General features: G+C 34.3%; 1 protein-coding gene across 1 annotated transcript; it reads right to left on the bottom strand.

Moving 5' to 3' along the window:
- Positions 1-36144: 36144 nt before the first annotated feature.
- On the bottom strand, positions 36145-50266 carry LOC115446820 (insecticyanin-B-like). The gene is made up of 4 exons (XM_030173619.2): positions 50093-50266; positions 42864-43077; positions 40114-40215; positions 36145-36762 (listed from the first exon to the last, which is right to left on the bottom strand). Exons 1-4 carry the CDS (start codon positions 50198-50200, stop codon positions 36581-36583), a joined length of 606 nt encoding a protein of 201 aa, XP_030029479.2. The 5' UTR covers positions 50201-50266; the 3' UTR covers positions 36145-36580.
- Between the last annotated feature and the right edge of the window lie 9450 nt (positions 50267-59716).

Raw genomic sequence — 59716 nt, forward strand, 5'->3', positions numbered from 1 at the left:
ATTTGCTAGAAGTTATTTATAAAGGCTAACATATAAAATTATATTTATACTCAAGTGTTTTCTACAATATTCATGGAGAAAGGAAACTTGGAGCCCTGTTGATATGACAATTCGGCATAAATCTGACGATTGTTTGACATTTTTGGACTACGGTGTACGCTATATCTAGTCACTGTGGAGTCCAAAAAAATCGCATAAACGGAATCAATGGCTCGAGTAATGACATTTCTACTAATGTGAATGAATCATTAATTTGAATTTAATTAAAATATCCAGTTTAACACATAGTTTTTGTGTTTCAAATCCGTTTGAAATTTGAATAGAAACATCAAGTGTATGTCTCGTCATGTAATGTGTGTAACTTGACCCTTATGTATTCCTTTCTTGGTATAAAGAGGGTATTATATTATTAAACTAGACTTTTTAAAAAAAAATATTCAATATTAATTTTATTTTAGGTTACATACTTTAATTTTTAAAGTATATGTCCGGAAAACAACATAATCGTAAAAATGAAGAGCTTTTGAAGTGTTAAATTTAGTTTTTTGGTTGTCCTGTAAAATCGACGTTTGTGTTTTACGACATTTGAAAATCTGCCATCGATATGGTAATGTAAAGCTTCCTTGATCGTAAGATAATTTCAATACTGTTTATTATGTTTTATTTATAGTTTATTCCATGGTAAAAATACGGCTAAAATATTTTCAAAGATTACTGAATAAACATATAGATTCACTAATTTTTTTTTCAAAAATTCAATTGTTAATAAAGAAAATAATTTATTTATTATAGTATTCTTAGTTAGTGTAATATTAACAAATAATATGAACGCCAAAATGATGACTGACCATCAGCTAGTGAAGAGTGAAGACTCTAGAGGCACCACAGACATATACTTGAGACCTAAAACAAAAAAATTACCAGAAAAAAGACACCAAAAAATATTTCTACCAGGTGCCTGAATAGCTAAGGGCCAGCCTACGTTTAGGGCACAAATTCCAATCTAAGCAAATTACATGCATTTATTAAATTAAAAATCATCATATTCCCTTGAAAATCGAAAAATGTCACGTAATAAATTGAATTATTCAAACATTCACCGTTTGGTGCACAAAAAGTGCCATTAAATGCCTAAATGATTATAATCTCAGGTCAAACATTTTTTGTTATAATTAACGGGTTATCGCCCTATTAAAAACAATACTCATGATCACAAACTTCAAAACATAGAGATAATTAATATTGAATATTACTTACGCAGACTCTAATATTATCGTGCGTTTGGCGATTTCTTTAATCAAGCGTCAAGAAGGTTGATAACTACGTAACCTCTCGCTAATATCTTTAATAGATAGGCAGATGTACAACTAACGGTTCAAGCCATGTCCAATTTAAGAGATAGAATTGTAATAAATAAATAAGGTAGTGATACCAAAAAACCGGTTAGTAACAAGGCCTACCATCGATCTTCTTAGTATTTTTTGTGTTGTACAAAAACTACTGTTTTTTTTTTGTTCCTTTACATTCAATTATGTTTGAGTTATTTTTATTTATAACTTTTATAACATATGTACGTCGAATAAATTATAAAACAGAAGAAATCACTGAAATCTGGTGAAAAATACACAAGTTACAAGCATTTGAAATTAGGTAGTAGGCGTGAGTGTCAAAAAACAAAATAGGGACAAAATACTTGCATGTGACGTCATAGGGAGTTACGATGCGGGTGAAAGAAAGAGATGGAGCGATATCCTCACTTCGCGACCACTCCTGCACGTAGCTATATATTTTGAAATATGAATTACTGCCTGATTTAGAATTTTAATTCTGTTTTCACAACAGGACTTCTTTTATGTACTAATTGCTGTTACATATTAAAAATGTACAAAATTTAACATACTTATATACGCTATTATACAATATGTGTAGTAACTTAAAGGTTTTATTTAATATTTATTTATGAAACAATTTTATGATGATTTTGAAATTAGATGGGCCTTCAAGGGTAATCTTATATTGTTCATCACTTTCAATTAGCATTTGCTAAATCTCTAGCAAAAAGTTTCTAATTCCGTGAATATTAATATCATTTTATATATGGAAACAAATGACAGGGGCTACGTGCTATTAGTGATTTTTTGGGTTGTAGCTATATGTCCCTTCCTCTATGCGTGTGTCGTCATCTCATATTTCTTCCTCTTTTCTTTCGTGTACTCATCCAGACCATTGTTTTCTTTAGCGCCTTTTTGCCTTTCTGTTCAAACCATCTTAATGACTTTCTTACGATCTAAATTGGTAATATTTTACAGAAATATTTCATGGACAATTATATTTATTTTTACACAATCAAATTGTGGGCCTTCAAAAACTTCGTCTATATGTCATTTCTATAAAGTCGGTAACATCTATAAACAGTATTGCATCATAGATGGTCATAATTATGGTAATTAATAAAATTACAAACAACAAAAAAAAGTTAATTTAATAGCAACGTTCGAAATGATTATTTGTTCAGTTAAACCTGATTTCGTATAGTTAATTACAAATATCTTTCGGTAAGAATACAGACATCTACGCATACATAATGTAATTATATTTTAATATTTAAGTTCGTTATGTATAAGCGTACCCCGCGAAGGAGTGAACAGAAACAAGAATACAACCACGACAGATTTGATAAAAAACAATATTTACATCGAAATGATCTAATCAATATGATTATTAATGTATTAATACGGGGCATAGATACTATGTATTGTAGTGATATTTAGTTGCAAAAAGCAGTTACTGTCGTAGTTACAGCGAACGAAAACTTTCAGAATCATTCTGATTCCCACATATAAATTGGCCGCCCAGAACTCTGCAGCAAAAAATTTTGCCACGGAACTCGAAGTTATGACCTCCCCACCTGCTCGTTTTTAGATCATATCATTATTCTTGGAATTCAGTGATAAATATGATAATGTTAGTCTAAACAAGACTACTAATTAGAAACAAACAATTTAATAATATCAACCTGTCAGTAACGGTTGGTGACCGGTATTTGTTGAATGATAATAATTTTATTAGCCACAGCTCGTTCTTACAACGTATAGTGATTTACATAACGCATGTATTCTGTAGAGTAGGCAGAGATTATGGATTTCCTTCTTACACCTACATCGCTTTATGGTTTAGCTAGCTTTATGATTTCCTGTGGGCGTTCTCAAACCTTAGCTTACCTTAAACTTCTTAGCTTTGTATTTTGTGTCATAAGAATTATCTGTGTCGAGTTGCTCAATGATGGTAAATAGAGTGGGGTCCAAATAAAGTGTCTATTGATGGTTATTTCTCGCCATCTCAGAGGTACCTGGTAAGTAGAGTGGGGTCAAGATGGAGTATCAACTGTCAGCAGATTATTTCTAACCAGTTGACACAATAATGCCCGCCTATTTGAAACCAGCTAATCGCTTGTGGACATGCTATGCGGCGGACTCAAATATCTATTTTGACATCATCCATTATAATAAAAAGTTCTATTATTCTGACGGCAAATGATATGATCATGATAAATTATAACTAAGCCCTTCTGTGCCTCTGTCGACGTGTATGCGAATTTTTTTACCGGTTTGAGTAGTAAAGCCGTGAAGAAGTAATAAAATATTTTTTATAATATTAGGATGTTGGTGCGTCCCCTGACTTTCTCTGCCTAATTTGAAAAGGAGCTAGGTCATTTCTATGTTAGGCAGCAGGGTTGCAAAAAATATTTTTGGAACTTCTGCGTAGACAAAGGTAAACGATATTCGAATTAAGGAAGCTACACAAATGTAAAATTTCATAATATTCTATTCTGATCTCAACAATATGTTTAATCTATTGTATTTAGATTTAAAGTTTCATTCACACCTACACTATTAGCGCTCTCTACGTTGTCTTATGTTACAAAACTCGCTTTTGTTAATGACATAATATTAAAACTGTCGGCAGAGGTCCAGTCTTAGGAACTACTGAAACGACTATGGAACCAATTAATTATTTTCCGTAATCACCATCAACTTCATAAAGACCATGGCCGAAACCCTCCTCTGAAGATTTTCAAACAGACCTGTCAAAAGTGGCGTGCGTCTAACGTGTTCCTGTGACCTTTATTAAGTTCCTGAATATAGTAAATTGTGATGTCACGCACGCACACACGCACGCTTTTATCCCCAAGGAGTAATCCACGAGGCGCAACTAGTGCATTCACTTTTCGCCATGTGTATCCCATTTGCTGTGATGGCTTTATCGCTATATAATACTGCAATATCGTTGTAGATTTTTTATTTCATTTTCTTTTGGAGGATACTTACATGCGCGGTTCAAATGAATTACTTATAATGTCACCAAAATATTTGAACTAATAGAATGATCTTCCGAGCCAAGTAAAGTCACACACATACGTAGCTGAACAAGTTTGAAATTTCAAATCACCTAAACGCTTTATATTTTATCAAGAGTTTGTTCTCGTTACAAAAATAGAATAAAACGGGTTGATTTTACTTCACAAAAAGAATGTTTAAATTTAACTTAATAAGGGACCATTTAAAATCTAAATTTGCTTAGCTACTTTTGTAGCTGATTATACATAGAAATAATAAAATAAAATATTATTCAAAGAACAAAGTTAAAATTATGGTACGTCAAAATAATTTATAAAAAAATTTATTTCTAAAATATGTCAATTGAAATCACCTATATAACTAAGGACATTTTAAATTAGGAATAAAATTTAACGAATACACGGCATAAGGTAAAAATATATAAATAAGTTGTAATAATTAAAGGCACTTTAAGTCATATCTATATGTAGGCAATTGAGATAAGTAACAACTAGCTACATAAATTAACCATTATAATAACATGTTCTAATCTTGATCTATTTAAAAAAATGAGTTAAGTATAATATTTACGAATCAGTAATTAATGAACCTGTAAATGCATTCACACCCAATCTGAAAAAAAACATTAACGAAATCAATATTTTAATAAAATTAAACTATTTTCCGGACTCTATCACGGGTTTTTGTATTTTAATATTCTCCCGACGTTTCGAAGACTGCAGCATTCGTGGCCACGGGGGGACAGAGTTGTTGGTCATTCGCAAAGTCAAAGTTACAATATCTACCTACATTTTACAATTATACAAATTTTTAAATGTCTAACATTTGCGTAAACATAAGAAATCATTAAAAATCAATAATTATTTAATAAAAGTAACAACTCACAAAACAACATCGATGCCTGATTAATGCAAGGTTTCAAACAAAAAGCTAAATGTTTCAATTACGAGTCGTCACAGCAAGCACATATTACAAAATAAATGAATGAATAAATATATTTGAAAAAGGAAGCTGGTACCTAAATATTATTTATTTTTATTTTCAAATAAATAATAGCGGATTATAGAAAATTTATGTTGAGGATCTTTAATCCACAGCGATAGATTTATAATAATTATAACAAGATATTGAAAGTGAAAGATCAAATTTGTAAAAAAAAAAATCTAATAAATAATAGAGGATTATAGAAAATTAGTGTTTATGGAATCTTTGAAACCTCAAAATATATTTTTAAATGATAAACTTAACCATCCAATGGTAAATATTCAGGTATGTTGCTGCGGAATATTGGTTTCCTGATATTGTGGTCTCAATCTTTAATGGCAAATTAGGTTAAAGCCATCATAATTTTTTAGGGCGCACATGACCCAGCGCAGCACAGAATATTTTTTACTGTCAAACTATTGTCGATATTGCTTTCATTGAAATAATATTTAAAATCAATAAACACAACTATGTAATGCAATTTGTTGGATATTGGAACTTTCGTCACAGGAAGCCTATATATTACGATTAACACTCTCCATACAAAATTTCATCAAAATTGCTTCAGTGGTTTTCCGTGAAACAGAGTGTTATCTACTTTCATATTTATATCAGTATGGATGTGTGTATTGAAACTTTAGGCACTCGATACATGTCCATTGATACATTATTTCTATCATTTAAGTTATAAGATCGAAGTTCGTTGTACTCCACCTTTGAACTATATAAAAAATTAACGGATGTTTTTTGCTGCGTTACGTAACGCCTAATTATAAGATTATATAAATATTTCATTATTGATAAACTAGGTGTATATCGCGGTTTCGCCTGCGTGGGAAACGTACAAAAGTCCCTTAAGCGCTACGACACGAGCGTCATCTATTTAAAAATTAAATTAAAAATTTATTTACCTTCCATTGGAGCAAATACCAGAACAAATCTGATATGTTAACCTAGGACATGTTCTACTGAATTGCCAAATTGCATGCATATCCGTCCAGTTGTTTCTTCATTTACTTCTAAGAAAGGAATGTTTTCACAAACATTCGCGTTTATATTAATAACCTTTGCCTACGGCTTCGCCTGCGTGCAAAAGTTTTTTCGGAGGAAATAAGTAGCCTATAGCATCCAAGAGTAATGTAGCTTCCTATTAGTAAATATTGAAAATCGGTTTGGTAGTAATGAGTTCTTATGTTTACGCGAATGTTAGACATTAAAATTAAACTATTTTTCGGATTTTATCGCGGTTTTAATATTTTAGTTTTCTCTCGACGTTTCGAAGACTTCGTGGTCACGGAGAGGGTCCGCAAAGTCAAAGTTACAATATATAAGTAGTTTCAGAGTTTAGCGCGTTTAAACAAACAAACTCTTCTGCATTATAATAATATATATCTGTACTATATGTATCATACATACAAACACTCCTCTCATACTGTTGTACTGTCTTAAAAGGAAATCGAACGTTAAACCTCTCAAATCGAAAGTAATATGACGATGTGCCCTCAGGGGGGCAGGGCCACGGCCGATGGGCGTTGTACTTAATAGCCCTACCCAGCTACCTAATAGCAACTGCCAATAATCAAATATTACGATAGCCTAGTTGGGTGTGGAACGGACTACCGAGACGAATATCCGCAGGTTCAAATCCCAAGGGCACACACCTCTGACTTTTCTAAAATCATGTGTGTATTTTGTGGATTTATCGTTCGCTTTAACGGTGAAGGAAAACATCGTGAGGAAACCTGCACATCTGAGAAGTTCTCTATAGGAATTTCGAAGGTGTGTGAAGTCTACCAATCCGCACTAGGCCAGCGTGGTGGACTAAGGCCTAATCCCTCTCAGTAGTAGAGGAGGCCCGTGCTCAGTGGGCAAGTATATAATACAGGGCTGATATTATTATTATTTATTATTAATCAAATATTACGTCATGGAAAAACATCGATAAATGGTGTCAGAGGTCTCTCGCGTTAGGATAGTAACAATATTATTGTCTTTCAAATTAATGTGATAATTTTACTTTGTTTTAATTAGATAAACAGAACAGTGTAAGATAACTTAATAACTAATTAATCAATAAGTTGAATAATGTTTAATTTTGTTAACTGTGAGTTAGATTTCGAGCAAAAAAACATAATATTATTGTACCCATTTATACTGTATTTTTTCAGACATGTTCATATTACGAAATTTTTGTTACAATATTATTTAAAATATTTTGTACATTTTTGCATAACATTTATAAATCTATCAAATAATCATTATATTTCGAAATAAAATAAATTTTACGTATTTTGTCACAGTTTTTTATGTTACTATTTTCTTCCGACGTTTAGAATACTGCAAAGAAAATCTGCGGAGAACGGACCGTCAACAGCTTTAAAGATAAATATATAATTGTATAATGTATGTTATACATTATAACTGACTTTTTGAACGACCAACACCTCAACAATAATTATAATGTAAAAAACATCGATAACATAGTTTAAATTCGATATCTAACATTCGCGTAAATATAACAAATAATATTAATATTATGTTATATATTTTTAGTATACCATTATATCAAGCCGTAGCGATTACACCCATCATGTATAAATTCCAATTATAATTTATTTTTATAAAATTATGCATTATCTTTTCTCCACGAAAATTTATATATCTAATAAGAGAATAAATCTAGATTCTTGTAATTCTAGTGATTTAAGATTGTATTTTATTTATGAGGAAACTACTGAATGTAGGAGATGACAATGTAACGATAAAATATTATATCTTTTTTTTAATTTATATGCATAGGTATCTAATAAGTTTGAAACTAGTGTTGTTCTCAGAATACCTAGAGGATATAAATGCCTGGGACTAAGTATTTTTGCGTGATTTTCTTTGGAATCAAGTCACTTGATCGATATATATTTTTTCTCTTTATTCGTAATATAACTGTAAGCGGCTTGGGTATGAAATACTCTCTAACTGCTTTCCGAACTGGTGGTACAGTTAATATTGGCGGAATCTCAATAATGTATAACATTTTACGGATTCAAATAAATCATTTCATTTTATTTCATTTCATTGTTAAAAGATTTCTTTTATACATATTTTAAAATCGTTTTAAAAATATACAAATGAATTCATTCCATGTGAAATAATGGAATAAAAGGATCTAAGTGTTTGCACATAGATATATACAAATCATAAAAATGGCTGAACATATTCAGTTATTCCTAACCTACACATTATGTTAAATATATGTGGGTTTCATTATCTATTTCTATAAAAATAAATGCCTATTTTCCTTGATCACACCATATCCTGAGAATTATTAACGGATTTGTTTTTTTTTTAAGTTTTCTTGTACTTAGTGGAAGGTTCATACGGAAAGCAAAATTTAAAAAATTGAAACATTTAACAACAATGTTAACTTCACGCGTATGACAGTTCGTGCGTTTGAGGAGTGTGAATTTTGGAATATAACTTTAAATCCCAAAATAGTTTTGAGTAAAAACTAAATGAATAACAGTCCGAATTAAGTTATTTAATAGTCGAATTCTGTGTCGGCATCCTTGTTTCTCTTTTTTGAATACTATGGGTGTTGGAAATCACTTGATATCAGATGGCTGGCTTTTTAATTTACCCATCTGTGGTAAAATATCCGAAACATTTTTAAAACTAACCATATCTAACGCAACCCAAACTGCAAAGATTTTATGATTCAATACATTGATATTATAAAATTTCAAAATTTATGCATAACTAAAAATGGCGCACCAAAATAGTTTATTATTATTTTATAATGCCAAATCGACCTTCGTGCGATATAGTAAAGGACAAAACGTCTCAGCTTAAATAAAAAAACCTTTCTATTATACCTAAGTCACTCTTGGTCACATTATTATTTCATGATTATTTTTATTACTTAAACCAGTAGCTACAGATAAAATATATTTGAATTTGTCTGTGATAAACTTTCAATTATAATAATATCAGCCCTGCATTATATACTGCCCCACAGCTGGGCACGGGCCTCCTCTACTACTGAGAGGCATTAGTCCAACACGCTGGCCTAGTGCGGATTGGTAGACTACACACATTCAAAATTTCCATAGAAAATTTCTCAGGTATGCAGGTTTCCTCACGATGTTTTCCTTCACCATTAAAGCAAGCAATAATTCACAAAGAATACACATATAATTTTAGAACTCTGAGTTGTGTGCCCTTGGGATTTGGACATTCATCTTGGCAGCCCGTTCCACACCCAACTAGGCTATCGCTGCTATAGGCTATGGCTATTTTTTTAATTGATTATAATAAAATACAAAATATGATTATCCAGTGATCGGTTCTTTTAAAATGAAGACTTAAGAAGGCAGAGTTGTAAATATAGTAACTTTACCTCTCGGTTTCGCCCGCGTAATATTTGATTTGTGACTAACATACGAGATAAGTAGGTACTATAATATTTAGAAGTCAAAACTGTATCAAAATCCATTAAAACTGATAATAAAAATACTTATTTTGTACATGTTAACTAATAAAGTAATAAATGTGTTACCATTGGCCATTAGCAAAAAAATTAAATCAGTAAAAAATATAGGAAATAACGAAGGCTTAATTAACGCCTACATAAGTAACTAAATAAATAACTAAATAAAAAATAATGGACTTGATTCATAGATTTTTTACATTTCAAATCTGGACTATATCTAGTAAAGTTAATTATTTGTTAGTTTGATTGTTGCAGATAATAATAGAAAATAATTATATGATTCTTAAAATGTGTGTTTTATTTTCTTTTTTTACTTTTTTTGTTTTATGTGTGTGTAGAGAAATAAATGGTTTAAATGAGTTTCAATAATGTAAGTACTAACAGAAACACTTTATCATTAAGTAATATAAGCTACTTTATAAATTACTACGATTAAGTCGTTTTCGAGTTTATTGATTATAAAGAAGCATTTTTATTTATAATATTTAGTTAGATTTTATAACTTTTATTCTACGAGAAATTATACGCGGGCGGAGCCACTAGCATATGCATGATTGCAGTTTAACTTGGTAATTAAATAATAATCTGGTCTAACCTTGCCACTGCGACTCAATGATTTCAAATGGAAATTAACCTCTCTAGCCTATGCAATAGAGGTCATCCCAAAATATGAATTCTCTTGGAAAAACTAGTACAAAATATAATCGTATCACAACTCTTACTTTTATTTTAAATGCGAAAGTTTGCAAAAACTTTAATAACGAAAGACTAATTGACTTGATATCTTTTTTTCGAGAAATTTCAACTATGTTAAAAAAAAGGTAGAAAAAAGTGCTGATTTTAAATATGTATGAAACATAGTATCGCAAAGAATGTCGCTTAAGTCATTATTAGCCTTTCAATTGTCTGTTTGTATGTTTGTTAAAAACAGCTGAACTGATTTGGTTGAAATTCGGCACACGTTTAGATCATATCCTGAATTAACACATGGAATACTTTTTATCGAAATTTGTGCCCGATATGGTGATTGGCTCGCCCCCTATCACATCATGGGTCGGAACACACTTGGCGAAAAGCGGGTGCCCTGGTTGCGCCTCTGCATACCTCTTCGAAGATAAATACGTGACGTGTGTGTATTTTTACCCTGGTAATTTGCTCCCACCAGAAATAATAGGATTTCTAAATATATAGCGCTAGCGTGGCTAAGATGGCGTTATAAATCACTTCTGTTAGTAACTTTTGCCTGTAAGTCATTTTGCACGGGCAAAGACACGTGCATCACTTACTCACTTACTAACAATATTGCGATACCAGGCTGCTTTTACCCACTTTTCCTTATGTATTAATGTTTTTCATGTAACGAAAAGTCATGGATAGTGTATTATCGCCATCTAATAGATCTTTGGTGTTATTCCAATAATATTGGTTACTATATTACTTAACCGATGTTTGTCGGGGCTGTCAAAACTTGCTTAAGTAATATAAACTTTATTTTAGGTACATTAAAGTCGTTCTCAAAGGGCTGCCAGTAGCAGCTTATCCGTTGACAAACCAAGTAATGGATTAAAGGCCTATGCACACGGATATTTTTAACGCGCCTACTACGTGTAATTGACGCGCGCTAACGCACTTTAAACGGTCTTCCACGTCAACAGTAACCCTTCGCACACGATCAAAAATTGTGTACCGCGTACGCGCTTATTTGTGTTGATACGAATGCGATAGATCGATAAAGACGCGCTGCAGTCGTGCGTATGTATTGTAAAACAAAAATATCTGCATTTTCACAAGACTTATCAATAATAGTAGCCCATAACCCACACCCGTTTCTTTAACATTTCATAAAGCAACAAACTTTAAACGCGCTATTCATACGCTATGTTATCGCTTTGTACGTGCGATAGAATCGATACAAATACGACAATTTGCTTTTGGTCATCCACAGCGCTGTTAACGCGCGACAAAAATACGCCGTGTAGATAGGCCCTAATACTAGTTAACTTTCTGCCCAAATCTTAGACCGAACAGAAAAAGAGATAACGGAATGTAAATTAAAAAGTTCGAAGTATATGAGATTTCTTTGCCTTGAAATCTCTTAAAATACGAAAGAAGGTATGCCAGTTTCACAATTTCTAAGTAAACACCATCACATACACACATAAGCCACACTTTAATCTATGCTCTGAAATAATTGTAATAAAATTATAATTGTATAGTTGAATAGGAGGCCCATTGTTGGTGCAATAATTGTTTATGTTATTTAGATTTTCGTTTTTTTTCTTTGTTTCAACAATAATCTTTCTTTCTGGTATTATGTCCATTAGCTATTAAAATTTCCTTAAAACTTGTGAAATAGGCAAACAACATTAGCTACGTAAGCGAGCAAGTAACAATATCTAAGGCGAGTAAATATTTTCCAGAGACATCTAGACACATATCGTGCGCCTAGCAACACACAATTACGGTAATTTGAATCAGAGTTGCAATTGCGGTCGTGATGACGTTATCCGAGACCGAACTCGTTCTAACCGACAGGGATGTACATAATACATGCTTATTATTGTTTTAATTAAAATTCATAAAGATATTATCGTTGACATTTGTACGTATTTTTATTATTTTTAATGCGAAATTATTATTTCGCTATTGCTCGCAGTAATCGCTTGGTAACCGCAATTTACCTTCCATCATTTCACAAGATATGATTTACGCGTGGTCGGTCTCTCATATGTGAGAGGCCGCCTGGGTAGGTACCACCGTAATGTCCATATCTGCCGCCAAGCAACAGTGTGTAGTCACTGTTGTGTTCCGGTTTGAAGGACATTGTAGCCAATGTAACTCTCATAATAAGACTTAATATCTCTTGTCTCAGGATGGCGAGCGCAGTGGATTACCAAACTATACTATGTAATTCAAGGTGTTAGATGGTGTTTCTACTGATTATGAGCGGTCGTATCGCTTACTATTAGGCGAACGAAGTACATTACATTACATTCAAAGTAATAAACAAAAAGATATCGGACAATATGACTTAAGGCCCTTCTATGAGCAAATGGCCCTGAGCATTCGTTTTATACTATTGCGGCGGGTGGTAGCCGGGAATAAGCACAGATTTTTGAATAAATTTATTGAATAATCAATATTAGATGTTGAAAAATGTAGAACCAAAATATTCCTTATTACAACATTCTTTAAATTACATTCTGAAAGCGGCGATAGCCTAGTTGGGTGTGAAACGGACTGCCGAGACGAATGTCCGCAGGTTCAAATCCAAAGGGCACACACCTCTGACTTTTCTAAAAAAAAAATCATGTGTGTATTCTTTGTGAATTTATCGTTCGCTTTAACGGTGAAGGAAAACATCTGAGAAATTCTCTATAGGAATTTCGAAGGTGTGTGAAGTCTACCAATCCGCACTAGGCCAGCGTGGTGGACTAAGGCCTAATCCCTCTCAGTAGTAGAGGAGGCCCGTGCTCAGCAGTGGGCAAGTATATAATACAGGGCTGATATTATTATTATTATTATTACATTCTTTACGTAATAATGTTAGTTGTACATAAAAATGATGAGTACTTAGTTAGATGAAGATACAAAATCTTCAATTTTAGCGGTATTTTCATTATGAAACTAATTAAAATATTCGCATTTTAAGACAACATATTATTACGTAAATATTGTTTTTTTATATGTATCATAAATAACAAATAGACAGCTTCTAATAATAAAATTGAAACGCCTACAAAACCATTAAAAACTAAAACAATTATTTAACATAACAGGTATTACTAGTTCAAATTATTAAGTCAGTGACTAATTAAAATTGAACTTTTCGATTGTTGATTGCGATTCTAAAAATATTTCGTTGCTACCTTTATCCATTCATATCCTTTCAAAACAAAAACGAATTTTCCAAATCGGTTAATAAATTACTGAGGAAGTAACAAACTCTTTAAAGAATACAGGTCAAATTAAGAACCCCTCCTTTTCCGAAGTCGGTTAAAAAAACGGTTAGCGCGTCGTGTTGCTGTGAGGATCGCCTTAATTAGTTACTAAGCAGATTATAAATGCCATTATTATATTTAAATTAATTACAATAAATATGCCTTATCAATTATAATCAACATAATATTAATATGAAATCTGTCGCCGTCACGAAAATGTCAGCTGCTAGAAATTAGGATTTATAAATACACACACATATACACACACGCACACACATACACACACACGCACACACACACATACACACACATGCCCTTATCCCATAGGGCGAGTTAGAATATCTAGTGCCGTGCTGGCATCTTGCCGCCTTTTTCATCTCTTCCATAATCATGTAAAATAATATAGGTTATCTGAAATTAGCCATCTAAATCAATCACACGGCTCGCCGTAAGCCCGGACGAAGTAGGCAGAGGTGCTATCAAAACACCCACTTTTCACCGTGTGTATTCTGTCCTATTATGTGATAGGTGGCGAGCCTATCGCCATATCGGACACAAATTGAAGACTTCGAGCAGATAATGAATAGAAAAACCCAATTCATCACCCAAGACAAGATTAACCATCTAAATTTGTTTAAATCTATTTTGTATTTTTACTAGACAGTTACAGAAATGCAAGAGTAATATAATATACTGCCATCATAAGAAAAGACGTTCCTAATGATTTGTTTCAAAATTGAGTTAATTACGTATTCGCCAAGTAAAGAACACTGACCTAACAACATATTTTTTCGATATAATTTAAAGTAGAATCGTTTCCTTATAACCGATATAGCATCTGTAGTTCTTTTAGATCAGCTAGGTTACAAGCTTGTCCACAAAATGAGCTGCAACAGCCAAAGCTAGCGAGATATCAGAAAGAATGTCTGTTACCTGGATCTCCTTCACTGGTGGGAGGTTTCTCGAATCCGAGAGACTCACTGGCGCGTACCACTATTATATCTATCGCCAAGGAGCTGTCCTGTTTGCTTGCATTGTGCTCCAGTTGGAACGACACTGTAGCCAAGAAATTATGATACTTATCATTTTATGACTCAGGGTAACTCAGGGTAGGGAATCCCAATTTATAATTCAAAGTACTATGGTGCTGCAAATATTTATGAAAGGTCATATCGCTTACCATCAGACAAGCGGCATGGTAGTCTTAAAATTGAATTCCAAAAAAATTGTTTGCAGATGCAGATGGAAAGGTGAAAACTTATTGAAGAGTTCCATCGTCTTCCTCCGAAGATGTTCACCAGATTTATTATATCTTAAAACTTTCTCTAAAAATACACATTTCAATAATTAAAATTGCATGTAAATCGGATCAAAATTGTTGAGAAAATCGCGGATACATACGGTTTGAATGGACAGACTTTTATCCGGACTCCCACCCGCCACTGCAACTCCTGTAAGCCTAAATCAACAGTGGCACTCATTTTATGACACCGAGCGGTGATGCTCGGCGAATCTCAGGGAAAATTAATTTGTCTTTATCCCGCAACGAAATTAATCAAATAGAAAGATAGAGAGGAGTTGGAAATATTAGTTGTCCCTCCGTAGCAAATCGGGAGACCAAATAATAAACTAAGGAGGCATATTAACCTCAAGTATAGGGACGTTTACAACTAGACAAGCTAGTTGTAAAGCACCACGGATAAAAATTAAACGAAAGGATCCTATCACATGAGCTGTTACATTTGATTACAATAAAAGGCATGGTAAAAACGCCGGAAAACATGGAAATTACGATTAAATGCAAAACCTCCTCTTTTGAACTCCTTTAACATTTCAGCCAGGATATTATAGGTAGTACCATATTAAGCAAGTAAAGCTGTTAATTCTGCGTCTGATCTCTCTCCGGTCATGTCGGATTGTCGTCGCAGCGGGCTATGAAAGTGGAGGAACAGAGAGTGCACCTGTGTAACGCACACACACCAGTGAAGTATAACATCTCTTGCGTACCTGGGTGATCTCCGTTGAGATTGGTCGCTGTGGCCGAATTTTGGCTTGGAGGAATTTATTCCTAGCTATTGTCACAATTGAATACATGTCCTAAAATCATTATTTTTTTTCTGCTGGTCATTGTCTAACTTCTCGCTTAAACATAAGAAATCATTATTACCAGGAATTTTATATTTCTAACTCACCTTGCTTAACACGAAATGTGGTTAAGCCGCTTGGTGTCTTTAACGTGGTTTGATTATGGTCTGCATAAGATTATTCATCCGACCTTTTTAACTTACTTGAAATCTTCATCTTATTGCGTAGACTTACATCCTCAAACATTTCTTCATATTGTTTCATTTAAAGATAAAATCAAGCACCTTCTGGATGCAATACTTCGGTCTGGAATCCTTCGATCCCCGTACATTACTCCACATCTGTGTCATTTCTAATATAAGTCAAGCAGTACCTGAATGCTTCAAACACATCGGTCTGGAAATTTTTAGTCTATGTTCAGCAGTAGGCACACTAATGAAGATATTTCCTCACAATAGTCATTCAGATCCTCCTCTAGATTTTATCTCTGACCTCACCCTCTGACATCTGTACCCGAGACATCTATAATTTGCTAGATTTATGACTTAACTTTTGAATAATAACTTACGGCTTGCACTTATAATTCATCATATAACACTTCAATGAATATCCACTTCGTCTTAAACTACATAATATTTTACTTATATTTATTGTTTAATACCTTTTTCAACGTTAAATCTAAAGTTTATACTAAAAATAATTGTCTTTGAAACTTTATCTATTGGTCAATGAACTAACTTCTTATCATTTTGATCGTAATATCATTTACATCTGTATTTTATTAACCACCGAGTAATGTTTTGCCTTTAATATACAACGAAAAATAACTGCAAAAACAATAAACATTGTCGGCTCACATGTCAGCGAGAGTTAAATATCGACTGCATTAAACACTAACATTTCATGATAATAAGTTCAATAGGTTTTAATTATAAACACAGAAGAATAACGTGACCCGATGCGACAAAAAATCATCGTTGATAAACACTTTGAAGACCACGTGAAATATACAAAATGTGTTACATTTTTTATCTAGAGTCTAAAAAATCTTTGATTCCAATTACCGAATTTTTTTTTTGCTTTGAATGACGAGACGAGCTTACCGTTCACCTGGTGGTAAACGATACGACCGCCCATAAACATTAGAAACATCATCCAACACCTTGAACTACAAAGTATTGTTTGGTATTCCACTGCGCTCACCATCCTGAGACGTGAGATGTTAAGTCTTATTATGCCCAGGAGAATATTGGCTCCAATGTATTATTAAATCAATCTCATCGTTGTGAAGGACCCCAAGTATACGTTTAATGCATTGAACTATTTAATAAACAAAACTCAAGCTATCATTTTAGAGTTAGTTTATAGCTAAGTCGCCGATGTTTAATAAGTAAAACTCATCTGTCAAAATCCATATGTTGTAACTTAAGATATCGTTTGAGATTCTGTTGATATCTGTTTCTAAATAGAGACGTTCTTAAGATGCTGAACTTAATTTGACAGCTCAGGTGATATCGCACTTCAAAGCGAAACTTAGCATCTATGAATTCGATCCTAGGATTTTTGAATTAATAGAGCGACTCATATAGTACAAAGGCATCCAAGATACCCTTCTACGATAGTTAGTGATAACGATAGAGTTATCGTTAACATATGTCAGTCCATACATATTTCTGTTTTCTATTAGCGCTAACGATTGTACAAAAGTGTCTTGGCCTCGTGTGCTTTGATTAAAAGGATTTAACTTTAATGATATAACGGATGATTTAAATAAACGATAGTGATATCTTCAGATCTACATTAAAAAGAACCAACCAGAACAAAATTTATTAGAAATGCTTAGTTTGCTTTTATACTATTGAAGCTGTCCTTCAAATAGAAAACCCGTAATTGCAAAAAGACGGATGTGCCCACATAGACGGAATAGGGCCCTGAGACCTTATTGGATTATTTTTCCTATTAATCCAAAATTAGAGATTGGGATCAATCGAAATCGGCTATTAGTGATTCGTCCATTTTAACATAATTTATAAACACACACATCACACATTTGTCCACGAAGGCGTAGGCAGAAGTACAAGAATTTTTTGCTAATCCCATCGCTATATTAGACCCAAATTTCAATTATGATCTGATATTGAGGATAGATTTTTTTTGCTAATGGTTAGATCTTATATACTTACGCCCGGATAGCGACTACCGTAAACAAGATACGTTAAATCCCGCTATAGTGGCTCACGTAAGTGTGTTTCGTTTCGGGATCAGCCTCGTACACGGGCGAAATCGAAGACGAACCCAAACACGTGCAAGCAAAGCAGATGCCAACAATTAACTGAACATTCAAAATGGCCGAACTTGTCAGCATAAGTGAGAGACATATGTATCAACATAACGCCACAAAAAAATCGAAATTCGAATATACGTAACCCGTGAAAATTCTAAATTCTGTATATACTGTCCCACTGTTGGGCACGGGCCTCCTCTACTACTGAGAGGGATTAGACCTTAGTCCACCACGCTGGCCTAGTGCGAATTGGTAGACTTCACACACCTTTGAAATTCCTATAGAAAACTGCTCAGGTGTGCAGGTTTTCTCACGATGTTTTCCTTCACCGTCAAAGCAAGAAGAGCTTCACCGTCACAAAGAATACACAGATAATTTAAGAAGTCAGAGGTGTGTGCCCTTGGGTTTTAACCTGCGGACATTCGTCTCAGTAATCCGTTCCACAACCAACTAGGCTATCGCTATATCGTTTTTTTTTAATTCCTGGCAAATCATAGTGTCTGCACTGCACCTGATTTTAAGCCAGATAAAGTATTAAATGGCAACACATAGCTGTCTCATGCCATTTGACACAATCAAGCCGGTCTACTAAAATACTTCTTCACGCTACGCTTTGCGTGAGGGCAGAGTAGACTCTAAAGTTTAATTATTTAAGCATGTTTTCCGCTAAACTGAAACAAATCATGCTTGGATAATACGACTTAGTTGCGTTTTTACGCAGTGCCTATTCAGGCACCATAGAAAACTATTTCTTCATTGGGAAAAGTAGATATATTTCAAACGCCAAAACCACTTTCAAATTAATGTTTACTTTCACTACTAAAATGATGTATAAATTAAGGATTTCAAGTTCCATTTTATAGGCGAATGCATCCTATTAGGTATTAATGTTTGTTTTTTACTTTCAAACGATAGCGAAAGCATTTTGAAATATAAATTAATGAACGATAATTTAAGACATATGATTTATAATATTAAAATAGATGTTCTAATAGTAAACCTATTCCTTTGCACTATCTGCTAAATCATAAATTGCAAATTAGACTGGGGGATAAAATTATGATTGTATTTTTTAATGGACTGAAAACATTATTTACTTGAACAGTCGTCAGTGAGGAAACGAAATTGTTTACTGAATTATGATTTATCGAATGTCAGAGATACGAAATAAACTATTGATACGCAAGAAGCTATCCGCAAATGTACTTGATTGTAAAAGTAAGAGCAAATTAAAGTAGAAGCCATAATTTTACATAGATTTATGTACCTACATACATATTGCTCATTAGATATATATTGACATGTTTCATGTATCATACAAACTCCTTAAGAGAAATAAAAAAAATGATAGAAAAAGGTAGGGCCGATTGGTAGATAATTTTTTTTTAATGCGAGATTTTTTGTGAATATTCGGCTAGGACTCGTAAGATACAACAGTTTTTTTCTCAGGCATGAAGCCAATGTTCTAGTTAAAATAACAATGTAACAAGTAAATACTGCTTATTTAGAGATTTTATATTCGGTCTCAGTAATTGAGAAGCGAAGATCCATGCAACGATTAGATCATACGTTGCCGCTATTTAAAAGCATTTAACAAGCAAACTATACACTCGGTTCTCAAGTGAGTCCTATAAAAAATATGATGCCATAAGTTCTAAAACAGACAACAAAAACTGCATTAACAAAGTTCCACCAAGCCGTAATGAAATAACGCAAAAATCGATAACCTAGTCAGCACTCAGCAACTGATTCTATACTGCCGGAACATATCAATTTGCACATTGACATTTCGCAATACACAACGAATCGACACGGAAAAAACAACTTTGTAAATAATGCGGCAGACAAGCAAATATTCTTGTTGTGTCTGGTATATTTTTTATACACATTCTTGCGGGAATTTGGCTGTATGCTAAGATTTTTTATATGTTAATTACTGCTGGTTTGCCATTTTCATGTCGATGCGGTAACGTAAAGTTGAGAAATAAAATAATTTGGACGATACAGAAAACAGATTAAATATTATGACGTCGAAACAAGATGGTCGTATCTTCGTGGATGGCAAACTTATGGTGCGGTGTCTCGTCTGGATGACTGAATGCATACCGGCACTAATCCTTAGAAGTATTCTGAAATCACAATGCGTATTCACTATATTTCCGATGATCACGAACCTGTTGGAGGACAGAGTGTTACAACAACTAATAATAAAGGGCGAATGTTAGACATTTTATTTATTTTCAATATAGATTGTCTTTATTTATATAAGCTAATCTAATTAAGTAATAATTAAATGTTCTCATGTACCTTGACTTATCATAAGTGCAACCATGTTCGCCTACGTGATGAATAAAGCATTTTTTTTTTTTTTTTTTTTTTTTTTATTGAAATTAAACTAATTTTCGGATTCTATCGCGGTAATTAGTGTTTTATTTTTATTTTTATTACACGGGGGGGACTGAAGTCTCACTGTCCCCTCCGTGACTATGAAGGCTGCAAAGTCTTCGAAACGTCGGGAGAAAATAAAACACTAATTACCGCGATAGAATCCGAAAATTAGTTTAATTTCAATAAAGTGCGAATTTACCAGAGCAACAACCACGAGTCCAGATAATGCAAAAATTTTAACTGTTGATAGCGGAATATTTCGAGACATTATCTCCAGTTATATTGAGCTATTTCACTTAAACAAATTGTTGACTATATGAACAGCGAGCAAAGAACGATCTTCAGACCATACATTCCTGCAACAGTAACACGGGTAACATATACAGTTAAGTATAGAGAAAGTCGTATTAATGTATTTAACCTGAAAATGTTTTTTTTATAGCTTTAAATGAAGAGACGAGCCTGCCGTTCACGTAATGGTATGCCATACGACCGTCCATAAACACCAGAAACACCATCCAATACCTTGAATTACGAAGTATTATTTGATATTCCACTGCGCTCGCCATCCTGAGACATGAGGTGTTAAGTCTTATTATATCCAGTACTTGCACTGGCTACAATGTCCTTCAAACCAGAACACAACAGTCACCACACTAATAAACATTTGCTAAAGGAATCATACGTTGGCGACTTTAAAAATAGACTAATACTTTACAATATGAGTTACATTGTTCTTCGTTAATAAGGCTGACATCACTGTAATATATGTATGTAAATAGATTGTCAATAAAGCCTATAAAGTATGTAACAATAAGCCTCCCACAAGGATCTTTGCATGCCTCCAGTCGCTTTTCCGGTTTTAACAGCTACAAAAACTGCTCATTAGAATCAAATAGAAACCTGATCACCTTATTGTTACTAAACCAAAGCTTGTTAAGGCTAGATATCAATCAAATTACATAACTATTAGCATTATTTGACAGAAACAGTACAGTTTTATGATTCGCTTCCTTATACTTTTTGTATGATGGGTGTGGCCTAGAAACAGATATGAACTTGTTTGTAAATTTTTTATTTATTTTTTCCTAGCGGCTCGCCCTAGCTGGGTTTGAGGGCAATTAAGTTGATAAATCTCTCGAATCTAAAAGTATGCTTGTCCTAAATAGATATTAGCAACCAGTATAAATGTTTGTTTCTATTTTGTACCGAAATTTTGTGTGTTAACATTTATACGACATCAGTTCTCAAATATGTCGTGGAAACAATTGTCTTCTATATACAATTTTAAAAACTGTCTGACAAACAAAAATAGAGCCTAAACCCTAGTACTTACAGATACATTTAACTCATTCAGAATAATACAAACAAGAAAGCATTAAGACAAAATTTCTTTTTATATTCATCACCAAATAAGATTATCTAAGTCTGGCTTAACCCAGCGGGCACATAGTTAATGTTGACTGATTATGGTGAATTTTAGAACTATTTTCAAAGGATTTAATACAAGTTCAATAGGGCACCTACTATTTGATGAAAATCATCGGTCATTCTAGAACTATCTCCAATGGTTTTAGTACAGCTGTAACAGAGTATCTACTATTTGATGAGCATCATTCTCTCCCATGTTGTAAGACGAGCCCATCGACACACCGATCTATCCACGACAGTATATTGATTTATTAATTTACGCGAACAAGTTATTTTGACAAATGAAACTGCATATTATTATAAACACGTTATTTTTATTAGCATTTGATCATTTACTATTACTAATTATACCGTATTTATATTGAATGAGGTACCTAATGGAAGTGTCTTGGTGGATTTGCTTCTATCAATTGTAGGGAAATGCTTAGATTCTTAACGTGAATGATCATTATACCAGCATTTTAGTCTATGGCAAGTAAACGCCTATCTCACTTGGTAAATCGTTGCACTGCAAGAGATTCTGTCTATGCCTCGCGCGGGTGTTTATGGCCTTTGCGCGCTGGCAACACCGATGACAGGAAGGACGGACGGGCGCCATATTGGACTTGACTTCGAGACCACCGCACGTAACCATTATTATAGTTGTGTCTTTTGTATTTACCTTATATTAAATATACAGTCCTCTATACTAAAAACTGGTTTAATATCTCAACAGATTCCATGTTTATAACATTAAATATAAGATACTCTTGTAAAAAGTCTCACGATACAGGCTTGGTAGCTAGTGTGAGATGTTTACGGCAAAACCAGTAAATAAATAAATAAAAATATACAAAAACCATTACCCCTCATAAAAAAGTTACTGCGAAATATTTGGCAGTAAGTTTCTTGTGAATGCCTATAGCTTTGTTGAAATAGCATTGACTTGAAAAAACTGATGTAAGTATTTTTTCATTTCGTAAAAAATATCAGGAACCTAAATTAATAACCACTTTTCAAATCCTAATTCCTCTCTTTTGGGAACAGCTGACCCCTCGACTTACAATCTTCTTTTGTGGCTGTTTATGGTCAGTAAAGATAACATCAAATGGCTACAGCTCGTTTACTTAGACAAGGAACATAATCAGGTCCCAACAAATATTTCCTAGAGATGTTGTTTTTATTTACGTTTTCTATATTTAACACAAGCCTACAACCGATTAGGCACTGACCACTGGCAATGCGAAAGAATTGGCTGCAGATTTGTCAGTTACGGAAGCAACACTTTTATTATTAATATCAGTATAATTTTCGGAATCACACTAAAAAACTAAGCATAATGCTTAATTATAATTAACTAAAATATTAATAGAATCGAGGTGGAGACCATGACAACCAATTTTGTATGCGCAGTCATTAACATTAATATCAGGTTTGAATTCGAAGTTTATAGGTTCTCCTTCGTAGGTATCTTCTTTAAAGTCTGTCTATAATTATTTCTTATGTTTACGCCAAAGTTAGATATTAAAATTAAAGTCTTTTGGATATTCGAATTCGCTTCTTCGAACCGTCGGGATATAACTAAAATAGTAATACCGCGATAAAATTCGAAAAATAGTTTAATTTTAAGAATGTCTATGCAAGTGGCCTCTTATATGAATTTCATGTAGGCAGGTACTACTGCCTTAGAAACAGTATACGACTCTGTCATGTTTGTATTTGAAGGAAATTGTAACTTTGTAAGTTAGACGCTTCACAGGTGCTATCATTTATTTGCTAAGTAATGTTACACAACTATGAAACTTAACATCAGATGCGTTAAATATATTTACTGAAGCTTCAATAAAAACTAAAAATGGTTTCAGAAACTTCAATAAATTAGGTTCTTAATATTTCGTATCAGAATAATTATTTTACAGCACCGAAATAAATTTTAAAAAATTTACTGCGGCAGTCAATTTCATTTAACATTTTATTGTATTTCAGTACAACTACAGTGCAGTCTCTGGTTCTATCTTCGGATCCAGCAAAATTATATTGGGTTCTTCACTATCAGCATGAAGTCTGGAATTTGTGTCCGATTTAGTGATAGACTTGCTCTATCACGTCATGGGAAGGAATATACACGGCAGAAAGTAGGTGCAATAGTCGCCCATCTGCATTCCTCTTCGAAGATAAAAGGTTTAAGCGTGTATATGTAACAGCTAATAAACCTAACACGTATTAATAAATCGTACATTACAATATAATTTAATTACGTCCAAATTCCTGTATAAATTGCACAAATAATTATGGCGAACGGAAACTACCGCTTTGAAATTAAACTAATTTTCCGGATTCTATCGCGGTTTTTTGTTTTTTATTTTTCTCCCGACGTTTCGAAGACTTTGCAGCCTTCATGGTCACGGGGGGGGACTCCGGAAAATTAGTTTAATTTCAATGTCTAACATTCGCGTAAATATAAGAAATCATTATGGAAACTACCGCTTTTTATTTAATCCGGATTTTCATAACCATGAATGATAACTGATCAAAACTCTGTTACATCCTTTTTATATTATAAACATGAAACTATATGAAGATATTTATAAGATGTAAACGCTGAAACCTTTGAACAGATTGGATGAGGTTGGGCACGTGATCAAACCCTTGGATAACATAGCTACTTTTATCAAAAAAGTATACAGTCTCATTTCAGCAAATATCTTTAATACAGAATCGCGACCTCCGCCTAGTTATGAAGGAGGTGAAGAAATAATGGCGTTGATAAATAATCTACCACACATGTAACAGGTAAGTGTTGCTGTTTAATGGAAGTTGTGACTTCGACAATCATTCTAAATTTATGTAAAACAAAAATACTATATTAAGCGGCGACAGCTTAGTTAGGAGTGGAACGGTCTGCCGCTACTAATGTCCGCTGGTTCAAAACGCACTTCTGACTTTTCTAAAGTTATGTGAGTATTCTTTATGAATAATCGCTTGCTTTAACAGTGAAGGAAACATCGTGAGGAAACTTGCAAAACTGAGAAATTTCCTATACTTAGTAATTTTGAGAGTATATGAAGTCTGCCAGTGCGCACTGGGCCAGCATGGGGGACTATGGCCTAATACCTCTCAATAGGAGAAGACGCCCGTGTCCAGCAGTTGTCCAATGTTTAATATATGCCTGATTATTTATATTATAAAATACTACCGTTCTAAGAAATAAATCGCATGAAGTAGACATGTATATCGCACCAATATGATTGTTGGATAGAATTTAAAGCTTCTAGCACGAACCAACGAAGTTATACTTGGAAGTATTACATTTCTTACAAACATTCGGCACTGAGCCCGTTAAATTAATATAAAAATAATAATAGCATTATAAGAATTATTTTGATTGACTACCAGACCGTGAAATGACGGTCGTCTGCGTAACCTTAATGATAATTAAACCATTACAGGTATTTTCAAACAACAAAGAAATACACATCAGGTGTTTATTCTTGAAGGGGTATGCAGAGGTGCAACCAGGGCGCCAACTTTTCGCCAAGTGTGTTCCGTCCCATGATGTTACGGAGGCGAGTATACCCGCTTCCATCAACTCAACGCCATATCGGGCACAAATTCCAGGCTCCGGGCTGATACTGAACAAAAAACCCAAATATCACCTCCCGACCCAGGATTCGAACCCAGGACCTCAGAGCGCTATCGTACCGCGCATTCAGTACAACTATGCCGCCGAGGCAGTCACGTATTTTCTTATGTACATTTTTTTTCTCAACGTTCTTAGTATATAATGGTAACTTATTATTTGTTGATGAATAAATAAAAATAACTAATTCGACTGCGTTCTATAAAGTAGCATCAAATATAGCGAAGAATTCGGTAGAGACCACTTCAGATATGGTGAAAGGAGTACTATTACTATACGCTATACTTTTACTATGCGTGCCGGTATTACGAGTGGACATAACTTTGAGAACTTAAGACGCCTGTTGTTTATCCAGAATGCGCTGAACTACTATTTTTAGTCTACGTGCCAGTGCCTAATTTGTACTTCCAGCCATTTTCAAAAACGATTTCTATCTTAATCTTCAATCCGATTCCGAAAATGATCCAAAATGAATCTAATATCAAAACAACTTTGTGGTAATTGGTAAATTTTTGAGAAAGATCAAAAAATCGATTGCAATCGTTTATTTAAAATGGTGATCACAGTTTGTGCTCCCTCGTGTGTCTCAAGAACGGATGCCTATTTTGCGGAAGGAAATGGATAGTTGAATAAATGGAACTATGTCATCTTGAACCGCGGCTTGTTCAGCACCGCTGCGTAAGAAACTAAATCATCATCATCAGCCCGTTGCAGCCCACTGCTGGACATAGGCCTCTCTTAAGGTACGCCACAGAGCCCGGTCTACAGCTTTATGCATCCAGTCGTTGCCGGCCCTCTTGTGTAAGTCGTCCCGCCATCGGGACCGAGAGCGTCCCTCGCTACGTTTGCCAAGACGCGGTCTCCACTCCAGAACACGCTTACTCCAACGGTTATCAGTTCTGCGACATATGCGGCCAGCCCATTGCCACTTCAACCTACTAACTTTCAGAGCTATGTCAGTAACCTTGGTTCTCTGACGGATCACTTCGTCCCGATTTTTTTCCTTCAGAGAGACTCCGAGCATAGCTCCTTCCATAGCACGTTGTGAGACTTAAGCTTGTGAATGAGCCCCACAGTCAGTGTCCACGTTTCGGCTCCGTACGTCATTACGGGGAGAACGCACTGGTTAAACACTTTCGTCTTCAGGCTCTGCGGTATATCCGACGAAAATATGTGGTACAACTTTCTAAATGCTGCCCAGCCCAACTGAATCCTCCTGTCGGCTTCCTTTTCGAAGTTGTATCTAGCCAACTGCATTAGTTGCCCGAGATAGACAACTTCGAGAAACTAAATACTAATAATTATTCAATTTGTAGAGCCACGTTTCTCTAGCATGAATGAGTTGATCTTCATAATACGTCTTTTTTTATACGAGCACGGCAAAGTAACCCGACTGTACTTTATGGTAGTGGAGTCACCAGAGTATCGACTGTCTATCCGGGCCTGTTTGTAACCGCCACACAGGCTGATCCCGGCTCGTGCAACACGTGAGCTACTATAGGTTTTACAATAATGTACGGTATTCAGTGACAAGTAGACACTATCTGCATCCCACTCTACCTACAGGTGCAGTGGGTTCACTTAGCAGTTATAAAACAAAGCACTTTCCAAGTGGTTGAAAAGAACAATTTTGTTTAAATTAATGTATTGATTTAACAAAGCTCTGGTAGCGTTGTTGCAGTCCTGGATCTAGGGGGCAAGCCGAGGCCCTTGCCCGAACAGCGAATTCAGAGGGCGGCAAATACTTTACAGACGACTACACAACTCATCACTAGTACATTAAACACTTAAGGTGGTAGCTCAAGGTCCATTTTCATACATTTTGTTTCGGCTTTAATCTGGGTAACTAAACAAGTATTGGCAAAATTTAATATGACGAAATTTTAAAGGCCGAAATATCCATGATTATTAATTATTTTTACATTTTTCTTTCAACTGCGAGAATTAATCACTAACTAGACGTGAATTTAAATTCTTTACTTGCCAATACTTGTTTAGTTACCCAGATTAAAGCCGAAACAAAATGTACGAAAATGGACCTTGAGCTACCACCTTAAATTATTTTTGAAAGGCGCGAAATGACAAAGGTAAAAATATAGGTGAGAGCGACATTTTTCAGATTTTGCCGCTCCTCTGAAAATTCAAGATCCGGGACTGAGTTGTTGTTATTTATTATATTATTAGAATTGTACAATTTACTTAACTCCTTTTCTCTTTAAGCTAAAGGTATATGAATGTCAAAGAAAGTACGTCACCTTCGCATAATTATGTGCATACAATATACTACTATAGATCTAAAAATCCTGCGAAGCGGCTTTGACATCTCTTGACATATAATAATAGTCCTTATTAATCGTTTTATTGCATCAACAAATAAATGAATCGGTAATACCGATACATATTATTATATTTTAGATTATTAATATATTAATATAAACATAAAACGCTTAAACTTGATATTTTTGTTTATTAACAAGAAATAAAAACTAATGCATATGTTATGTAAAATAAGTTTATTCGAAATGATTATAAACGACTAGTTGATTCATCAGTTTCAAAAATAAAACCTAAAAACGATAATTTAATTTTATATTAATGATTTTAATGCGATTTTATAGACAAGTCATGTTCATTACTAGCTTTTACTCGCAGTTTCTATTTGTAACAAATATTTTCAAAAGTAGCCTCTTTTTTTTATTGCTTTGTATGTTAAGACGAGCTTGCCATTCGCCTGATGGTAGCGATACGACCGCCCATAAACAGTAGAAACACCATCCAACACCATGAATTACAAAGTATTGTTAGGTATTCCTCTGCGCTCGCCATTCTAAGACATAAGATGTTAAGTCTTATTATGTCCAGTAGTTACACTGGCTACAATATCCTACAAACCGGAACACAACAGTGACTATACACTGCAGCTTGGCGACAGAAATAGACATTGCGGTGGTACCTACCCTACCACCAGTAGGATTTAGGATTTCAGTTGTTTAGAATTTTAAACTGAATGCATGCTAAATTTCATCAAATTCGATTGCATGTATGAAAACGATACAGATCGATAAAGCGCCATTCGTCTTTAATAACTAGTGTATCCAACTATATACAATGAAACATATCGAGCAGTGGCGAGGGGTCCATAACTCGATTCCTGGGCTTCCCTTTATTTAGAACCTAATTATCATTAGAATGATTTGCAGACCGCATTCACGCATGTTAGTACTTATGTTGTGTCGGGTTCACTTTCGGAAAATTTCTCCTTTCGCCACTAATATTATATAATAATGTAAAACAATTATGTTGACTAAATGGCGAAGATTCCATTAAATTTCATTTGTATTATCATACTCTTATAGCTTATAATAATGTTATTTAGAGTAGGCAGCAATTTATTGGTATTTTAAATTAGCAATCAAACGACGATAAACGCTCTGACACACACACATACAAAACATCACGCATTTATCTCCGACGGGGTAAGCAGAGACGCACCCAAGGCACCCATTTTTCGGCAAGTGTGTTCCGTCCCATAATGTGATAGGGGGCGAGCCTATCGCCATATCGAGCATAAATTCCAGACACCGGGTTGATACTGAGCAGAAAAACCGAAATATCACTTTGCCCGACCCGGGATTTGAAACCAGAACCTCAGAGTGCTGTCGTACCGCGCATGCAGTAAAACTACGTCTCCGAGGCAGTCACGCTCTGACAACGCTCAGTAAACGCGATGTAGTCGAAGATTTAACTTTTACCTACAATTTCGAATGCTCAAAACGAGCAGAGGGCGCACGTTTCAAACGCGCTGTTTGCATATACCCTTAGATAATCCACTCCATATAAAAATCTACTTGAAACTAAAAACATGTTCTTGTGTTTTATAAATATACGGAGAGAGACGCGTGTAGAACATTGTAAAATAAGCCAAAATAATTCTCATCTGGCAAGTTATTACGTAAGTTAATCAATGCAAATGCATACAATACCTATAACAAACATTTTCAATTTATATACACATTTCTAATTGGAGCTAAAATAAATAAAGACGTCCTTGAATGTTCAATATAAATTCTGACAGACACTTATGTATGCAGGCTACATACGTTCCGACAAATCTGGTCGTACGGAATAAATAATGTAAAAAAAACTCTTGTAGAAATGATGTCAACTAGCTTTTGCTCGCGGCTTCGCCCGCGTGAATGAGTTTTCCGGGATATTTTTTCCGGCTTACTTGATATGTATCGTTATATTACGACCAAATTACACAAATTCACTATAAATTGTACCCTATGTGTTATTCTGATGAATAACCAATAGTACTGTACAGTTTCATCCAAATCCGTTCAGTAGTTATTTCGTGAAAAAAGAACAAACATGCATACTTACATCTTCACAAACTTTCGCATTTATAATATTAGTAGGATTTTGATGTTATTATTTTTTTATCATATTACGCATCAGTTATATGCGCGAGGAGGACACTTTTACCTGAAGGAGTTCCATAAAAATAGCGTTAAAATAATTAAGTCACTTATTGCATGTTTATTTACTGTATGGAATAAATAAAGCTATATTATTATTTGCACGAAGTTCTAACTTAATACTATTTTTATATATTATGATGTTCATAAGTCTCCTTATTGTACGAAAAAATCGTTTACGATACATCGGCTGGTGCTTTATTCAGTTTTTATCAATCTGTACGATTTATCGTAGGGTGTATGTTAGCGTTGCTAAATTTTTTGTGAATCACATATTTTTAAATAATTATACGCGGAGCAGCGAGTAAAATTTAGTTTTAAATATGCAGAAAATTTATTTTACGTCCTCAACGTTTAGACAGTGATTCAGCAGGTTGAGTTCAAACGGTTTTTTTATGTTATGATAATTACTATTTTCAATTTTAAATTCCAAAGTATTAAGTATGGAAATTTTATTGTTGCTTCTATAAACATTCGAATAAATTAAACATTAACACCGATTGTATTAGCATTTGCCAATGTTTTAAATAAAGTATTTAAAAAGAGGCCTCTCATATTGCATGACAAGATTATTAAGGCTCTCTATTGAGGAAATGGCCTTGAACATTCGTTCCATACATTTACAGCGCCATACATTCACAGCACAAGTTACAAAAATGCTTTTCGGACACTTTGAATATTTTAAACTACAAAGATGTTCCTTATTAAATTGTCTATCTAATCGTGTTGTTTGCCAATTAATATGATGTAAGTACTTTAGGTGGTGACGCAAAGAATTAACAATTATATTCGCCCTTAGATTATCAAGTTAATAAAATAATATGCGCATTATAGAAAGTTTGAAACAATAATAGCGAAGATAATATGTTGTAGAAATATAATGTTAATTTTTTTATGTGTATTAAAGATTCCGACTAATCGGTTAAGCCGACTATCCGGCTACTTAGTAGACTAGTAGCCGGCTACTTTCGAAGCCGGCTACTAGTCGCAGACTATCCGGCTTCCTAGTTTATATGTATTTTTCATTGAAATGTATATAGTGGAAATATGATTTGCTTTTGTTCCCTGCCCACCACGAGAAATTATCATTTGGCACTGGTCACATTTGACTTTACTTTACGCAATATCCAATGACTTGCGCGCGAATCAAGTATAAACGAAGCATCACGAAAATAGCCGAACACTCCCGAAACCGCGATTGACTTGGCTTATCTACAATCGATTAATCGCCTAGTCGACCAAAATCATAGTCGGCACATCTCTATGTATTATTTTGAATAGACAGCTTCTAAAAATACGGTTAGCGCGACGCTTAACTGTGACACCGCCTTAAAGCATTATTGTTTTAGATCTCATAACCTTAACTTTTTTTAGACGGATCAAGATCTACCTACGTACAAACTTGATTTAATGTCACTCCACTCTACGGCTTTTTTAGTTACAAAAAAAAATGTTTTATACTTACAAGATCATGACAAGTTCGTATTCTATTGTCGAAATGACGTAGCTCGTATGTTATAAATTATAATAATATTATATAACGCCTCAGTGGCGTTGTTGTACGGTACAACTGCGGTGCTTCGATCTAGTGTTCAATTCCCAGGTCAGGCAAATTTATGTTGGGTTTTTCTACTCAGTATCAGCCCAAATATACATATATGGCGATAGGCTCGCCCCCTTTGACAAAATGGAACGGAATGCTCACAACAAAAAAAAATAAAGCGTGACTTTTATCTCAGCAAAACTGTTTCTCGCAGACGAAGCCGCGAGCAAAAGCTAGTAATGAATAGTGTTAGTGACTCCAGACGGCCACCCGACATTTACTGGCTTAAAAATCTGATTGCAACTATCAGATTCATCATGCAATATCTAAAAATATAATATCTAAATGGTTTTAACATTTTTTATTTTAACATGTCAAAATCCATATACAGTTTTTTAGATCTAGGTTGCTTAAAAACTTGGTTCACCAGAAGTTTTTGTTAGTCCCAGCACAGCAAGCGCAGTGCAATGACCCGCGTATGTATTTGAATTTACAGTTCATTATGGCTTATAAGTATATCTAATACCACTCGAATAAATACCTTTTTTGTAGTTTTTAGACGTAAGATTTATTTAAAGTTACCGTACCTTAATAATATCAGCCTTGTATTATAGCCCACTGCTGAGCACGGGCCTCTTTTACTACTGAGAGGGATTAGGCCTTAGTCCACCACGCTGGCCTAGTGCGGATTGGTAGACTTCACACACCTTCGAAATTCCTATAGAGAACTTCTCGGATGTGCAGGTTTCCTCACGATGTTTTCCTTCACCGTTAAAGCGAACGATAAATTCACAAAGAATACACACGTGATTTTTTAGAAAAGTCAGAGGTGTGTGCCCTTGGGATTTGCACCTGCGGACATTCGTCTTGGCAGACCGTTCCACACCCAACTAGGCTATCGCCACTTAAGTAGGTACCTTATTCCGTCTACGCGTCGAAACCATATTTTTGCAATTAGGAGTATTCTAATCGAAGGATGGCTTTGATAACGATTGATTGAATTGATTGATTTGATTTGCCAGTCTATATTTCCCGATAATTGTAATTAGGGCATCTTCAAGTCACGAATAAATATTTTCTAGGCAAGCGTGCTCCACCATAGACCACATCATCACTTACTATCAGGCAAGATAGTGGTCTAACGCAAGCCTATAAGCTATAAAAAGAAATAACCGTAAAGGTAAATAGGACATGTTTTTACCCTTTTTTCAAACACGGCTATTAAAGTTGTCTTTCGATTAGGACAACCGTAATTGCAAAAAGATCGATATGAATATGTAAAGAGGAGTTGGACCTTAGCTAGACTTTTCTGCCATCTGTGTACCATTTAATGTTTTTTTTTTATTACTTTGAATGACGAGACGAGCTTGCCGTTCGCCTGATGGTAAGCGATCGACCGCCCATAAACAGTAGAAACACCATCCAACACCTTGAATTATAAAGCAATATTTGGTATTCCACTGCGCTCGCCATCCTGAGACATGAGATGATAAGTCTTATTATGTCCAGTTACACTGGCTACAATTCCCTTCAAACTGGAACACAACAGTGACTAAACACTGATACTTGGCGGCAGAAATAGATATTGCGGTGTTACCTACCCAGGCGGACTCTCACATATGAGAGACCTACCAGTGAATTATGTTGGACATAAATATGTAAAGGACCCTTGTCCTTAGCTAGAATTTTCTGCCGTCCGCCTGCCATTTTATGTTTGGTTACGTGCATTGTTTCTATTTGGAAGATTAGAATGGCGATCTTGAGATATTAAGCGAATGATGAAGATCACGATACTTTGGACAACTGTATTACTGTGCTGTATGTAGAGTATCTTAACACCCAGGATCTCCAGGTTGAGTATATTCTTGATATTCATTATTCAGATTTCAGTGTACAGGCAGTCCTCTACTTACGTCGTTTCGATCTACGTCGTTTCCAGTTACGTCGAACAATCTTTTAACACTATTCCTCAACCATACGTCAAGTGTTTCAATTTCCGGCGTAGGAGAATTCACTTATCGCACATATAAAATTATTTTAAGAACTTACTTTTGATAATAAAGTATGTATATCCTTTGTTATAAATGCAGTTTATTTTTAATTTTGAGTCCGTAGATCCTAACCCATGAGTTTTACATTTAAACATATGAAAAAAAATTGTTTCGACTCACGTCGCTTCGGTTTACGTCGCGTATTTCGAGAAACTAACATGCCGTAAGTACGAGGACTGCCTGTATTAAACTGTATTTATAATCTTTGGATGTGAGGTCCCGTAAAAGCCCTCCAGCCCGTGCTTATTATTTATTTATTTACAATATGTAAAGGTGGACTTAATAAACCAGTCGTCATTCCTTACCTTTAATGCAGAGATGAAACAATGTTTTTTTTATTGCCTTTATAGACAAACGAACAAGTGCTCCGTCTAATTTTAAGCAGCATCCACCGCCCATGTAGATATAATAAATAATATTATGATAAAATATGAAAAAAATATACTTAAATCACTTTCTTCTCCTCTCTAAGTCTCAGCAGATACAAAATTTTATTCTAGAACTTGATCTATTCGACTCTTAGCAGTATCAATTTTTATTCTAGATCTTCATAATCGAAATGAGTTATTTTGTATTGTGAAATATATTATGCAATTGCTTTTCTGTTGATTTCGTAGTACATTTTTGGAAGTTCATTTTTTTAGCAGACAGAGGTTTGGTATATCAGTTTGCATTTTGGTTTTGTTAAAATAATGCGAAGCATTTATCAGGCGACGTCCTCTTCTTGCCATATAGAAAAAGTAGTTAATACATTTAAGTAAACTACATTTTTTTTTCATACGGGCACAGCTAATTGGGCCAGTGGGCTAAGTGACGCCTCTGCACCTAATGATGTGGAGAGGAGTCCAATAGAATGTCGACAGAGGAAAGATGATTACCCCTCAACATAATTATGCCGGCCTGTTAAAACCGGATATACACAGGCTGATCTCGTAACACGGCAGTTACATGAGCTAATATGGTGGGTTTTAGCACCTTGTGTATGGCGGTCGTTATCCGGGCGGATATAAAATATATCCTACATCAGCAAAAATAGTATCGCTTGTTAATAATAACAACGTAAGATGTTGAAACTGTATAGTAGCAAAGAGTATAAACCAAACAATGTGTAAACCAAGATGAGAAATACACTTAAAATGTTTGTCTTTACTTAATATTCAGCCTCTGTACTTAATAATGCTACGGTTCGTTGTCTAGTCTTTACTGTTCTCAATAAATCCACTAATCGTTTTACAATCCTAAGTTATTTCTTTCATAATCCATCATAAGACATAATATTAAGTCAAAATTAGCGAATTAATAAAGCAGTTATTTCAATTCTAGTCTATTATATCTAGTCTAGTCTAGTCTAATATATATTAACTTAATGTTTTAAATTCATAAGGAAAATTGTAGTTTTGGTAAATAAAATATATCAATTATTAATTGATGGCTTGATTTCTTCCTCACCGAATTTTGACCACGGCGGCCTATCTCAACGGAGATCAGCCAAGTACACAGGAGATATTGTAGTGTACAAGTGTGTACGCAATACACAGTTGCACACTATGTTAATTCACTCTCATGGTCCGGTGAGACGGCGATCCGACATGACCGGAGAGATCAGGCGCTGGATCAACGGCTTTACGTGCTTTCCGAGGCACGGCGGTATAATACCGCCAACTTCTTAACTCCAAGCTATGATTGAGTATCCGCACTAGGCCAGCGTGGTTGACTAAGGCCTAATCCCTCTCAGTAGTAGAGGAAGCCCGTGCTCAGCAGTGGGCAAGTATATAATACAGGGCTGATATTATTATTATTATGATTGAGTAATTTTTAAGATGGAAAACCCAGTCACAGTTATTTTAGCCCGACGCGGGATTCGAACCCAGGACCTGAGCGCGGTAGTTATACTCGTACCGTGCACAATTAAAATTACGCCATCAATGCAAAAAAAAGTTGTCTAAATATGTTACATCTTGGGCAGATGGATAGTATTAAATATTGTGTTTACCATAACTGACAATGTATTTGGAATTGATAATAAATTGAAAATGACTTTCTGTACAATAATTATACCCTACAAATATTCACTTGAACGAGAATATCTGAGTAACCATTACCTTGTATATTTCTGCTATCTACCAGCGTTTAACCTAAATAATATTCATATCAATGCAATTAGAGAACGTAACGAAACCCAGAACCATCTGCCACGTTTAAGAAACCCACTGCTTTATCTATTTCCACCAACTGACAGCTTCTTCTTGAACCAAATTCGGAAATTGTAAAACCTATCATACCATTTATAATATCTTCAAGTACCTATCATAAATTCTGAAAATTATGATAGGTACTTCGATTATTTAATTTAAGTACTAAGATACTACTTACGTACTTTTGTTTAAATACTGCTACCGTTTGATTAAAGATAATATAAAAAATCAATACGAATTCTAACTTGTCAAAGTGGATAATTCTAGAAATATCGATATTCTTGATAATAATAATGAACCATGTAATCAAATTAATTTAATTATCCAATAAATATGTCTATGGACAATATATTCAGTGCATATCACATAATTACATCCGAAACCTTACTGAAGTTAGTAAATGCTTTTACGTTACTCTTAATTTGGTCAAATAGTCTCTTACTCTTAAAATCCAGTCATTTTGAAGATTGATGTATATTTTAATACAAGCCAAGAAATACAATTAAGATAGTCTTTACAAAATAAATAGTTTTAACATCTCATCCTTTGCTTAGTCAAATACACATTCAAACTTCAAAATGCACCATTATTACAAAATATTACCTCAATAAAACTGAATACAAGAACTTGAAGAAACTAGAAAACTTTGGAATTGAATACTGATGTGCTTTAAACAAAAAAGAAACTTAAAATTAACAATGTTGGATACAATGCCATGAGGCTTAGATGCTCAGTCTTCATGGCCTACCGGATTCCGTCACAAGGCTCGAGCTGGAGAACTTGCATGCTTCTTCGGAGAAGTCGGTTTGGACCAACTTGGACTGGTCGATCTCTTTTGAATGCTCCTTAAGGACTGCGTCGACTGCGGCCTTTGCATCTCCTTCTAACTTCTTCTCTCTTGACAGGATCCAGGCAAAAACTAGAAATGAAATGTGAATTTGTTTTATTGCCAGAAAGATATAAATGCGACAAATTAAGTTTAATCTGTTACAAGATAAGAACATAATTGAAAACAGATTTTTACGGATGTTATCTTTAATGTGAATAAGATTAATATTTATGAGGTATTTTTGAGTCCATTTTCTAAACATGTAACATAATAAAGGCTACCAACTTTTATAATAAAACCGCCTGATCTTTCATAATAATAACGCCTGATCATAATCAGTCTTTATTTCAGATTCCAGAATAGACAATTATTATCTGAAGCTTAATCTTCAAAATCTTCTTTCTTTCACCTGAATGTCGCAGCAGCGCAGCTAAATAAAATAGAACTTAAACCGGTGGACAGAAAAGTGTCCAATTATGCATAAGATTTCCCAAACGCGTTGCTGAGTATTAAGAAAGTACTTTTGAAAATTGATTCTCTGTGAGGGTTGAATAAGTAGGAAATCAACATTTGTAAGTAAGGTCAATATTTTTGTACTCGTGTAGCCGACCAAAAATTTAAATCATTAGAATTGTTTCACTATGAGATATAGCTTAAGTTTTAGCCTTCTAAAACTATTAATTAGTCATATAAGTAATAAATTAGTCATAAGAGAATAACAATAAATAATTAGGAAGTTTATTTGCCTATTTTCTTAATTGGATTTAAATTGACATATTTTACAATATCAAGCGGCGATAGCCTAGTTGGGTATGGAACGAACTGCCGAGACGAATGTTCGCAGATTCAAATTCCAATTGCACACACCTCTGATTGTTCTAAAATTATGTGGGTATTCTTTGCGATTTCTCGCTTGCTATAAAAGTGTAGGAAAATCATTCGTTTTGAGGGTGTGTGAAGCCTACCATTCCGCACTAGGCCAGCGTGGTGGCCTAAGGCCTAATCTCTCTCAGTAGTAGAGGAGGCCCGTGCCCAGAAATGGGACAGTATATAATACAAAGGTGATATTATCATTACAATATCTATAATATGAAATTATCAGCATCGATATTGACGCTATCTATTAATAATTTATCTATCAAGACATAGTACCACTGCTCAAAAATCGTTATGATCAGATTCTGATTATTTCAGCCGTTTGGAAACATATTTGTGCTTAGCTGTTTACGCTTTAAGTTACAACAAATAATCCACAATTGTGTTCCAAATTACTTATATAATACCATGTTATGATAATTATAAAACCATGATAAGGTTATTCCAAAATTACGTCAAATGATGTAGGAGTAGTAAACTTAAAAGGTTTTATTCTGATTAAGTGGCTGGCTGCTTATTTATGTTGAATGATAAAAAAAAATCACATGGAATTCGGACGTATGAAGTGAATGAGATGTTTAACAATAAAATTATATTTGTCTGACTACAAGTTTGATTGAAAGATCGTCAAAATGGTGATCTGAAATTATTATTTTTATATTATTACTCGACATTGGCAAAATCACCGACTAATGAACGGTGGAAGCCATAAAATATAAGAAGAAGAATAATAATAAAATTGTACAAGAGAATTTCCGTATTTTTCAATTTCAACATCCCACAACTATTTGAATTACGAGACCGTGTCCCTTTTTGTCTAAAATATGGCCGTACCGATATCCTTTTCAAATTAAACATAAAAACCAAGAAAATGATTAGCAAAAGACTAGCGTCTTACAACGATTGACATTAAAATCTCCTATATATCTATTTCAATAATTTCATTGTGGATTTAAACTAGATAAGTGGTCCCAGATACTAGCTGAATTTTACCACTTTAGCCACAAGATGCATGCCGTTGTCTAGTAGCGTAGCTTGTCGTAGAAGGGCCCTATATCAAAATTTTGGGGGCCCGTCACGGCTGTGGGAAATTTTGGCGCCTGCTTATTTTAATGTCGGTAAGGACCACGGCCCAACAGGGGCCCCAAAGTTCAGGGGCCCCCTATCATTGGTATTGCTGATACGGTGTTAGGCCCCTGCCATTGTCGATCCTAACTTCCAGCTCACAGCCCTTACATTGGCGCATTATTGGCGTGTGGATTTACTGCATTAATTAGTCTAGAATAGTCTCAGATAGGGTATCAGGCGACGAACATACGTTGGAACAATCAGGCACGCAATTATATAATATCTATTGGATTACAATATCTGGTCTGATATTTAGTATCATTCATAATCATTGAATATCCAACGTGTGCGCCAACGTGACTGATACGCATACCTTTATCTGAATGATTTAAGGCTTAAATACGTTTTTTCAGTCACGGATATTTTACGCAGGACTAGGCATAAAGCGATAGGCCCGACACGTTTGCACGTATTTGATATTATTTTATTACTGCAGCACCGGGCATTAAAAACTTTAAAACCTCGGATAACTCAGGGAAGATTATAATGATTTCATGATGTCTTATGAATAATAAAAATAATAATCTCTACTTATTTAAAAGTTCTGCATTTTAAATTATAATACCTATAGTAATGATGATTGAAATATACTGATTTCTTATGTTTACGCGAATGTTAGACATTGAAATAAATCTATTTTTCCAGATTTTTCGCACGACTTTGCAACCTTTAGTGTCACAGATTGAGGAGCTGATCGTCCAAAAAGTGAAAGTTACTATATCTACTTACTTTATAATTGTAATATCGGGACAAAAGTATAATGTATACCTATAAACACGATAAAATCCGAATAATAGTTTTCTTTTAAAAATATCATTAAAATAACTCAGTTCTCTTTCTCTGAAGTGGCAGACACTAGACAGTAACGCAGTAATATAGACATTAGTCACTGAGTGTTTAGTATCATCAAGCAATGTTAAAAAGTGAATCGAAAAATCGTAAGTTGGATCATTTGAGTGATCGGGTAAATTTTTGGTCTGGAAATCATGTGAGAATCATTTGTTAGTACCTGCTCAACTTTTATAGCAATCAAAGCAAACGAACGATTCAAATTTCTTAGTAGGATATTGACGGTTTCTATTCTATTATTTTTAAGACTTGTGCAAAATCTAATATTACGGGAAGCGGGAAACAATTTGGTTGTCGACCGACCCTTACTTTCCTCCACTTTTACAATTTTACTAGATTTTTCTTAATTGCTTGCTAAATTGCAAGGGTCATATAGATTTTCTCCGTAGGCCTCACTTTGACCTGTGGGCCTGGAGTTGATTTAATATCAATAAAAATTTCTACGCTATCACTCCGGTCAGAAGTTTCCGCTACAAATAGGGAAAGGAACTCTAAAAGATCAAACGTCTGCCGTAATTCCTGTAGCACCTTCAATAATTATGTTTTATATTGCAGTTATTATTATGTATATAGCGGTTGGCTATTTACCTTGGTGGGATTTGTTCTTTTCGTCATATCTGCAGCTGTATGAGACGGCGTAGTTGCTATAGTCAGTTGCAATAACTGACAACGGGCTCTCGTTAACAATGTCTGAAATACACAGAAGTTTAATGTTAATTATAATATAGATAAAGCTATATGCTACTAGTTAGGTTCAGGATACATACGTAATTGCGCAAAACACGAAACAAAATGCCTGTAACGGTCTATCGATATTTCTTTTTGTATACCGCTGGGCCGCTATTACAAAGTTCTATTATAATTCTAAAATTTTTCAATGAATATTTTCAATAATATCGAAAGGTAAATAAAGGGGGAAATGTGAATTATTTTCTTCTAATTTTCACCATCGTGAATTTTTTTTATCTCCTATTTGCAACATAAATAAAGATTATGTCTTGTAATCACGGGCCAACGATGTATTATAAAACTTACAGTTACCCTAATTAAGTTGCTAGTCATGAACTGTGAATTGATTCATGGTAACTTCAATGACTTTTTTCTATTTATTTATTTATTTATTTGAACAGCCAACAAAACATACACCTTACATAGTTTTTTTTTAAGAATTCGGTAAGTAATTTCTGCAGTGCTGTTTCAATTACAGGCTGTCACAGCATGAACATCAATTGTTAACTATCTCAGTTAACAATTGACGTCTGCGCGGTGCCTTAGATAAAGTTATTTACCAGTAATCATTTATTATTCTTTACACGTGTCCCTTATATCCGCATTCATTTCTTTCGGACAACATAAATAAAATAATCTTTTCATTGATTTACGCATCAAATGGGTTGCTAATTGCGAGGAATTCGAAATGCACAACAATAACAATAATTACTCATCGTAAAGAATTTAATTAATAGTAAAACCACGTTATAAACTTTACTCTCACAAAAAGACACCCAAATTTAGAACCTCTGGTAAGACGGCTAAAAATAAAACGAAGTGACAACTTGTTTCATTATATCAGATGGAAATTCGCGAGGCAAAAAAACCCTTCAGCCGTCCTCTCTATCCTATTCTTTAAAGACGCCACCATGATTTATTAGAAAATGTAGGTCTCTCGTATGCAGAAGTATGTAAGTTTTTTTATTGAAGGTGGTAACAAGCACATGACCCTGATGGTAAGTGACCACTGAAGCCATATAAACTACCTCGATTAAAATCCAAAATATAAAGAAATCATAGTTGCATTGCCGGCCTTTGAGGTAAAATAACAATGAAATAAGGTCTATCACCTTTTATCAACATGTTAGGCATTAATGCACTACAGCTGTGTTCCGATTCAACTGAAATGATTCTTGTCGCTATTGGAGATTATACGACTTATCTTTTTTGATGTCTTGTGATGACGAACGCAGTTTGGTGTCATGTGACTTCAAATGACTTCAATTTCAAATGACTTGTGATGCTGAGTGCTGACAGTACTGGTAAGAAAGTGGTACCGTCACGAAACTGGCACCGTAACCTAGACTCCTTCCTACAATCGTACATAGCTTGCCGACTGACTTATTGCTAGTAAATTGTCATTCGCATACATTTTCTTGTTTTCTTTAAGCGTTAACGATTGTAAAATGGCGCCTCGGCCGATCCAAGATTTGCTAATTCAGTCTTTTATATAAAACTGACTACCTTATACCTAAGATCTGTAATGAGCCGTTAAATCTTACAAGTCATAATGTATCTTAATTATTTAGAAATAAATTATAATTCCTTTTGTTCTAGTTAAATTAGCTTTACCTTATCGATATAAATCTCAGACGTCCTACAAACAGGTAGATTAGTATAAGCTATAATCCAAAATATGCTATCTACTATCGTAGAATACCTAAATATTGTGTTAATGATAAATGTAAGAAAATTATCGGATATTTTTACAATTCAGTCCAAAGAATATTATCTTATCTTTGTTCCTAATAGAAATAAATCCTAAAAATAAGTTACAATTTTGGAATTTTATCCCCACTATCTAGATGGATTTCTATTCTTAGTTTGGTGTTATTGTAAAACTAGTTTGAAATGTTTTCGATCTATTTATAGACTTTCAAGTAAAACGACCTATTCCACCTTAAAGACAACGATGACTCCTTTATTTATTAGGTAGTTAGTGAAAGGCTGGTAGGTTAGCTAGGTTAGGGCTTTTATTGTCCTCACCGGTGAGGATCGCGACGCGTTTCTCCCTTATTGCTTATTCAAAAATACATATATACATAATTTTATTTCTTCTTCCCTGCCAGCCCGAGCTGCCTTCTTTGTTTACTAAGTATATTTTTCATTTATTTTATTTTCAATATAAATTGTCTTTTTTATATAAGTTAATTTAATTAAGTAATAATTAAATATTCTCATGTACCTTGACTTATCATAAGTGCAACCATGTTCGCCTACGTGATGAATAAAGCATTTTTTTTTTTATTACCCACCTAACTATGCCAATTATACTACTAGTAACACACACGTCCATCGCATCTTTGACCCCGAAGTAGACAGAAGTGTAACCATGGCAACTGTTCGCCTGTGTGTTCCATGCGATGACGTGATAGAGAGCAAGCCTATTACCAAATCGGGCACAAATTCCAGACTTCGAGCTAATATTGAACATCACTTTGCCCGAGCTGGGAATTGAACCCGGGACCTTAGAGTCATGTCATGCGGCACACATAATACAACTACACCACCAAGGTCGTCTATTTCTAGTAATTAATCTCAGCCCTCTCTATATTTTAAATTCTCACCTCCAAACTTAAACGTGACCACAACTTTGCCACTATTGTTCGCGTCGGCTGCCAATTTAGCGGTTCCGTCTAGATACTTCTGTACTCCGTCGACCACGTGCGTGTTCTTTAGTTTGACGACGTCACCGTCCAGGGTATACTCCGCAGCAGCGCACTTGCCACCTGTCTCGGCATTTGTCGGCAGCTTAGATATTTCATACCACACGCCTTGGTACTGGAATTGGAAAGGGAATAAATTAGATAAAATTCAGTTAAGGTAAATAGAAATTTTACTAGTGTTCATAATTCCCGAATTCCTATTATAAAAGAAAAATATCCTATCGCCATTTGTGAATTTTATTTAGAAATACGTGTTTATTTTTAGAATTGAACGCAAATGGTACTCTCTCGACGTCCTTGAGGATCGAACTGATGCTCTAACTTGCCTAAGAACCAAGATACTGTCCAACTAGATTTACAATGATTAGAATGGACACTTAATAAATTACATAAATACTCACATACACGAAACCTATTTATTTGCATATTCCATCAATAAATAAGTTGGATATTTAATAAAATATAATTAAAGACAGGCACCCTTATAAAGGCCGCAGGAACCCGACTGTGGAGTAACAGATGACGTACATCATGTTTTGCCGGAGCATGCGGAGTGGACCTCATACTTTAAGCTTTAATGTGGGCAGTATAGTATTTTATCGGTTCCTGCATCGAAAGAGGCTTTATTAAAAAATATTTTGATAGCATGAATAGTGAGTAGTCATCAATAAAAGCGGACGTGCAGAGCGAGATAGGAGTGAAATAACGACCAAGCCCCAAAAAAAAGGTATCTGGATACAGGCCGTTTCTAACAGGTTGATCTGGAAATCGTTTAAAGAGGTCCAGCAGTGGACGTCCAAAGGCTGAAGAAGAAGAAGGAGACTCAAAACAGACTATAGACTTAAAAGGTATATCATTATACAGCCCGGATTAGGTCTTATCTACATCCGCGTTCTTCAACTTTCAATTCGAATATTTGTGCAGTGTATCTGATATAATGTGTGTCTTTGATAAGAATCATATGAAATAAAAGGTAAACATGACTAATGTCGAGGAGTGGTTGATGAGTAATTGATAGATCGAGTTAGAAATAGTATCAACTCTTACGTGCGGTTGCTCCATGATGCTGTTAAAAAAATATATTTTCCTATTCAAAATCTTAGAGCCGTAGAATAAATCAATATTCACTGCCTCTGCGTAGTTGTAATGCGTACGCCGTACGAGTACGACCATAACGGTCATGGATTCGAATCCCGGGTGGGGCAAAAATTAAAGTGCCTGGGTTTTTCTGTCTTAAAAATTACTCCGTAAATATTTTTTAAACTAAAACGGAACTCCGAGATTTTCACGATATGGTGATATGTGAAGAGCTAAAAATGACATTCATTCTGGAAAAGCTGAGACCACTGGTAAATAATTCGATTTTTTGTTTTCGGGAGTGAAAAATTGACCCCATTGCATCTGATGGTAAATGGTTTGGGGTCCAATAGAAAGTCGACTAACGAGAGATGAGTAACCCAGTCGATATAATTGTGCTGGCCTGTTGGAATCCGATAAACACAGGCTGATCCCAAAACGCGACACATACTTGAGCCATTATGACGGGTTTTAACATCTCGCGTGGTTGCTATCTGGGTAGATATACAATATATCCTACCACCAGCAAACACCTCGTAAAAACACTCAATTCTATTGATCACTAGAAAATATTTAAAGAATATTATTTGCGAGTTGTACTAAAGTTTAAACAAACATGATAGCTACAAAATGATGTAAGCTGTGCAAACATTTGTAAGTGCTGACCTTCGTATGCGATTATTTAATCTATAGCGGTTTGCAAAACTACTATGTCTAACGCTACGTTTTCGTCAGGGACTTTCCCGATTTGGTGAAGGTGTGTATTATTACCTAAAAGGTAATTTAAAGGTAAAATCAGTACTATTGAACTGTGGTTCCTTGACTTATCTAACTAGCTATAATAGGCTAAAAACTTATGAAACAAATCATCCTCCTGATGCCACTCATAAAAAATAGTAAAACTAATCATAACTTTAAATTAAAAAGTAATGTTAATAATAGGATGAAATCAAAGATTTGCTATCTATTATTCGAAAGAAAGATGTGCCAACAAGCATGGATGTATAAGGCCTAAATTGGAACCTATAAATTATTTACTAGTTATTGCTACCGGCTTGGTTCGCGTGAAAAATATCTATATATTTTCCTGGAATAAAATTAGCCTATATCCTTTCCTCGGAATAAAACTATCTCCGTGCAAAATTTTATAAATATTTGATGAGTGGTTCAGCGGTGAAAGCGTAACAAACAGACAGACTAAGTTACTTACAATAAATGCGGAGGAAAGTATGCAAATATTATTTATTCCTAATTCAAACTAACTTACATATAACGCATAGCGGAAATCGGCTCTAAATATTATATTTAATAAAGGGTTGCTAAATAATTTATTCTTGAAAGGGTAGATGGTAAATAAATCCTATCGGCTATCAACAATAACATATTTAGATAAGTTACATTTAATAAAAAAAATAACTATATAAATATGATTGAATATCAATATTTCTTTATTATTAACTTAAGTAGACATTACGGATTATCGTAAAGCAACTTCAAATTTAAATAAAAAAAAAATCTATTCGAAGTTAACACAATGTTTTTATTGTTAAAGGCTTTAACAGGATATCCTTCATGGTCTATTAACGGTGAGGTTTGGCCAATTCATCGATTCATTAAGTGGTCAGGGAGCGGCTTGTGTATTATCGACGATTCTTTATTGGAAAATTACTTCATTTAACGTTAATTTAACTGGTGATTCATTCGTCTGTGAAGCTAATAAACCTTAAGTGAGGAATATTCCGAAATACAATGGTATACAGGTGGTAGGTCTCTCTTATGTGAGAGTGCGCGTGAGTAGATACCACTACAATGTCTATTTCTACCGCCAAGCAGCAGTGTGTAGACACTATTGTGTTCCGGTTTCAAAAACATTGTAGCCAGTGTAACTCTGGACATAATAAGACTTATCATCTCATGTCTCAGGATGGCGAGAGCAGTGGAATACCAGACAATACTTTGTAATTCAAGATGTTCGATGGTATGTCTACAGTTTACAGGCGGTCGTATTGCTAATACTATCAGAAGAATGGCAAGTTCGTCTCGTCATTAAAATACAACAAAGATAATCAAAGTAAGATAAAACTCATTTAATTTTTATCCAATAAACTTATCGAGCAGTGACGAAAGGAGAAATTTTCAAAAAGTAACCCGTGGCAAAAAAATGCCTAACACATCGCGACCAATTTAATAGAAAATAAAATTTAAGACAAACGAAAAGAAACCTACTGGGAAGCCGATAGGGTTGTATCGACGCTTCGGCACTGCTGTTGGAGGTTATTTTATGTGAAGATATTACGATTTGAAGGAGAAAATGTTGAACTTCATTATTACGATATGTTTATTCGCATCTCTATACCATCGTAAGAATGCCTTTGGCATAAACTCGGCCGATATACATTTGTTAAAGTTTATAAATAAATAAAAGTACATGAGTCAAATTATATAACGGTCAAACATCTATGTAGAATAGAAGATGATGATACAGAAAAGAATAACTAAATAAACAGAGAAACTACCAATACAGAAGTAACTATTCACATGCCAATGTATGTTCAATGAATAATGATTTCGCGGTTTTTTATATTATAATTTTCTCCCATAGTTTCGAAGACTTTGCAGCCTTCATGGTCACGGGGACTGAGGTATTGTCCGTCGTTGTCAAAGTTACAATCTACCTTCATTTTGCAATTATTCAAAAACCGCTATAAACACCAGAAAGACAGTTTTATTTCAATTTCCGTAGAATAGTTTGTGTTCAGGCAAGTCGACGATCATAAATTAAGCTAATCCATTTCTGCAACGTCCTTGTTAAAATGAGTTACCCATAGTACAAAAAGGGTATACGTAATATCTATTTATAATATTTAAATAACACAAAATTCCCCGTAAAATTCAAATTAGCACAATTCACACATACGGTGATGAATGTAAATAGTATCTAACATAATAGACGAAATCACAGCTTGAATACATAAGTAATAAAAACGCTATAACCAAACATAATAGATGAGGTCAACAATCAAACTGATAATTCAACGAATTTTTTGCGTCAAACAATGCAAACATGAGCTTATGTGTTTAACAACTGTGTTATTTATATCAAAAGGGTAAGACCCGTGAACATTAATCTAAACTACAATTATGGTCAAATATGTGTTTTGGTGGTAGGTCTCTCATATGTAAGAGTCCGCCTGAGTAGGTACCACCGCAATGTTTATTTCTACTGCCAACCAACAGTGTGTAGTCACTGTTGTGTTCTAATTTGAAGGACATTGTAGCCAGTGTAACTACTGAACATAATAAGACTCGACATCTCAGTGGAATACCAAATAATACTTTATAATTCAAGGTGTTGGATGGAGTTTCTATTGTTTATGGGCGGTCGTACCGCTTACCATCTGGCAAATGGCAAGCCCGTCTCGGCATTCAAAGCAATAAAAAAAATGTAGTATCATTAGTGTGCCCGAGGTTCGTTATTTATCCGCAAAACAAACGGGATATCTGATTTTAATTTATCATCACGGCCGAAAAAGGTGGCATGATATGAGAGAGACTTATACCCAGCAGTGGGACTCTAAAGATTTTGGATGATGATGAAGGCTTATCAATAGATATTATGTCTAATGCAACATATCGGATGAATATTATGCCGTCGTACGAAAACGTTAATACTTCACGAACGGCCGAATGTGGGAATGAAAGGTTAGTTTGATGCATGGAAAGGAATGTAAGGTGCGTGTGCGAGAAAAAAGAGGTGTGAATGACAGACGTAATTTGGGACTGATGGGTTAAAAGACTGAAAAATTATTAAAGAAGCAATGTACTTGAAAAGTACACTTTATTTTGAACAAATACAATAAAGTTACCCCCCCCCCCCCCACCCTTTGCCATGACTATGAAGGCTGCAAAGCTATCGAAACGTCGGGAAAAAATATAAAAACCGAGATAAAATACGCAAAATATTTATTTATTTATTTATTTTACTCTTTATTGTACAAACACACACAAAAACAAAACAAACAAACAAAAAAAAAAACGGCACATGTAAAAATGGCGGTCTTATCGCTCTAGGCAATGTCTTCCAGACAACCATGGGATGGATATAAAAACGAGAAATAGAAAGAGAGGGTAGTGCAGTAGATTATATTATATTAATAAATTAAAAAAAATAATAATAATTTAATGCTAATGTTTAAAATAGTTTAATGCTAATGTCTAACATTCGCGTAAACATGAGAAATCATTAAATCTCACAAGTCTGGGTTTGTATCGAAGGTATATAAAGTTTTAGGAATGAAAGTTTGACATGTTAATAAAATAATTAGATGTGAATGTACCATTGTCTCCAATAAGGTGTTCTCCAATATTCTACAATCATCTTATCTACACTGTCAAATATAATATCAGTAGAGATTACTAGTATTCTATGTAAATCGCATGGAAATGTTTAACCACTTGGCTGTGATAAAAACACAATTATCTTCCGTAGTTCAACATAATATGACTTTAACCCTCTTATCAACTTCTGGTGTTGTCGTGACATATACTCGAAATTTATCAAAAACATATAGTTGTACCTGGGTGCATATTAAAATACCTACAGAAAGGTTTTTAGAAGCCTACACCCAATTCCTCTGTCCCTTTAAAATCATAATTCTGATCATGGACCGTGAAAATAGCTTAAAATCATTTATTAACTTGTTTTGCGGCTAAATAACAAACCTGGAGCACACTTGGCGAGGGGACGAATTACGTATCAAATAGCGGACCCCCATGCGATTAGTACAAAAAAAGAGCACAGTATGTGTTGGGCTTCGAGTCGCCCTTGCAGAGTAAGTGTTAAAAGTAAACCAGATTTTCCGTTGAATAGGAACTTATATTTTCAATAGATTGAACACATTAGACAACCGTATTAGACTAGCACACATTGCTTAGTAACAGTACATTGTTATTTCATTCCAAATACAATAATTCAAAAGATACATACTGTTACACGGCCAGTTTACATAACATTATTAAAAAGGCTTTGTATTTGGCTATGCAAACCTCAACAGTATGATACTACATTTGACGACAATTGATGTTCAGAATTATATTATAACCTGCCGGCTTGTGTGGACTGCCGAGGGATAGTCATCTCTCGTAAGTCGACACTCTATTTAGGACCCAGTCTGCTTGCCATCAGGGATAATCGAGTTCCTTTGCCATGACGTAAAAAAACTCATTTGTACGTCGACGGTTGTTAGAACTTCTCTTTTTCTAGATGTTTCTTCCTGACACCGAGTCCGATTACTATCTACCAACGAGAATAACTGTAATTTTATTGCAATAGATATTCCAATTCACTTATTTTACAACAATAAACTTTATTGCTGATGATATAAACATATTGGTCTGAATATTTTTATAGTTCTTATGTACGATAAACTTAATTATGCAATAGATTATGTTATCAAAACAATAAATTATGACCAGAATTATAAAATACGTAAGCTCACGCCTTGATCCCTGAAGGAGGAGGCAGGAGCGCCGATTTCTAACCCAGCTTTATTCTGTCTGCTATCACAAGTTCATATACAGGGTAACCAGTTTATGTTTTTGGTGTCAGAAAACTTCACAAATTTCACACTATACGCGACTCTGACATTTGAACTCGGGATCTCACGATTCACAGCCAAGATGCTATCAATGAACCAATGAGGTGATAGATACATGATTCGAAACAATTTTGGTAAGAACAAAGTAAGTAATTAAAATACCTATATATACTGATAAAACATCTGTACATGAAGCATAGTACATAGGAATTTGTTGAAGATAAAATGGCTCAAAATCGATAACAGATGACACACATGATACCTTTATCATTATCAATACATATCGCAAATTCACAAACAATATATATTTTTTGTATATTACGTTTGACTTTCAAAAAATATATTTTTCAAAATTTGCTTCTTCTGAAATACCAATACATATCTATTTTCCTTTATTTCTAAAATATCTGATAATATTTCATCGAAATAAAAATTAATCCTCAAAATTTTACTCACAGCAGTCAGATTAAAATTCTCCACCGCTTTGATTTCAGGACAACCGCCCTCATGGATGACGCCCGCTGACGCCGCAGCGACGATGCTCACGATGAAAAAGGTCAACATTTTACGATCGTCACCGGTCGAATGTCAGAAGTCTACTAAACCGGGCGACACTGCATCTCCTTTATATACCCATCTCGAGCCGAGGTCAGGGACAATATTCAATTTTCGAACGCTGGATTATTTAATTGGCCAATGATTGGAGGATGAACCGGGGTTCTGCGTAAGCTTCTAGAATCTTGATGGGTTAGTGGAAAATTCTGGTATTAACAGTTTCTGATTAAGGTATTCAGCTAGGAAAAAAATATATTTGCGTGCTATTAATACACGCAATTTGTTAATACTAAATATAATTATATTATAAATATTATCAGACATATTTTTAAATTCTTACCTATGAGTGTAATAAAGGAAGAAATGGCCCTAAATCGAACCAATGTCATAGCCATTTGAATAGTTATGAATGAAATATAATATGCAGGATTAATTATAAAATTACAGTAAAGTTAACATCTATATATTAATAGTGAAGAAAAACTTTATGTTCCTTTCTTAGCACATTGCGCGCACGGAGTGTGAGATTTGGCATAATTAGACTTCATATAGACGAGTGCTGAAAAATAAAATTTATGTATAATATGTGGAACAAATGTGACCTATATTCGATGGTCAAATTTCGACCCCTAGAGGACTAGTATTAAAGATCAAATAGGTAACTGAAATAGTTGAAATAGTACACGTGCAATATTTTTGGTTATCAAAAAGACAACTTAATCCATTTCAACAATTTTAATACTTACATTTTCACACTAAAATACTTCGTATCGTTTTCCTCAGGTTATTCACCTTCATGCCACTTTAACAATTTAGCAAATTGCATCATTTTAAAAGACCCCTTAGTGTCTACATTGTAATAAGAATTTACAGTCTTCCTTGTTATAATATTTTCAGCCTTAAAAACATTAAAATACAGGATACTGCAATTTATGCGCCTGAACTTACTCTGCTGGTATTTTTGACCGCTAGATGCAAAATTTCGTGTTATATAATGCTGGTAATATTAATCCGGCGACCTGGTAAGGATCTGAGTCCAATGGATGAAGGCGGCCCAGAACCGGTCCCTATGGCGCTTAATGGCGGAGGCCTATGTCCAGCAGTGGACGATTCCCGGCTGAAATGATGAAACAGAGTTGATGAACATATGTAATAACATGCATAGCGCTGATGATTTAATTCATAAACTCCTGTTAAATTTTTTCGAGAACTTTATCCAAAAATGACGATGTTTATGAATTGAATTGTCAACAATAAATACTTTTGCTACCTATTGTATAAACGTGGTTGGATTTACAGCATCTGCCTGATGCAGACCAATTTTCTACAATAATTTAATTTCAGTCAAATTCAATGTGTTACTTGGTAACTATGCTCAAATGTTCAACATGGAAACATGGAAAATATATAATTCGTTAAAGGCTGATTTTTAATCGCCGTATGTAAAATGCAATAAGATCAAATTGTAGCAATGAAATGAACATTTTAATGTCTCACTTACAGAATACTTAATTTCGATATTGCGTTATTAAATGAAACCACATACTCTTAAATTTGCTAACAGTGTGTGAAAGAATATCCGTGAATAACGAATATTATCGTTATAACTCGATACTTGTCAGCTTCCTATTATGTAGAATCTAATTATCATTAGAATGATTTGCAGGTTGCCTTTATGTATAATTAGTACCTATAAGTTGTGTCGGGTTCTCTTTGGGAAATTTCTCCTTTCGCCACTATTATTCAGTTAACGTATAAGATAGTTATGAATTAAGTTAATATTTGTTTACCATTTATTTGATCGCCCTGTATTATACAATGATTACCATACTCAGACATCGCGAAACAGACCGTAACTCTAAAAGATCATCATCAGCAAAAACTATTTTTATCTAATATTACAAAAAAAACATGTAATTGCCCTTTTAATTTTTATTATTATTTGACTTTAGACCCAAAGATAACATCCATCATTAACTAAATAGAATACACAAACACAAATAATACACGAAAACATGCGAAGAACATAATGCGATAACCTATGAAAGAATAAGATATTAAATGAAACAAAAAACTATCGCCTGAAGTTTAAGGCCTGATAAAAATATATCGCGAGTTAGGTTCCACCACCAAATATTGAGAAATAACACATTATATAGCATTTACTGGTAGGTCTCTCATATGTGAGTGTCCGCCTAGGTAGGTACTACCGCAATGTCTATTTCTGCCGGCAAGGTGCGTAGTCACTGTTGTGTTCCGTTTTAAATAACATTGTAGCCAGTGTAACTCCTGTAAATAATAAGACTTAACATCTCATGTCTCAGAATGGCGAGCGCGGTGGATTACCAAACAATACTTTGTAATTCAAAGGGTTGCATGGTGTTTCTACTGTTTATGGGCAGTCGGATCGCTAACCACCAGGTGAACGGCAAGCTCGTCTCGTCATTCAAAGCAAAAAAATAACATATTATATATTTCTTTATTCAATAACACACATAGCCGTTACAGGGTACACTCAATTCGAACTGGTGCATGAACTGGTCTTTAGACAATTGGATCATCTTCGTCAGCTTATGGATGTCCACTGCTGAACATTGGCCTCCCCTAAAGGTCATCTCATACAAATCTATGATACTCACCAAACTGACTGATCTCCAGGTAACACAAGAATCATTAATGCACTATGAACTTAAAGAAACAATTCTCGATTATCAAAGGGATTTTTCGACCGGGAGTATTAATTTAAAGGAAGAAGGATGGGTTTTTGCATATTTCATACTCTTCCAAAAATGGTGGATGCACATGTCTGATTGAGAAATTTAACTGTCTAAGAAAGGCGCCCTTTATTGCAGAAACCCAAGATTCAAAATGTTTCTTCTAATTAAAGGCAACCGTGACGCTAAATGATCTAGCATCATTCGTATAACGTCTACTAGCTTATCCAGTATTTTTTTATTTATTTATTTATGAATTCTTTTACATTAACAGTTATAACTTTACATTAACATGTAAGCTACTTAACCAAGGAACAATAACAGCTATAACAGAAAACAGTGTAGAAGTGGAAGTGAATTAATGTTCAACAGAAACGTAACGCAAAGATTACAAATCTTTTTTCCTCATTCAGATGTTTGACTCCATTACTCAATGAACGACGTAATTCTCAGAAAAGTAATTTGATTACCGGAGCAATTGAATTTCATTGTTCGTCTACATTTGATCTCTACAAATTATTTTGTTCTGGCTAAGTTTTCGCGTGTGTACCAATGGGCCCTTATAACCCGATGTCTACCTTCTTTCCTATTGTAATTTATTTAAAATCTAATCATCATAAGAACGATTTCCAGGCCACATTTATGCATACTAGTACCTATATATTGTGCCAGGTTACTTTTGGAAAATTTCAATCTTCGCCACTGGTGTGTACTACGTTGTATGTAAGTACACGCCACTTCTAGGCACAGGCCTCTTCTACTATAAAGGTATTATGCGTTAGTTCATCACTCTGGCCTAGTGAAGATTGGCAGACTTCACATACCCTCAAAATCCTTATACATAACTTTTCAGGTATACAGGTTTCCTTACAATGTTTTCCTTCATCGTTAAAGCAAGCGATAATTCTCAAAGAATACTCATATAGATTTAGATAAGTCAGAGATGTGTGCCCTTGGGATTTGAATCTGCGGACTTTCATCTCGATAGACCGTTATACTCCCAACTAGGCTTTCCACGCTTGTTAGCGGCAGCATAATAGATTGTAAACACCCATTCCGTCAAACCAATTTACAACCTAACCATGCCAAACAATGACATAAAAATGAGATGAATGTAGCCATGGATGAATTTAATGGTTGAGCGAATGTTATGAGAATTGACAAAGCCTGAATACGGAGTGGAATCACAATGAAGATCTCCAGCTATTATTATCCAATAAATAACGTTGCAGTGCGCGTGTTGACTGTGGTCAGTAAGTAGGAATCAATTACAAACAATTTTCGCTGTATTAAAGTTGTTTACTGTGCTATAAGGTGTTTATATTGTGACTCCGAGAGACGCGCGTAGTGGAGTGCCACGCAGTACTTCATAAAGTCAGGGAGCCCTATTCCGTCTACTAGGACAAATCCGTCTTTTTGCAATTACGGACAATTTTGATAGCTGTATAAGTAAAATAGTAAAAGAAAAACCTTTTTACCTATAGGATTCTTAAAGCTATCTTTCGATTAGATTGCCCGTAATCAACAAAAGACGGATTTTCCCCCATAGACGGTTCGCATGACCATAATACAAAGTCATCTATGGTGTTGCAACTACTTACGAGCGGTCGTATTGCTTACCATCGCCTGATGGTAGCAGCATCGCTCACCATTCAAAGACGCTAAAAAATAATGCTATGCTATCTATGTAGCCATCAGTTTTCACCGAAAGGTTAAGAATAGGGAAGATTGGTACAATATACTATTAGTAAAATGGATTCAGAAAGTACCTGGGATATGAAATTATTATAAGATATACAATTATTATTAGGACATCACAAATCAGCATATTGCTATTCGGTGCATGAAGCAATATTTATGTTGTAGGTGGACTTTATTTTCACTAGAACCAAGACTAGGAAAGTCAGTAGTTACTAAAAAATAGCTTAATCAATTTCTCAAAAATTATACCTGGGAAATTGCTAATAAATATATCATTTTATACATACATTTTTTTATTATATTTTTTATAACTGCACCTGATGGTAAATGGAGTGGGGTCCAACATAATGTCGACTGTCGAGAAAACATTAAAATTTCCAGACATACATCCTTTGTTACCATGCAAGTTTACATCGATGTAGAATTGTCGAGAACGCCCGCCGCGTAACAAGCATTACTCAATTGAGCTACCCGTCAAATTGTCGAATCACTGTCTTCCTTGAAACTTTCCACGGACTTATTGCGACCGTCTGCGTCGTGTAAACATTCACGTTGGTGACTAATTGATTATTTGTGATGTAAAGAAGGGATAAGTTGCGAATAACTTTTCAGGAAGGGGTAGACAGAGGCACAACTATTGCCTCTACCTTTAGCCAATGTTACTTTTGACATCATTTGATAGGGGCGTATCGCCATTTTGCGCACTAATTCGGACGGATAACTTTATTTAGAATCGAGAATCATTTAATAGTATTACATAATTACTCAACCCAAAATCAAACACAGAACCACAGAACGCTGCGAAAAGGACGCGTTGTGCATTTTTTAGCTGTAATCTTCAATTGTATGCGGCTGCACGATAAATTTTACCTATATACGGAAATCAGCAAAACTGACGTATATTGATAAAAGTTTAGCGTTGTTATCGTCTGTCTGATCTAATAATGATAAATATATCGTACATATACTCACGCCCATATCTACAACGGAGTAATGATAGTATGAAGCCTCTCAGTATTTCCTATACTACTACTATACTATGGCCAGAGGACCATGCCCAGCAGTGGGATTATATAGAACATGGCTGATGTTAATCATAACATTGTGCCGCTAATCACCCATGTCATATTACATAATTACAACTTCTATATACAGGGTCATTTTGATATTGCGTTACGGAATGAAACCACATACTTATCTTCTTCAAAATAAAACTACAATACATTACTCGAACGTATGTAAATAAAACAGTGTAAGTTTTGAAGAAAATAAATAATATAAATTAATTAATAATTAATTCAATATCTTAATATAAATTACAAATATAAATTATTTTAATATTACACGCACTAATGCTTCTGCTACTGCTATAAGAGTATTCGTCGCATCGGAACATAACACTTTCAGCCAGAAATACACTCATGCAGCATTTTCGCACTAAATTACATTATTATAAAAAAAAAATATAAGTAAAACTTCGTTTTTAGGTGAAAATATTCGTTATTCATGGATGATTTTTGGCACATTATTAGCATAGATAACATTTGCGTGGTTAACGCAAATTCAAAACGACCCAGTATGTGAGTCTCTTGTGTACTCTTGTGGGTATTCCCAAGTGGAATGTAATTTTTACACCCAAGATCCTCAGATTTTATCTCCATCCCTTATAGTAGAGACTGAAGCCATCACCATACTGGACATTAAAAAAAACATGCAAATCTTTCTTCCTTCTTTTAATTTTTGGTTGGCAATGCGTCCGCGATCCTTTTTTTGCTATCGACGTTTCTATATTATAGAGGTCACATAACATTCATTTGATCACTTGCTCATGCTATCTATAGACATTATAAACAAAGTACCCAAAATCTTTCTGTACGTATGTGATCGATTTTCTCAAAATCTACTGAACGGATTTTTATGAAATTTTGTGTAGAGGTAGTTTAAGACCCTGGAAAGGTTATACAATACTTTCTAGGGAAAAAATATAGCGGGACTTTTACCCCTGAAAACTCCTTCATGCGTGCGTAGCCGCGAGCAAAAGCTAGTAAAAATATATTATATATTTTGTTTATAAAAATTCTTCATTGAGAATCTAATCTAGTTCGACATTCCAACATAAATGAATTATAATAATATAACAAACATTCCAATCTATTAAAGGTGATTTTTGGTATCATTTGAAATCGTCCATAAGTACGCGCATTAGTTTTATCTCAGTTTTATCTACTACATATAGTATTAAACAGATTACACCACATTTTCTAATGTACTTCCCATGTAATGTAAAAAAATAGGTACATAATGACTATTATTTGTAATAATAGTGTCTAATATTGCTTGTTTTGCCATTAATTTATGGCAAGATGGTGACCCCGACGTGATGATAATCTTGTCAATGTTGAACATTTTTTTAGGTGCAAAGGATATGATGAGATATTTTATGCAATTATTTGTGCATCAGTGAGTCAGTTACATGCTTTATTCATGAGATTACTTTGTCAGCATTACATGGATTAGGATACGATGGGACTGATATTCCACCTTTGAAAAAAGTCCCTATATAAAATAGAATTAAAAAGAACTACAAATCTTAGGGATAGTGCAATATTGGGTAACTATAATTGGCAAATTCCCCTCTTAGCCGAATTTCGGTGGCCATCTCAATGGAGATCAGCCAAGTACACAGGAGATATTGTAGTGACATAAAAACATCGGTTTACGCTGTGTATTGTCTGTTAGTTAGGAAAAAGATAATAAAAAGGTGCATAAAATTTGTTTTTGTCTCAGAACAAGAACAAGCAGTTTTTGTATTATGCTCTCCTTCAATTGACCTTTGCTTAGACCGTATTAGAACTTTAAAATTTATCTTACACAAGTCTATGACTAATATAAATACCCATTACACAATCAAAAGAATAAGTAAAATTTAAAGACAATATTTCCTCATTCAATTTATATTTGCTTGATAAAGGGATTATTAATTATAACTAATTAACAATGACGTTGGAACCTTCCTAGATTTTTCATTGCGGGTGTATTCAAAATATAAATTGCCCCACTCAATATCGACCTACGCCCTCATGACCGAAAGTCCATATTGCTTTGATAATGACCAAAATTCACAAACGATTTTTATACATGTCTCCCCATTGATTGCAGAAATGGACCAATCAGTTTTTAAATAGCAACAGATTTTTTTTTCATGCAATTAAAAATAAACTATATATATATATATATAAATAAAATAAAATGGTTGAATTTTTTTACCCAACACAAATGCTTCCATATTGCTGATTTCGATTAGTGTATTTAACTATTAGTTACAGAGCTATGATGAGTTTTGAGTCATTCTCATAGTCTACCCAACTAGATAAATCAGACTTTACATGTTGATAGATAGAAAGAAAGAAAGAATAATTTATTGTCGAGGTACACGTGGTGTATACATCGCACTCTTAATAAAATAATGACCTTATTTCAAAATTGTTAATTTGTGACAGTCGTTAGAAAACTAATTTTTGTTTGCTACCTTTTTTTGAAGTTGCTATAAAATTGAGCTTATTAAAGATAGGTGAAAAATGAAACCTATAGCATTAAAAAAAGGAAAGAAACTAAAAGGTCTCAAACAGAAATTGGTTGTCTGACGATTCCCACAAATCGGCAATTTTGCAATGCTCCTAAAAACTAAAGCTAGAGCGCCAACCGTATTTTTAAAAGCTATCTATTCAAAATTTATAATACATATAGCAAAAATAATAAATATAATATTTCTGCAATATTGTATTTTACTTTGTTATTATATTATGGATATTGTTTAATTAATTTTATAGTAAAAATGCCATTAAACTTGTTAATGCCGTGCATTTCCTTTTAAAGTATACATCATATTAATTTGCAACCAACATCATTATAGACAATTCAATAAGGATCATTTTGGTCGTTTAAAATTTTGAAGAATATCTAAATTAGTTTTGTAAAACACTTATTCGTAAATCTTTGCACATTTCTGTCCGTAACTCGTGCGCCGTAAATAAAGGAAATGAATACTCAAGGCCGCTTGCTTTAGTAGTGTCTTAAGAGTAATTATGGAAAAAGCGTGAAAATGATGTATAGTGAATATCAGAACCAAGAAGAGTAAAGAATAAAAAGTCCAAAATTCAGTCCACGATAGATTTTAATACAAACACTACACAATTAGGTTATATTTACACTTAACAAATTGGCTATATTTATATCCTATTTACTGGTGGTAGGTCTCTCATATGTGAGAGTCCACCTGGGTAGGCCCCACCGCAATGTCAATGTCTGCCGCCAAGCAGTAACGTGTAGTCACTGTTATTTCCGGTTTTAAGGACATTGTAGCCAATGTAACTACAGGACATAATGAGACTTAACTTCTCATGTCTCAGGATGGCGAGTGCAGTGGAATACCAAAGAATACTTTGTAATTCAAGGTGTTAGATGGTGTTTCTACTGTTTATGGGCGGTCCTATCACTTACCATCAGGCAAACGGCAAGCCCGTGTCGTCATTCAAAGAAATAAAAAACCTACAACCAGGCAAATATTATTCTATGATTCAATATTATCAAAGGATTAACATTCCTGCTTATTTGAATATAAATAACTAATATTTATCATACAAACTATTTCACGTACTTGATAACATTTTTCTATGTATATTGACTCCGAGTTTTTATCAATAAAGGCATCAGAAGGAAAATAAAGTATTAGTATACCTTTAATGGCGTCATCCATCATTAATATATCCAAGAATCGATAGTATAATCAGCCAGGTTACTAATAGATGTTTCATGTGAGGGTCCGGTTAGGTGGTAACATAACAGCTAAGTATATATTGAAACTAAACTGTACGGATTTTATAGCTGTTTTTATATTATAACTAGCTGACCCGACAGACGTTGTCCCGTCTTAACTATGAATTTGCAGCGCGCATTCTGTAAATCGCTGAAATTAACTTTTCTTAAATTTTCTAACGTTCTGCTCAACTTCTTTAATTTTTTTTTCTTAAGATCCTTCTCCTGACAATAACAAACACAACAAAAAATATAGTGAAATCAGTCCAGTCGTTCACGCGTGATGACGTGACCA

This window comes from Manduca sexta, chromosome 13 (assembly GCF_014839805.1).
Source record: "Manduca sexta isolate Smith_Timp_Sample1 chromosome 13, JHU_Msex_v1.0, whole genome shotgun sequence".
Classification (NCBI taxonomy): domain Eukaryota; kingdom Metazoa; phylum Arthropoda; class Insecta; order Lepidoptera; family Sphingidae; genus Manduca; species Manduca sexta.

Bases quoted from the DNA above. Each gene is read 5' to 3' on its own strand.
- LOC115446820 (XM_030173619.2), bottom strand. From the start codon at position 50,200: ATGTTGACCTTTTTCATCGTGAGCATCGTCGCTGCGGCGTCAGCGGGC. The intron at 43,078-50,092 runs GTGAGTAAAATT...TTCCAATTCCAG, and splicing joins AGAATTTTAATCTGACTGCT to TACCAAGGCGTGTGGTATGA. The intron at 40,216-42,863 runs GTGAGAATTTAA...TGTGTATTTCAG, and splicing joins GGTCACGTTTAAGTTTGGAG to ACATTGTTAACGAGAGCCCG.